The following is a 71,359-nucleotide window of genomic DNA, read 5'->3' as shown; positions in this document are numbered from 1 at the left end:
AAGACTGACATCATCATCCTCATCATCATCATCATCATCCTCAATCACGACCGGGTGGTCCTTGGAGGAATGAGCCACTGGGGAAATAACTTGAGGAGCTGGTCGAATAATGACTTCAGCTGCAAACAAAAGAAAAATTAAGAAGTAAAACAGGAGAACCAAGGCCAAGTCGAAGTATTACCTTGACCAATACGCATGTTCAGCGATATGTGGTTGAAGATTTCGACGGGCACATGATACGGAAAGTTCCACAGGTGGTACTTAGTCCAAGTCACTCGCTTTCGAGGAGGTAGAGCTTGATTGGCCAATACATTTATGTTTATATGGTCAACCCATTTAGGCAAGACCGGTGGAAAAGCCAATGCAAACCTACTCGTAGGCAAAGACGGGAACTTAAAGCCAGTTTTTCGAATAACAAAAGATAGACCTTCCTCACCAGGAGGAACCACTAACTTGGATTTCTTGGCTTTAAGTTCCCATTTTTGCTTTAATACTTGAGCTGCTTGCGCAACTGTATCTCGAAGGCGAAGAGTTGGGTAATATACCACACCGAAGAACTCTTGAAAAGATCGAATTTCTGCCAGGTGCATACCTTTGGTCTTCTTCGGATCCTGCTTCTGCAAAAGAAAAGCATCTGTCATGCATTGCAGACAATCGACGAGGGGCTTCGAAATTTGAGCCCAATACTCAGACCACCAGGCTTTGAAAGCGTTAGTGGCATAATATGAAGGAGCGTAAGTGAAGGGGCTCAGGTTGAGGAGTTTCTTGTTATAAAATTGAACAGTCTTGTCGAAAGCAGAAACCCTCTTAATAGTTCCGGGGTACAGGACTAGACTCTTGTCAAATAAAGTGTTGGGTAGAACTTGGCTAAGCCCAAACTGTCGAGAAACCAATTGAGGGTTGTAGCCACATAGAGTGTAGTCACTGCTAGCAAAACCCACAGTTAAAACCCTAGGAGATAAGAGGGTCCTCCAAAGTGTGATGTGGTGCTCCTTGGGCAACGCAGAATCAGAGGCATTAGGATAAGAATTCCTCAGCCAGAAAGGGCCACGAATAGCCTTGCTGTAAGGAGAGAAACTGGAGCGGTAGTGTTTCAGCTCGAGAAACATGGTAAAGTACTTCCTGAAGTCCGCTTCGAAACTCGACGCATCATAAGCAGGGGTCAGGGTCTCGAGCCTATGGGCATCAATCCTGGTGTTAGAAGCAGTTAGAGGATTATCATGTACCGGCAGAAGAGATTCGAAGACTGCATTCAACCAAAGTTGAAACAGCCAAAGTGGTCCAGCCGCATTCAGAGAGACGGTCTTGGTGTTCCGGATATCCTCGACAACCTCATTCAGCATTTGATACAGGTTGCCAAGGACGAGCCTAGCCATAGCAAGTTGTCGACCCTCGTGAAGCAGATTGGCTAAAGGCAAAAGCTTGGCGGGTATGCGCAAAGATTTGGTGCAAAAGACATAAGCAGACAGCCAATACAGCAAGAAAGCGACATGCTCAGCATCAGACACCTCACCACTCTCGACATAATGGTCCTTAATGAATCGACTAAACGAAATGTTGTCAGTAGGAATCGAGATGGGTTTAACAGGAGCAGGTGCAGAATGATAATCATCACCAATGGGCCACAATCCGGTGATAGCAGCAACATCCAAAAGAGTGGGGGTGAACATACCAAAGGGAACATGAAGGCAATTAGTGGACCTCTCCCAGAAATAAAGTGCACTCAACAGCATAGCAGGGTTATACGAGATTGGAGATCTCGACAACTGAATCAAGTCGAAAATCCCCACATCCTTCCAGTGTTGTTTCTTATCTCCCTCAACCCTATCTAACCATTTCAGGTAGGCCTTGTCGTTAGCAGAAGGGTTAGGAGGGGCCGAACGAAAGGCTCGTTTCGGGTCAGAAAGAAATGGCATACGGTAAGAGGGTTGAAATGCCAAAATGAGCTCCTCTCCCCTAACGCTAGGGTGAAATGATTCATGTTCTTCAGGGAGACTATTGGGCCTATCATGCTTCACTACTTTCAAAGGGCCCAAAATGGCGCGTAAAGTACCATTAACAGAGAAAGGAATGAGTACCTGGGATTTCCAGATAGCTCTCTTCTCTGCTTCGTTGGGAGGTTCTGGGATTGGCACGCGTTTGGACTCATCCAGCTTAAGCTCGGTGGCCAACGGAAGGGTTTGCTCAGGATTGGAAGCCATTGAAGGACGCGGCAAGTGTTTCAGAGAAGACGGAAGAAGATGAAGTGATGAAGTCTGGAAGAAGAAGTTGCAGGTTGGATGAAAGAGTAAAGCTTGAACAAGGAATACCAAGAGGGTATTTATAAATGGAAGGGGAAACGGAACCCAAGCCGCATTGAGCAGCAATTTATAAAAACTTTGGGTTCCAAGCGATTATTTTATTAATTAATTCATGTCACCTCTCAGCTTTTTGGCATAGGCGAAATCATGGCCCTAAAAAGGCTATAACTGTCAGCTAGTGGAGAAGTCACCAGACGTTATGGCTGCCGATTGGACTTGAAGATCGAATGGTCGAGAGCACAAAGCATTTGAATCGTTGGAATTGAACGGCTGCGATATAAAAAAAAAATGCTTGGTGTCTTTGAGCTAAAGCAGTCGACAACCAACATTTTTGGGGGGCAACTGTTAAGCCAAAATTAGAAGCATTACAATTATCGACACCATGGTACAAAAAAATGGTTTCTCGACAGAAGGGGTTGGGCGAAGCCGGCAACTCAGCACACGATGTCCCCCAAAGACAAGTTAGTAAAAAGCCATAATTCAACACACTCAGAAGATGAAGAAATCTCGATCATCTCAGTGGAAGAAGCAGTTACCGAACAATAAGCAACTGCAAGCACGTGCGTACACCCACGACGCCACGAATAGCAACGGTTGCCCACGACTCAGAACCATCCACGTGGCAATAGAGTCACGTGAGCGAAGACCATCGGCTAAACGTGGGGATGGCGCCAAAATTCAAAACCCACGAAGCCATCGTGCATCCAAAGAAAACTGCCAAGAACATGGGCAGAAAGAACAATATAAATAGAGGAAGCAGCAGCAGAAGAGGGGGTTCCCAACTGAAAAACTCTGAAAATTCACTAAAAGCTCTAAACGTCCGCATCAATGAGACTTCGAGAGCAGAACGTGATGATGGAGGAGTATGTTGCAGAACCAACGCTTTAATTTCCTTGCATTTCAGTTCGTTAATTTCCAGTTTTTATGTGTAGCTTGTTTTGTCGAAATTTGCTTTCATGTTATTTTGGTTTGCTTGACTGTTTTGTAATCGACTCATATTCAATAAAATCCAGTTTCGTTTGAAGTTGTTTATTGTTGTCGAAAACACATCCGTCCACACACTACACTTTGGCAAAACGTTTTCTCAAAAGGACCCTGAAATCTAAACTTCCTTTAGTCGAACTAAGAGGATATTTGTTTACCAAAAATCCGTGTAAACAACATCATAGATGGAGGGGCTTAAGGTGCTGAAATGCAAAAGATGAGAGCGATTTGTATTGTCTCTTCTGGAAATTTGGACAGTGGGAAGGAACTTTGATGAGAGGGAATGAAAAATTAAGAGTAAGTTTTGTTTGTCAAGTTATATTCTTCGTTGCTCATTCCTTTCCTTCATTGTTATATCTTTGTAAACATAAGCCCATTTTCCAGAGCTCATAGCTCTATGTTTTTTTGGTAATTTTAAATTTATAGGTAAATCAAATTAAAGCAAGCAATGGTAATTTTGTTATTGATAATCTTGGTCTCCCTTAATGAGTTTATAAGCACGAGTAGTAAGTACTCATGGGTTAGTTTAAATCTGATATCTTGCATTGTCTAAGGATGACTAAAAGAGGTTTCTAAGAGCATCTCCAATGGAAGGTTCTTAGTTCTTATTTTCGAGCTAAGAACTAAGAATTGAGTTCTTAACCATTGGAGGAGATGACGTGGAGTTCTTAGTTCTTAAAAATAAGAACTAGGTTCTTATATAAGGAGTTTTACTTTTTGAGTTCTTAGCATAAAAACTTATTTTTTCTCTCTCATCCAAATTACTTTATTAATTTATGAATTTTATTTTATTACTTTATGAAAATAAAAAGTATAAATAATGTGCTTGGTGGGACCAAATGAAGTGCTAAGAACTAAGAACTAAGAACTCATGGTTGAAGCAAAATTGCTTGAGAGTTGCTTAAGCAAAATTACAGGCCCACATGAATATTGCTAAGAACTAAGAATTAAGAACTTGCATTGGAGATGATCTAATATGATTGAAAATATAGATAAGAAGTATTTCACTTATTGTAATTAAAATTTGTTTTTATGGAATTGAAGACTCTGAGGCTTGAGACTCCACTAAAGTGATGCGAAACTGTTGAAGAATAAATCAGGGCAGCAGTTGAGGCCAAGCTGGGTGTAAGCTGTCAAAAATCATTGTGATGGCTAAATTTTCTTTTGCATATAGTGTATTGCAATGCTTAAGATAGAACAAAATACTTCGAATCCCTCTTATGTGAGTGTAAGAAAGAGGAAGCTGCACATGTATATTTAAAGAATTTTAGTCCTTTTACTTATTGATTGGAGCTAATTTAAATTTCAGGTGGCCTTTTGTTGTTTATTATTTTTTTATTTAATCATCAAGGTATTGACTGATTTATTAAATATAATAGACAAATTCCCCGTGCAAAGCACGGGTAAAAACACACTAGTTTTTTATTTTAATTTGTAATACATTTTAATTTATCATATTTATTTGAAATTTAACGCACATAATTAATATGTCCACTATATAGGTAAAATGTGTAAACTTGCTATCTTTCTAAAGATTGATATCAACTATGTGGTAATAGTATTAATTGTATTGATTATAACCATTATTACAGAGGTATATTTTCTAATTTCAAAAAAATAAAATTTTATGATCACATATTTGATAGTTGTATTGTAATAGGTGATTGTTTTTTTAATTAAATATCACAAAATGAAATTACTAAGAATAGTAAGGAAAAATAAGAAATGTCAGAAAATGAGTTAGATGTGGGGTGACACGTGTTGGAGTTGCCACTTTTTGACTTTGAAATAAGTATATAGTATATGATACATGGACATTTACACTTTGTTTGGTAGATAAAAGAGAGATAAAGAAGAAAGCAATTGAGTAAAGAGAAATATAAGAGAATATAAAGTAGATTTAGAGATTGTTTTATATTATAAAGAGAGAAGAGAACGAGAAAAGGAAAAAAAATTACATTTTATATTAAAAAACTACTTTTTTCATATTTGCAAGCTTTCTGGCGGTTTTTGTGCAAATTCTGGAAAAACCGCCAAAATATTATTAAATCTGGAAAAAATAAAAATAAAAACACACGCTGCCCCAACTCTCCTCAATTAGGGGAGACTTCAAAAATGTGTTTTTCTCCACCTTGTAACTCCCTCTCTCATCACAAACATATTGTTAGTAGACATATGGTTTAGTGGTTTGTTTAATCGCCGCATAAATTAGTAGGAGTTAAAAGCGTCAATAAAACATAAATTATTTGAATGTTTATGAAAAAGCGTCAATAAAACATAAATTTTTATGGATGTAAAGAGATCTCAATCAATTATATCTATATATACAAGTTAAAATAAGCAACTAAGAACTTGAAAAATCGTCGACAGATGAAGTAGCGTTCAATATTATCAGTGCGAAAACATTGAACCCAAAATAATAGGCGTGATTAACCAAAATAGAAAGAAGCAATTCATTTACAAAATATATGAGTCTTTGAACATGACGTCTATACCTCGAAGATGTAAAGCTAATAAGGCATATATGAGCCTTTGTATTTAAAGGAAATGAGAAACATCTACATACATGAGACAAGTCTATAATATGATTGATATTTGTGCAGACAACACTATATCTATTACTCAAGCATATGAAGTTGAAGAATTGCATTTCGTGATTATTATTGATACTTGACAACGTATTTATACAGTTGAGAGGTGACTAAACAATAAAATATAAACCTGATTACATGCGTAATTACATAGGTAAATAAATAAAGAATATTCCAACATAACCGGAAAAAGCTACTCTGAATCATTCTCACCGACGACAACGCCACAGACTCTGACCCTTCCGGCGACAATGAACCGCCATAAAACCCATCCAAGCTTCCAAGTGTGAAGAGAAATCATCGAAATCACCATGCATCTTCCTCCCTTGTTAGATTCCCTAACCCCTTCACTTTCTTCGTCGCCCACACCTTACCCGACCCGTTTCAAGAGACCCAAAAAACCCTCCGCCTCTCACCGCCGAAGCAACATCAAGGGAGTTCGCCAGAGACCATGGGGGCGGTGGACCGCTCAGATCCGTGACCCGACCAACCGGAGGAGGATCTTGGCGCAGGAAAAGTTCAAAATTTTCTTATGAATTTATTCTTATAGTGGAGGTAAAAGGGTGAGGGAGGGAGATTGAATATTTTGGTGGCTTGTTGATGATGAATTTGTTCTTATTTTTTCTGGAAAATAATTGAAGAAGATGAAGAACATGTTTTTTTTTTGACAGCCGAAGATGGGGGGAGAACATGTTGAATATGAAGAACATCATTAATTTTCCGGATTTTCATTGTTTGTATTTCTAATTATTATTTTTTCAGAAGACCGTTAAATATTTGACAGAAACCGTTAAAATATGAATGAAATAGGGACGAGGGACCAAAAGTATTGTCGTTCGATAACGTGAAGGACGTGTTCTGCTAATATCTAACTTTAGGGACCATTTACACACATACACTAAACATGGAGGACCAAAAGTGCAATTAAGCCTATATAATAAAACTTAGAAAGACCCCCATAACATTCAATAATTATGCGCTTATCAATTTTATTGCAATTATATATTTATTTCCTCTCTCTTATGTTATTTAGTTTTGCCAAGGGTTTTAATTTTGACTCTTATAAGTTTCCAAAGGTTAAAGTTGAATTAGCTATTATTAGGCGGCATGCAACGATCCAAATCATTTAAAAATGTACATTAACCTTTGATACCACTAGCTAGCCAGCCACTTAATTCCCTCACAATTATAAATTGAGAACCCAAATTGTATCACATAGTTAAACCAAACCTTTTACTTTAATTATAAGCGTTATCTTATCTTATATATATCCATCCAAAAGTTGAACAAATTCCTTCCATCCAACACAAGAGCATTACATTAACTAGTTAACCATGTATAAAACAGTAGCAGGCTCTACCGACTGCCAACCAACACCTCCTCCGCCACCGCAACCTCCCGTCGAATGGTCCACCGGGCTATGTGATTGCTTCTCTGACTACGACAATTGTAAGTGTGTGTTTGTTTCTTTGATGCACTAACTAACTCAAACATGATTTCATATATCCTAACATATAAACAGAGTAATTAAGAAACAAGAATTTGTATCACTTAGCTTCTGGTTATACATCACATTCATTATATATGAATTAACTCTATTTATGAGTTATTGTGTGTGAATTTCTTTCAGGTTGCCTAACGTACTGGTGTCCTTGTGTAACATTTGGTCGAATTGCAGAGATTGTTGACAAGGGATCCGCTTGTAAGGAGTTAACTCATTCATTTATATATGATTAATTAATATATAACAGCTTTTGGATAATTTATGTTGAATTAATTTGTTGCATGCAGCTTGTGGTGCTAGTGGTTTCTACTTTGTTCAACTTGGGGGCTTATACTCAGCCAACTACCGGACAAAGATAAGATCTCAGTACAATTTGAAAGGAAATAATTGCTTGGATTGCTTGACTCATTGCTTCTGCAGTAGATGCGCATTGTGCCAAGAGTACCGTGAGCTTGAAAAACAAGGATTTAACATGAAGATCAATGTGTATCTCATATTAATATCATCTTTTTTCTTGAGGATAATTAACTAATGTTTGGAAGATAGATAGATACTAATAATTAATATCATCTTTTTTTTGTTGAACTTAATTGATTAATAAATAGGGTGGCATGGAAATGTTGAGCAACAGACAAGGGGAGTAGCCATGACTTCAACCGCTCCAACAGTGGAACAGGGCATGACCCGTTGAAAGACTTTTTTACATGGCTAGTGCAATTTTCAAAACAAATTACCAAACTAGTGCAACTTTTGTTTTAATTACAAAAATAGTGTAAATCGCCTCTTTATTTTTTATTTTTTTTATGAAATCGCCACTAGCAATGGCGACACTATAATTTTTTTTTGACTTTGTTTAATAGTGACGGAAAAGTGTCCGTCACAAATTATGTCGCTAAAATTTTGCCGCAGTAGTATTCACGCTTCAATTTCCGTCGCTAAATTCTTTTTCAATATTCACTAGGATTTCAAGATGAAATTTACTTCGTCGCAAACAGAATTCCGTCGCTAGACATTTTGCGACGGATGCTATCTCTCTTCACATTCGGTCACTGATACCTTTTATATTATATATTAGGATTTTGTGACAGATACAATTCGTTCACTAACAAAGAAAGTCAAGAAAAAAAAATTATAGGGTGTATTTCATAAAAAACAAAAGAAAAAAAGGTGATATCGCCAATGAGATTGGCGATTTACACTAAACATGTAAATAAAAAAAAAGTTGCTCCATTTTGGTAATAAACCTTTCAAATTACACCATCTAGGTAAAAAAGTCTCGTTGAAATGAGGATCTGTGTGCATGCATGTGATGAAGTTCTTAATTCATACAAGTTTGTGGTGTTAGATCTAAAGCATGACAATATATACAAATAAATAAAGTAGTTTCTGTCTTTTCTTTTTCTTTTCATTTCATTTCGTATATTCATGTCATGTGTTCTTATGGTGAATATGACATTACGATCATATGTACCTAGAATTCTCAAAATGTGATGCTAGTTCTAACTTCAACAACTCTATATATATATGAGAATTCTGTAACGAGTAAAAGCAGACTCCTTATCATGAATTACAGTATAATAATTTAAGGAATAAGGATATAAGTTGTTTGAAAAAAAGATATAAGTTTATTTAGAAATATATGTATGATCTATTTAAGTATTTCAAGTATTCATTTCCCGATGTACCAAAAAAAATTATCTCAAGTACATTAGGTTGCTTTTTTCTTCATAATTTTGTGTCCAACTTATCTAAATTTACACTACTTTAATTTCTAGTTCTTTGAACTTATTATCTTTATATAGGTTTCTAAGCACTCAAGATTATGATTCTGATACCCTTGAAAATTCAACATATAATTTATCTTATTTCTATCTCTACCAGCAAAAACACACACTTCATCAAAATTTCAGAAAGGCATTAGGTGCAAGGTTAAGGAAGCTTGATCATCAGTGGAAGCTTGAAAAGGTACAAAATTGCTACAAGATTAAAAAGGGCACCCCATCGGGACAGAGATTACCCTCTCCAAAATCACCTGTGCCATAACAAAAGGATTTACGGCCACAACAATCCCCAACCTCTATTTTTGTGACATGTGATGAGATAATAAAGGATGTCGCTGATACTGCAGCCTACAGAGTTGCTGACGCCGAGAACAAATCATATTTGGCCGCTGAGGCAATCAGGGAGGTGGAGAGAATCTCAAGGCTGGCTGAAGATACTGATTCAACGTTAAAGCTTGTGAAAGAGATTTATGAAAAATGTTCACATGGTGAAATTGTCCTTTTGGCTTAAGTCGGTGATCAATGTGAGCAGATATTAGATCCTGCATATAAATTCATCAATCCGGTGAATATTATTTGAGTAGCTCTCTATTTTTACACCTCTCCAACTGTATTGTACTGGTTAGTCTTTCTTGTGAAGTCATGTTTCTTTGAGGCTGGTACACCTTCCTTGGTCTCTAGATATTATCCATGGAAGCTGTCTTTCATTTGAGATTGCCAGTTTGCCACAAAGAAAAATGTGTTCTTTGATGTATACTTCCATATGGCTGCTGATATTAGAATTTTTATTGGTATAGGTAAGTAGGAGCAAGATTCCCTCTGTTGCTGTAATAAGATGGATGCCACTACCCCGAAGTATTCCAAGGCTAGGTATGATGAAATTTTGAAGGAAGTCTCTTCCTACCTGAAGAAGGTTGGTTACAACCCAGACAAGATTCCCTTTGTTACCATCTCTGGTTTCGAGGGCGATAACATGATTAAGAGGTCCACCAACCTTGACTGGTACAAGGGTCCAACTCTTCTTGAGGCTCTTGACCAGATCAACAAGCCAAAGAGACCCACAGACAAGCCTCTAAGGCTTCCATTGCAGGATGTCTACAAGATTGGTGGTATTGGTACTGTGCCTGTTGGACGTGTTGAGACCGGTGTCTTGAAACCTGGTGTGTTGGTGTCTTTTGGCCCCAATGGACTGACAACTGAAGTTAAGTCCATGGAGATGCACCATGAGGCTTTGCAAGAGGCCCTTCCAGGTGACAATGTGGGATTCCATGTGAAGAATGTTGCGGTCAAGGACCTCAAGCGTGGTTTCGTCGCCTCCAACTCTAAGGATGACCCTGCCAAAGAAGCTGCTAACTTCACATCCCAAGTCATCATCATGAACCATCCCGGCCAGATTGGAAACGGATATGCACCAGTGCTCGACCTCGACTGCCACACATCTCACATTGCTGTGAAGTTTTCTGAGATCCTGACCAAGATTGACAGACGATCTGGTAAGGAGTGTTGAAATGTGATGGAAATTTCTAGTACTATTTAGACAATTAAAATCTCTATCTATCACAAACTTTCTAGAATGTTAAAGAACTATGTATAGCTATAGTATACTAGAATGATCTAGTAATCTCATACATGTGCAACCGACAATGATAAGTGGGTCAAAAAATGACTATAAATAGCCAGTGCCTATGTGAGTTTGAGATCAAGGAAATCAATGAACTAGTCCTACTAAATTCAGCTCCTCCCTCAACTATCTGTCCAGAATACTAAATCAAGCTACTCGGCTACTTCCTTCCTAAGTATACCACTCTGCCATTAATTGCTCCAAGACTATATATTTACACCAAATACCACTATTCAAATACTAACAGTGGTACCTGAGGTAAGTTCAATCATACATTGGGCATAGTTATATTACCTCCCTACTATTTCAAAACTATCCCACCTACGACTAAAAATTTCTCTTGCACTTATAACCCACTTCCATAATTTTTCTAAGCTATAGCTAACGCCTCCCAACCTTCATCTATCACTGTCCCTATTTTCAATGGGTAAAACTATAATTATTGGAGTGCAAAAATGAAGACTTATTTTTGCTTCCAAGACTATTGGAATGTCGTAGAAGAAGGATATACTACTCCTGCAGATACTTCAGCTCTCATTGCAGCACAAAAGAAAGAGCTGAAGGAGAGTAAGCTCAAAGATTCAAAGGCGCTATTCACTTTGCAACAGGCAGTGACCGACACAATTTTTCCAAGAATATTGGGTGCTAAAAGTGAAAAAAAGCTTGGATACGTTAAAGGAGGAGTTCCAAGGTACATGCCATCAAACTACAGACTCTAAGACGAGATTTTGAATTGTTAAAGATGAAAGAGTCTGAAAATGTTAAAGACTACTACTCTAGAATTAAAGAAATAGTTAATCAAATGAGAGCCTTTGGGGAAGATGTTCTTCACAAGAAAATTGTCGAGAAAATTCTAATTATTGTTCCTCGAAAATATGACTCAATTGTGACAACGATTGAACAAACCAAAGATCTGTCCACTCTATCAGTGACAGAATTAATGGGCTCTCTTGAAGCATATGAGCAAAGGCTGTGTAGGCATGATGAAGATACACTTGAAAATGTCTTTCAATCAAAGCTCAAATTTCGACAACAGAATAAAGGATATGGAGGAAAGAGGAATTATGGAGAAGCTTTTAGAAGAAGAGAAAGTTCTAGAAATTTCTCCAAGAACAGTCAAGATAAAAATCCTCCATGCAGCATATGCTAAAGGCTAGGTCACGCCGAGGCAGATTGTCGGTACCGTGATAAGCCACAATGCAACTACTGCAAGAAGTTTGGGCACATGGAGAAATATTGTTACAGTAAAAATAGACATCAAGCTAACCTTGCAGAAGAGCAAGAGCAAGATCAGTACCTTCTATATGCCACTCAAGACTCAGCCAGAGAAACTGGAGGAAGCTGGTACTTGGATAGTGGTTGCAGCAATCATATGGCCAAGGACGAGAGTATCTTCAAAAACATTGATGACTCTGTCAAAGTGAAAGTTCGTCTGGGAAATGGCGCTGTGGTGGAGTCAAAAGGTAAAGGCACCGTCATGGTAGAGACATAGAAAGGTACAAGACTCATCAGTGATGTCTTACTAGTTCCCAACCTAAAAGAGAATCTCTTAAGCATTGGCCAAATGATAGAAAGAGGCTACACTCTTCACTTTGAAGGGGATGTATGCCGAATCTATGACAAGCATGACAAAAGGGTTGAGATAGCCCAGGTTAAGATGCAGAAGAGCAACATAAGCTTCCCTCTAAATTTCAAATATGTAGCTAACATTGCCATGAAAGCGCAAGTTGATGATTCATGGCTTTGGCATCGAAGATTTGGCCACTTCAATACACAAGTCTTGAAGCTACTATATCAAAAGAATATGATGAGAGACCTTCCATCCTTAAAGGAGAGTAATGAAGCCTGCGAAAGGTGTCTCCTTGGAATGCAACGCCGAGTGTCGTTCTCAACATGCAAGGAATGGAGAGCAAAAGACGTGTTGGAGTTGATCCATACAGACGTGTGTGGACCGATGAGGACATCATCACATGATAACAACAGGTATTTCATTCTCTTCACCGATGACTTCTCTAGAATGACATGGGTCTATTTCCTAAAAGCAAAATCAGAAGTTTTTAGAGTATTCAAAAAGTTCAAGGCCCTTGTCGAGAAACAAAGTGGAAAACATATAAAAGTACTTAGAAGTGATCGTGGAAAAGAGTACACATCCCGCGAGTTTGACAAATTTTGCGAGGATGAAGGCATAGAGCGACAACTTACAGTCGCATACATTCCACAACAAAATGGAGTGTCCGAAAGAAAGAAACGGACGATTATGGAGATGGCCAGATCAATGCTCAAGGAGAAGGGAATGCATAACACTTTCTGGTGGGCAGAAGCAGTCTACACTGCTGTCTATATACTCAATAGATGTCCAACAAATGCAGTACAAAATAAGACTCCAATTGAAGCTTGGTGCGGCAAGAAGCCATCGACAAAGCACCTAAGGGTCTTCGGATCTATATGCTACACTCATGTGCCAGATGTAAAAAGGCACAAACTAGAAGACAAGAATGTACGAGGTATCTTCCTCGGATATAGCACAAAGTCTAAAGGTTATCGGGTCTACAACCTACAAACAAAGAAACTTACCATCAGTCGAGATGTTGAAGTTGACGGTAATGCATCTTGGAATTGGGATGAAGAAAAAGTGGAGAAGAACATTCTCATACCAACGCAACGGCCTCAAGAAGAAGTTGAAGAAGAAGCAGAAAACCCAGGTGAGCCTACTTCACCTCCGCAACAACAAGAACAACAACAAGATTTATCACCAGAGTCTACTCCTAGAAGAGTAAGGTTTTTGGTGGATGTATACGAAACCTGCAACTTGGCCATACTTGAGCCTGAAAGCTTTGAAGCAGCTTCAAAGCAAGAAGTATGGGTCAAGGCAATGGAAGAAGAAATAAAGATGATAGAGAAAAACAACACATGGGAGTTAGTAGATTGCCCACATGGAAAAGACATCATTGGGGTTAAGTGGGTCTACAAGACAAAGCTCAAACCCTGATGGCACTATACAAAAGCACAAGGCGAGGCTAGTAGCGAAGGGTTACTCACAACAACCTGACATCGACTACAATGAGACATTTCCACCAGTGGCTCGTCTTGATACAATAAGAGCTCTAATAGCTCTTGCAGCACAAAAAGGTTGGAGCATCCATCAACTAGATGTCAAATCAGCTTTCCTCAACGGTGTACTCGAAGAAGAGATCTATGTGGAGCAACCACAAGGTTTCGTGTGCAAAGGCAATGAAAGCAAAGTGCTAAGACTAAGAAAAGCTCTATATGGCTTGAAGCAAGCTCCTCGAGCATGGTACAGTCGGATTGATCAGTACTTCATCGATCGAGGTTTCAGGAGGAGCAAGAGTGAACTTACACAATACATCAAGACTCAAGGTCAGCATACTCTCTTACTCTCCTTATACGTAGATGATCTTATCTACACAGGAAATAATACAAAGATGATGATGGAGTTCAAAGAAGACATGATGAAGACCTTCGAGATGACCGACCTTGGCTTGATGAGTTACTTCCTCGGTATAGAGGTAAGTCAGAGAAATGATGGGATATTTATCTCACAAAAGAAATATACAGAAGGCTTACTCAAGAAATTCATGATGTACAGCTGCAAGCCTGTAAGTACTCCACTCGTGACAAATGAGAAACGACAGAAGGATGATGGAGCACCAGAAGCTGAGGCATCGCGCTACAGGAGTCTAATTGGTAGTCTTCTATATCTGACGGCTACACGACCAGACCTTATGTATGCTACAAGTCTACTATCAAGATTCATGCAGAGCCCAAGTCAGATACACTTTGGAGCATGCAAAAGAATCCTAAGATACCTGCAAGGAACAAAAGAGTTTGGCATATGGTACAAAACCACAACCAACTCAAGGTTGCTTGGCTACACAGACGGTGATTGGGCAGATTCTGTAGATGACATGAAAAGCACTTCCGGCTATGCTTTCTCCCTTGGATCGGGAATATTTTCTTGGACGTCTAAGAAGCAAGCTACAGTTGCACAATCAACATCTGAAGCTGAGTATGTGGCAGCTGCTGAAGCAACAAGTCAAGCTATATGGCTTCGAAGAATACTCGAAGATATGGGAGAAAAACAAGATGAGTCTACTATACTCAACTGCGACAACAAATCAGCTATTGCTATGGCGAAGAATCCGATGCATCACAACAGAACAAAGCACATAGCAATCAAATACCACTTCATCAGAGAAGCTGAGACATCAAAAGAGATTCAGCTCAAGTACTGCAGAACTGAAGATCAAATCGCAGATATATTCACAGATAGATAGACTATTAAAATCTCTATCTATCACAAACTTTCAAGAATGTTAAAGAACTATGTATAGCTATAGTATACTAGAATGATCAAGTAATCTCATACATGTGCAACCGACAATGATAAGTCGGTCAAATAATCGCTATAAATAGCCAGTGCCTATGTGAGTTTGAGATCAAGGAAATCAATGAACTAGTACTTCTAAATTCAGCTCCTCCCTCAACTATCTGTCCAGAATACTAAATCAAGCTACTCGACTACTTCCTTCCTAAGTTTACCACTCTGCCATTAATTGCTTCAAAACTATATATTTACACCAAATACCACTATTCAAATACTAACAAGGAGATTGAGAAAGAGCCTAAATTTTTGAAGAATGGTGATGCAGGTTTTGTTAAGATGATTCCTACCAAGCCCATGGTGGTTGAAACTTTCTCTGAGTATCCTCTCCTTGGTCGTTTTGCTGTGAGGGACATGCGACAAACGGTGGTTACGGGAGTCATCAAGAGTGTGGAGAAGAAGGAACCCTCTGGAGCCAAGGTAACCAAGGCTGCACTGAAGAAAAAGTGATTGCATTGTAGCATCATTTTTGTTTGTTTATGTGAATCATAATCATCATGTTTCCAGAAAACTGTTGTATCTCTACTGTAGTTTTTCTGTTGAGAGTCCTAGGTTTTTGTTTTTCATTCCAGTTTGTTTATTACTGTTTTTTAACTTTTAAGAAGAGACTGAACTGAGAATTTCAATTTTCAGAAGCAGCTATATAGGCTTTTAGTCCGTTCCTTTGCTGCTGAGGGATGATTTAATTGCATTTAATTTATAAGAAAGTTTTGTCTACTAACTATTGTTTTTCAAAAATCTTATATAATCGTTGCTATTTAAAAAAGTTTATTTTATTATAATTTAACATGTTAGCCTATAAGTCTGCTAGTTTCTTTATAAATATGTTTTTTTTTGTCAAAGTGTTGTCTTACGGCACTTATAAAATGTAAGATTAAATATTATATTGTTGTCAAAATTATTAAATAAAAATATAATTACTTTTAATATTAAGAATTTATCATATCTATTATCTCTACGCTGCCAAACAACACGAGAGAGGTTCACATTATTTACTCTCTTCTTTTTCTATCATAGTAAAGAATATATGAAATTTAATTTTTTTCTCACACCTTTTTTTTTTTCTACTGATTTTTTTCTCTTACATTTTTCTCTCTTGAACAAGACAAAGCAAAGCATAAATGACAACAAACATCAAACTTTATTGTTTTTGCTGTCTCTTTGTAGTTTGAAGCTCTTTCTCATATAATTAACTCAAAAGTATCAGACCAAATAATGACATGCATTCTTATCCACTTATTCAAAGTCGAATCCTGAGATAATAATTTGAAGACTCACGATGTAACTAGAAAAAGTACTAGTTGTTATTTATTTATCTCGATCTGCAAGTGTCAAGCATCTTCCCCTTCTACTGCGAACTCTCCAATCTAGCTTTACTTGTTATCCTTTTGGGAAGGGGAAATTCTCTTAGCATAACTTTCTTCGATGAAGAGCAAGCCAAGCTAGTTCAAGGACCCCTTATTTCAAGAACAACAACATGAAGGCTTTGTAATTTAACAACCCTACTAGTTTGACTATGATAATCTATCTCATGGAGAGAAAAATCTGATTCACAAATTAAAAGTGTTTGTCCGTAAAATTTACCAAAAAGAGCAAGCCGAGCTAGTTCAAGGATCTCTTATTTCAAGCACAAGAACTTGAAGCAGAGAAAAATCTGATTCACATATAGAAGAAAGCCAATGGTATTTTTAATTACTACGATCACATATAACATAAAAAAAATCAAACAGAAATAACAATTTAAGAGTGTTAATAGTGTATCATAATTAAATAAAATATCTGAAATTCTGGTTCACACACTGGACAGATGTTGTGCCAAGGTCTCTCAGAACTGCCACAGTTCAAACCCTTTCTACCTAACTCTACCCGTGTAAGAATACTTAGTCCTCCCCCTAAGTATGAGAACCCCTCTCACTTTCTCTAAATCACTTTCACAGTGATTCAACAACTTGTAACAAATACAAACACAGATCTCATGATCAAACAATGAACACTCAACTCACAGACAAGAATAACAACACAAGAATATGCTGAGAGAACAACAAGTATGAACTCACACAAGAGTAAACCCTAATTTACTCAACAGAAGCTCTGCTAAACAACTAGGTCTAGGTCTTCATATATAGCAGTCATCCAGGCCTTGTCTTCAATGGGCTTGGGCGAGCAAAGAGTCCACACACAGCCAGGGAGTTACCAGGAAACAAATCTGTAACAAAAGTCTTCAATTAAAAAGTTTCTTTTTCCAGAAATAAGCCTCCCACAATTTCTCAGATCAAATCATTAAACCGGATTTGATCACATTCAGTATTACCCTTGACGGCGCACAGAAGCTTCCAATTAACCCTAGCTTGATTACAAAGTAACCAAAACAAAGCTTCACAGTAACCCTAGCCAACTCAATGCAGATCTCGCAGGGACAGATGTCATAGACAAGATGTTATGACATCGGGTCCGACATGTTGGCTTTAAACATACATTAGCTAAAATGAAGACAATCATAACAAAGGAACAACAATCTCCCCCTTTGTCAAATTTTAGCTAATACAATCCACTACCATAAAACTCTTCAGAACAATTCTTGCAGCTTGAAAAATCAGTGAAGAGTAACCACATCAGACAAGGTAGCTTACATAAAGAACACACTTCAACATAGCCAATAGCAGCAGCAGCTATGCACACAGAAACACAGATCCACACTCAGTGCAGTGACATACATCCCTATCAGAGTTCAGCACAGTCAGCACACACACAACTAGCACAATATTACTACTGCAACACATCATACTACTGCAGCACATCTTTAGAGTTTAGCACAACCAGCAAATGCCACAACCACACTACAAATACACCACTACCACTACAATACTACTCCCCCTTATTAGCAGAATTTGGCAAAGGGTCACAAGAAGAAGAACTAACAGCTTTCATCCTCAGAGTCTTCCTCAACCACTATGTGTCAGTTAGTACACAAATTCCTAACGTCCCTCTTAATTTTTCAAACTTTGCCACATCCAAAGCTTTGGTGAATATATCTGCTAACTGTAACTCAGTTTCCACATGTTCAAGAACAATGATTTTCTCCTCAACTAAATCCCGAATGAAATGATGACGAATATCAATGTGTTTTGTTCTGCTGTGTTGGATTGGATTCTTTGAAATATTGATGGCACTTAAGTTGTCACAGTATAATGTCTTGACATCTTGCAAGACATTGTATTCCTTCAACATTTGTTTCATCCACAACAACTGAGTGCAACCACTTCCTGCAGCTATGTATTCAGCCTCAGCAGTGGATAAAGAGACACAATTTTGTTTCTTACTGAACCAAAAAATAAGATTATTCCCCAAAAAGAAACTTCCTCCTGAAGTACTCTTCCTATCATTAGCATTTCCATCCCAATCTGCATCACAGTATCCTATAAGCTTAGAATTTTCATGATGAGCATAGAGTATGCCATAGTCACTGGTTCCACTGACATATTTGATAATCCTTTTTACTTGAATCAGATGACTTTCCTTGGGAGCTGCTTGATACCTTGCACACACTCCTACTGCAAAAGCAACGTCTGGTCTGCTGGCAGTAAGATACAGAAGACTCCCTATCATGCTCCTATACAGACTTGGATCAACAAGAATTCCACTATCATCTTTAGTTAACTTGATATGAGTAGCTGCTGGAGTTCTTTTGTGAGTAGATCCTTCAAGACCAAATTTTTTAACTAACTCCTTGGCATACTTGCTTTGAGAGATGAACATGGACTCTTCCATCTGCTTCACTTGTAATCCCAGAAAGTAGTTCAATTCCCCCACCAAACTCATTTCAAATTCTGACTTCATTTGTTGAACAAACTGTTGCACCATATGGTCTGACATTCCTCCAAATACTATATCATCCACATATATCTGAGCTATCATCAGGTTTCCATTATCATTTCTCACAAATAGAGTCTTGTCTATCCCTCCTTTCCTGTATCCTTTATTTGTCAGGAAATCAGTTAATCTTTCATACCATGCCCTAGGTGCTTGCTTCAATCCATACAGAGCCTTTCTCAATTTGTAAACATGATCTGGAAAAGTTGGATCCACAAAGCCTTTTGGTTGTTCAACATAAACCTCCTCATTCAGATAGCCATTCAAGAATGCACTCTTAACATCCATTTGATACAATTTGAACTTCAGAAGACATGCCACTCCTAACAGCAATCTGATTGATTCTAAGCGAGCCACTGGAGCAAATGTTTCATCAAAATCAATTCCTTCAATCTGAGTGTATCCTTGAGCAACTAACCTGGCCTTGTTCCTTGTTACAGTACCATTTTCATCTGTCTTGTTTCTGAAAATCCACTTAGTACCAATCACATTCACATCATCTGGTCTTGGAACAAGATCCCATACTCTATTTCTCTTGAATTGACCCAGTTCCTCTTGCATAGCATTAATCCAGTATTCATCAGCTAGAGCCTCTTTGATGTTCTTTGGTTCAATTCTGGAAATGAAACAGCTGTTAGCAATAATATCTCTGGATCTAGTAATCACTCCTTCATTCAGATTTCCTATAATATTCTCTTTGGGATGAATTTTCTGAATTCTGATTGATGGAACAACTTCCCTTGGTGACACTTGCTCACTTTCTTCATTAGTTTCAATGTCAGACCTGTTGTCAGTAGCAGTTGGTCGATCATCAGTTGTGTGAGTCATACCATCATCTGCATCTGCATCATCTTCTTCCAGATTGATTCCACTGTCATCAACAACCACATTAATAGATTCCGTCATTGTCTTAGTGCGGAGGTTAAATACTCTGTAGGCTTTGCTATTTACAGAGTATCCCAAAAATATTCCTTCATCACTCTTGGGATCCAGTTTTCTTCTTTGCTCTCTATCAGTCAAGATGTAGCATTTACTTCCAAAGACATGAAAGTATTTGACAGTAGGTTTCTTCCCTTTCCACAGCTCATACAATGTAGAGTTAGTTCCTGAGCGAATGGTTACCCTATTATGAATATAGCAAGCAATGTTTATGGCCTCAGCCCAAAAATGGTAGGGAACTTTCTTTGCATGAAGCATTACCCTTGCAGATTCTTGCAAAGTCCTGTTTTTTTTTCAACTACACCATTCTGTTGAGTAGTGATAGGAGCTGAGAATTCATGCTTGATTCCTTCTTTGATACAGTATTCAGAGAATTTACTGTTCTCAAATTCCTTTCCATGATCACTTCTAATCTTGACAATTCCATAGCCTTTCTCCCTCTGAAGTTGTTGACTCAATTCTCTGAAGACTTCAAATGTATCTGACTTTTCTGCAATAAAACTCACCCAGGTGAACCTTGAAAAGTCATCAACACAGACAAAGACATACCTTTTTCCTCCAAAACTTTCTTTCTGCATTGGTCCCATTAAATCCATGTGAAGTAGTTCTAGTGATTTTGATGTAGCTATATGAGTTAGTTTCTTATAAGGAGCCTGAGTCTGCTTCCCAATTTGACACTCTCCACATACTTTGCCTTCCTCGATCTTCAGTTTGGGAAGACCTCTGATAGCCTCCTTTGTAATGATCTTCTTCATGCTTTTAGGATTGAGATGTCCTAATTTTTTATGCCACAACTTTGTTTCTTCTTCCTTGGACACCAGACACTTGGTTATCAACCCTTTGCTTAGTGGAGACCACATGTAGCAATTGTCTACAGATCTTATTCCAATCATGACTACCTCTTCATTCTCATCTGTAACTCTGCAACCTACTTTGATAAATGACACATTTAAATCTAAATCACACAACTGACTTATGCTGATCAAATTTGCAGTCAGTCCTTCTACCAGTAGAACATCAGTTAGCCTTGGAGAATCACTATTGACAATCTTGCCTGAACCTTTAATCTTTCCCTTTGCTCCATCACCAAAAGTGACAAAACTAGGTGAATGAGGTTTGACATGTTCTAGATACATCTTCACTCCTGTCATGTGCCTGGAACAACCGCTGTCAAAGTACCGGTCTTCTTTGGAGGATGCACGCAGAGAAGTATAGGCAACAAGGGCAGTGACATTGTTCTTAGGTTGCCATTTTCTCCCTTTCATAGACACATTTTTCTGTGTAGGTTTCCAATGTTGTGGCGTCCTATACAATCTGTAGCAATATGGTCTTATATGTCCATGTTTTCCACAATGATGACACCTCCATCTTGAGTTTATCTCTTTCTGACTGAGAGGATAGGAATAAGGCATCTGGCGATATATCTGGGGGGTATTATGTTGTATCACCTGATTTGTCTTTGTGAACTCAGTCTTTTTTGCAGTAGGAATGAATGTGTTAGTGATTTTTTTGCTTTCCTCAGTTCCAGAATTATCAGTATATCCTAAGCCTGTCCTACCTTTTGCTTCTTTTCCTGCTTCTAGAATTAAATCAAACACATCAGTTCCTTTGTTTAGCATGCGAACAGATTTGATCATACCTTCAATTTTTGATTTTAACATGATGATTTCTTCTTGAAGATTGTCATTTGTGATTAGCAAGTTCTGCTTCTCAGCCTTCAGATTCTTGACAGTTTCATCCAACTTCTTCCCCATTTCACATGCATCTTCCCATTTGTTGAGTAGAAGTTTATAGGATTCAGCAAGTTCTTCTTCTGATATCTCACCATCACTTGAGTCAGCTTCTGAGTTGCACTTACCAGTGAGCCCCATGATTTGAGGTTCCTCTTCTTCTTCTGAATCATCATCTGACCAAGTAGCCACCATACCTTTTCCTTGCTTCTTCAGAAAAGTGGCACATTCACTTCTAATGTGACCATACCCTTCACACTCATGACATTGAACTCATTTTGCTTTGATAGACTTGTCTTCCTCCTTGTCCTTCAGTGCATTCCCAGAGTTTTTGATAATATCTGACTGTTTATTAGTGACATTTGGTCTGTATTTTCTATCAAATCTTCTCATGACCTTGTTGAATTTTCTCCCAAGCAGTGTTATAGCCTCAGACAGGTTTTCATCTTACTCTTTCTCACTCAGATCATCATCTACAGTATTTGACACAAATGCAATGCTTTTATTCTTTTTCTCTGATCTTTCATTGAGAGACATTTCAAAAGTCTGTAATGAACCAATGAGCTCATCAACTATGATATTTCCAATATCCTGGGCCTCCTCAATAGCAGTAACCTTCATGTCAAATCTCTTAGATAGAGACCTGAGGATCTTTCTGACAAGCTTCTCTTCAGACATTGGTTCCCCCAGAGCAAATGATGCATTTGCCATGTCTCGCACCTTCATGTGAAATTCAAAGACAGTTTCCTCCTCCTTCATTTTCAGGTTCTCAAATTGAGTAGTAAGAAGTTGCAGTCTTGACACTCTCACCCTTGTGGTACCTTCATGAGCTACCCTGAGAATTTCCCAAGCATCCTTTGCCACAGTACAAGTGTTGATCAATCTAAACATGTTCTTGTCCACTCCATTGAATATTGCATTCAGTGCTTTTGAGTTACCTAGAGCTTCCTCATCTTCTTCCTTGGTCCATTCTTCCTCAGGCTTCAGTTCAGTGGTTGAGGTTCCTTCTTTGTCACTCTTCACAGGATGCTTCCAGCGTTTGACAATAGATTTCCAGGTCTTGCTGTCAATTGATTTCAGAAAGGCAATCATTCGTGCTTTCCAGTAGTCATAATTGGTACCATCCAAGATTGGTGGCCTATGAACAGATCCTCCTTCCTTGCTGTTGTCCATGATACCAGAAATATCTCCCTGAATCTCACCCAAAAACAGAACAGGGGTGCCTGCTCTGATGCCAATTGAAATTCTGGTTCACACACTGGACAGATGTTGTGCCAAATGTCTAAGACATCGAGTACAACATATGGAATGCAGAACACACAGTACAATAAATATATCAGTAAAACAATAAAGATGGACACAAAGGATTGTTAACCTAGTTCGGTGCAATATCACCTACGTCTGGAGGGTTTTCACCCAGAGAAAGTTCTTCCACTATTATAGAGAAATTGTACACAAAAGGTCTCTCAGAACTGCCACAGTTCAAACCCTTTCTACCTAACTCTACCCGTGTAAGAATACTTAGTCCTCCCCCTAAGTATGAGAACCCCTCTCACTTTCTCTAAATCACTGCCACAGTGATTCAACAACTTGTAACAAATACAAACACAGATCTCATGATCAAACAATGAACACTCAACTCTCAGACAAGAATAACAACACAAGAATATGCTGAGAGAACAACAAGTATGAACTCACACCAGAGTAAACCCTAATTTACTCAACAGAAGCTCTGCTAAACAACTAGGTCTAGGTCTTCATATATAGCAATCATCCAGGCCTTGTCTTCAATGGGCTTGGGCGAGCAAAGAGTCCACACACAGCCAGGGAGTTACCAGGAAACAAATCTGTAACAAAAGTCTTCAATTAAAAAGTTTCCTTTTCCAGAAATAAGCCTCCCACAATTTCTCAGATCAAATCATTAAACCGGATTTGATCACATTCAGTATTACCCTTGACGGCGCACAGAAGCTTCCAATCAACCCTAGCTTGATTACAAAGTAACCAAAACAAAGCTTCACAGTAACCCTAGCCAACTCAATGCAGATATCGCAGGGACAGATGTCATAGACAAGATGTTATGACATCGGGTCCGACATGTTGGCTTTAAACATACATTAGCTAAAATGAAGACAATCATAACAAATGAACAACAATATCTTCATTAGAAAATTCAGTGAGAATTATTAATGATATAAAACCAAGAAATGATAAGGGTGTCATAAATTTACAAACTACTTTTGCATGTAAATATAAATATAAATATCAATATCAATATATATTAGAAAAGAAGAACTTCTATCAGACTCATTTAGTGATGTGACAGCACCAGATTAATTCTCATAAAAATAATTTCACGTGTCAATTTGCTAGATAGCAAATTCAACGTGTCAATTTGTTAGATAGCAAATTCCAAGTGTCTATTTGTTAGATAGCTTTCAATTTTTTAGATAGCTTTTGATGTTTAAATCTGAGAAACTTTTTCATAAAATTTTAAAATATTTATATATTAGAAAAGAAGAACTTCTATCAGGCTCATTTAGTGATGTGGCAGAACCAGATTAATTTTCATAAAAATATTTCCACGTGTCAATTTGTTAGATAGTGAATTTCATGTGTCAATTTGTTAGATAGTTTTCAATAAAAATACCAAAAATTTAATTAATACTCTAAAAATAAACTTTTTTTCACCTAAAATTTATTTCCATAACAAATCTTGAAACCGATTTTTTAAAGGTAATTTTAAATCTGGGAAACTTTTTCAAAAAATATTAAAATTTTAAAAGATTTGCCCTAATTATCTAAGATTTACCTAGATTAAATAAAAAACTAAAAATTCTATAAAAATACCAAAAAAATTAATTAATAAAAACTACCAAATTACAATAAAAACTCATAAAATCCTTAATTAAATAAAAATATGAAAATTCAATAAAAATAGCATAAAATTTAAATAATACTCTAAAAATAATCTTTTTCTTCATCTAAAATTTATTTCCATAGCAAATCTTGAAAACGATTTTTTAAAGGTAATTTTAAATCTGAGAAACTTTTTCATAAAATATTAAAATTTTAAAAGATTTGTCTTAATTATCTAAGATTTACCTAGATTACTCCTTCTTAGTACTGCATCAACCATCTCCTCCCTATATGCCTCTACTGTGAAACGGTTGGCATGGAGGAAAAATGAGGAAGATCACTCGAGTATGCAACTTGCTTCATGTGGTGCTGATAATTGTGTAAGTTGATAATTGTGTAAGTGTTTGACATAAATTTTGTTGAGTAATTAGATTATTTTCCTCATCCTCTTTTTATATATTTTTTAGAATGATTTTCTATTCTTATAGCTATGGCTAAGGAAAATATATTCCTACTTGCGTTGTTCTTCAAAAAAAATATATACCCATCAAACCCTCATCCTAAATCATCTTTTTCTCCTGTTGTCAATTTGCTCTTTTAGTTTCTTTCGTTGTTCCTTTACCTGAAAGTTGCGATGGTCAATTCCCTTGCACGAAGTTTCAAAACTGATGATGTCTCTACAGTGGGTTCACTAATTCAAATTACACAGAATTGAGCCCGTTGTATGAGAAATACAAATAAAAAGGTTTGTTTTATGTTTTGTGTCCTTATGTTGTTGTCATTGTTTTCCTTCTCATATGTTGCTTTGTTGGTGTGCTTTTCATTCTGGGTTATCTTCTTCTTCTGTTTTCTAACAACTCAAGTTCTGAATTGCATATCACTAATAAGACACAATGCTTGCTACTAATTTTAACATTTGTTTGAGTTTTGACATTCTTAGTAAAGGACCATTATTAATTATGGATTGATTCGAGATTTTGGCTATATATACCACATAGCAATAAGCTTCTCATGTTTTCAAGGTTCAAACAACTCACAAACTGTGGGGTCTCTTTGTCTATCTAAAAAACTTGGTCTTCTTTATTAAGGTCTTGAAATTCTAGCATTCTCATGTAATCAGTTTCGGGCACAGGAACCTGGAGATAGTGAACAGATACAAGAGTTTGTTTGAACTCGCTTCAAAATCGAGTTTCCTGTTTTTGACAAGGTAAAACCATTGCTCATACTTGCTTATTATTCCATTCTATCTATAATTATCAAACTTTATGATGTGTATATAATCATATCCCCTGGGTCCCAAAACGTTTTTCCCTTTCTCAATTTGTTATTTCTTTTCTTTGGTAATTGAAATTGATTCCAGCACTAGCTCGGTTGAATTCGAAGCAATTGAAATTGATTCCATCAATTTTTTGATTGTTCGGGTTACTTTTGGTTGTGAAGAATTTATATATCAATAGAAGATTTATTGGGTTCATTAGTTGAAATTTCAAAAACAATTAGAGCTAACTGAACCATGTTACTGATGCTGCTATGCTTTCATTTTTAATATTGCAGATGAGTTTTGCTTCAAAATTTATTAGGTTCTATTAGGCAGACATTAAATTTTTTTATCATATATGGAGTTGATGGAAGTTGCTTTCAGCGTCAATATGTAAATACATATGTTAAGGATAGCTTTGTAAAAACTTTTCTATCAATATTGTTGTCAGTTCATAATTAGTATAAAGCAAGATCAAGAAGCAATTTAAAAGCACCCTGATTCTGGAACTGGTTAAACTTGGTCAAGTTAGTCAAGTATTTACTAATTCATGAGAAGGACATCCTCAATCTCTATTCTTTGATTCTTCCATAACTTTTAAGTGTTAAGAGTTGCAAATAAACAGAATAAAAAAATCTACAAAGAGTGCTCTAACTCCTTTTTTTCTATCTATGGAACTTACCTTTAGAATTTTAGTAGGTGTTCTATGTTTTTCCTCATACACCAATTCTGTAAAAACGGCTTTGGGTTTTTTGTTCATTAATCTCCATTTATGTACTCAATGGTCAATTCTTTTACTTACATCAACCATGTAACTATAGGATGGTCCGGTAGTTGCACACTCCTTTACCAAAACGCTCCAATTCTTTAAGTGAAACACATAAATTTAAGCCCAACTTCATTGTCCATTTATCTATTATTGTCAGATAAGAGTAAACATCAAAGGTCTCATATCACTTTCCCAATATAGATGTATCAAACAAAGTAGTCCAAGTATAAAATATATACAATGGACATGATCAATTGATCATAGTAGTTCAGACTACTCTTCGGTTCCTTCTATAAGCAAAATTAGTGAGTTTACTCTTCCATTTCTTTTCTTATATTTGATGTTCTCTATATTTAAATTTTACTTTTGGTTGATTCAATTTAAAAAGAAGAAACCCTAACTTTCGTATTTCTCAACATGCTTGAAGCGCGACGATGTTGCCTGAAGTTCACCCCCACCAAACTCGCATTTCATTCTCCACCATCTTCAAAGCTTGGTTTAAATGCGTGTTGTTTTTCCAGAGGTGATCCTGGTTGGAACATTGAGAGGTTGGGTAGTACCTAGAGTGTGGGGTTATTGCACTAGAGAGAGAATGCTAGAGAGAGAGAGTAACTGAATTTCATGTGTTATTGAGAAATATGAGCAAAAAGTCTTTTACAATTGATAGTTGCCCCCTATTTATAGGTATAGGGGTGTGGGCCCCACGTGCTAGCCTATTCCTAATGGGATAGTTGGGCCGCGTGTGTAGGCCCCGTTTATAGGCCAAGTGACCTGCCAATGGGCGGGGAACCCCAGGCGTCCCCCCTATAGGGGCTCGCCCGGTCCAGAAGTCCACAAGACACCAGGCTTGAGGTACGAAAGTCGAGCGTGTCTTAAAGAATTTTACAGCCCCCTTAGCCTAATTTAGCTCTAAAGTGTGCATTTAACATAGGTCGCCAGCATGGCGTTTCAACCGAAGGTTGCGAACAGAAGTCCATCAGTCCACAAGTCCACTAGCGGTGAGGGGCGAGCAACGACTTCAAATGGACGCAGTCTCTTCAAATCCATCACACGTCACTTCAGAACTGAAGCTGAATGGTCTCTGCACCAATCATTCGCATTCATTTTCATTAATGCGCCGCCTGCTCTTCCCAATGTAATCATTCGCTCCTGCCATCATGAATCACGCTTTCCCACTAACTCCACGCGAACACCACGTGCTCCATGCAAAACGTCACCCTATGCCTATAAAAACCCTGCTCCTTCATCACTTCTCACTTTCCAAACTCCACCTTATTCCCCGGATTTCTTTGAGCAAACCTCCGGCGTATTTTTGTTCCGGCACCGCTGTCAGCCTGCCACCTATCCTTTCTTCAACCCTTTTCTCACTCCATCCTCTGGTGAGTCCTCTCCTCCCTTGCCTTCATCTTCTTCTTCATTGTCACATTACATTTTTGAGTGGTTTCAAGCTTTTCCCTTCCCAAACAATGTCTCATAAGCTCCAAACCACATCTTCCTCACAAAACCCCCCTCGCCGTGAACCCGTGCCTGACTCCTCCGCTGCCGGCGGAGTTCCCTTTGAGCCTTCAGAGGTTTCTGCCTTCCGTCTAAGAACCTTTGCCACACTCTCGATTCCTGTTCAATTGACCCCCCCTCAATCGATGATTCATCAGCCCTCAGAATACACCTCTCGGGACATGGTGATCGACCTAATTGAGGCGGTCGACGGTCTATGTTATGAGGACGATCTTAAAGAAAAGCTTCGCGCGGTGGCCTGCAAAGAAGAGGACCTCCCCTAACTTCATAAAGCCGACGGCGACATAGCTCGCTATCATATTTTTTATGTTTATGAGTATCAATTCACGGAGCTGGGAATTAAGTTCCCTTTTTCGTCTTTCTTCTGCGAAGTTCTGGCCGACATCAATGTGGCTCCCTGTCAACTGCACCCTAACGCTTGGGCGTTCATGCGGTGCTTCGAAATTTTATGCGTTGCCATCCAGGTCACACCATCGCCTGTCCACTTCTTCTATCTATATGATGTGGACGCTAAATCTTTGAAGGCCAAAGGTTGGGTCTCTTTAAAGGCGCGCATGGGTCGTAAATGCCTGAACCCCTTTAAGAGTAACGCCAAAACTAGCTTCTCCCAGAAGTACTTCATGGTGGCGGTTCACCAGGCCTACCCTGAGGTTTTTACCTTAAGGGACGGAACCGCTAGTTTCCCCTTCTACTGGACCGACAAACCCAACGGGATCGTCGACCCTCCAGTAGATTCGCTGACCGTCGAGGACAAAACCATCATCGGCTTCTTCGCCCAACTCCCAATCCTTGATTGTTCCAAGGTTATTGAAGGCGCTCACCATTCCAAAACTCCAAAATACCTAGGTCGCCACCTTATGCCAGAACACCGCTACTTGCTTCCTTTTCCACCATTTACTTTCCCTGCTTTATTATTTAAAAATTATGCTTGATCTGAACTTCACTTATTTAACTCGCTCTTTCCTCTTTCGCAGCTGACATGAGTTTTACTAATGAGGAACTCCAGCTCGCCGCCGCGAGGAGGCTTGCGAAGTTTCCACCAAACTTCAACACCGAGAACCCCAAGAAGAAACGCCATCAGCGTGACAACGAGGGTGAGAAGAATCAGTCGCCTCACAAGAGGAAGACAACAAGGTCTTCCCAGCCTATCCTCGACACCGCCACTCGCCAAGGGGAAGAGACCTCAACTCCGAAGTCCCCTCTTCGCTAATCATCGCCACCACCGACTCATCACACACCGACGACTCCACCACCTCGTCAAGTTTGTGAGAATTCCAACCCCGTTCGCCAAGGGACTGGTGAGAAAGAAAGCCGCACCGCCTTAAGGGAAAAAGAAGGCCATTTTGACTTGGCCGAGAAAGAAGCTCGTCCTAACTTGGGCGAGAAAGAAAAAGAAGTTCCATCTGACCCATCCACCATGTTGCGCGACGCCACTGACCACGTGGAGTTTTTGCTTTCCAGGATCAATCATGATTACCTGGAAAAAGAAGTTTTCGGCAAAGGGATCGATGACGCAGGGCAAGAATGCGTGGCGTCGCTCTTTCACACCGGGTGTATCTTCGCCCATGCTTTCCAGAAGTTTGGGGCCTCCACTGCTGAAGGAGAGAAGCTTCAAGCCGACTACACTGCGCTCCGTACGGAGCATGCTAAGTGTGATGACCGCCTGGACAAGGTCTTGACTGAGGCGGCGAGAGATAAAATCACCATTGATAAAAAACTTGTGTCGATTGCCAATGAGCTGGTCGAGGCGCGGTTTGAGCTTGTCTGCCGGTCCGAGAGGATCACCGATCTTGAGGAGGAAATAAAGGAGACAAAGCAAGAAGCCCAGTTGGCACTGGCGGCCAAGGATGATGCCCTTGCTTTGAAGGATCAAGAGTTGACCTCGCTGAGAGCGGAGCTCGAGGAGAAAAAAAGGGACTTGCTGAAGAAAAAGTGAAGGTCGCTAAGGCGAGGGAAACAGTTGTGGATGACGCCTACGAGCAACGTGAAGAAGGCTTCTATCACGCCAAATACTAGGCTGAATGGCTCTTCCCAAACATAGATTTAAGCCCAATGGGAATGCTTAAGGAGATAACAGACGTTGGGCTGATCGGGCCAGATGATCCACCAAGGTTGGGACCAAACCTTTGGGCTGCAAGAAATGAGGAGGAAGAGAATGAAAATATTTAGCTTTTGCATTTTACCTTTATCATGTTGCATTTTTCTTTCTCTTTTTTTTTTGTACTTTCTTTCAGTAGTTCGTCGTTCCGGCCGTATGTAAGCTACTCGCCCACTAGGCCCTAATGCATTTTGTTTTATTTTTCTTTAGTCTTCGTGCGTTCGCCCTCCGTATTAAAGTACTTGTTTTCCTTGAGAAACAACGAGCTCGTCTTCCACCTTATTCATTCGCCGACCTTATTACTTACGCTATTATTACACACGTCGTTTTTTAACTGAATTACGTTTAACGATTTAGGTGTGTACAAATTTGACTAGGACTTCGTGCTTGGTTTATCCCTGCCAAGGCTTTTAAACACTTCTCCTAAAAAGAAAAAATGGTCTCTATTCATCGTCTCATCATCAGTTAAAGAATCCTCTAACTGACTCAACTTGCTGGGATAATAACAATTAAAACGGAATATTACTTGAATCCAAAATAATATTCAAAGCAAGAATTAAAGAACATAAATCAACTTGAATAAATATGAAATTTTTTAAGAACTGAACCTATAATAATAGATAAAAAATTTCATCAAGTGACAATTCTTGTTATCTAAATCTTTTCTACATCTTCAGAATATCGGGCCCACAAAAAGGTGTAAGCTGCTGAACACTCAGGCATTCGCGGATCTCACAAGAAGGCCGAAAATTTAAATAAATAAACATAAAATTTTTATCTCTTTAAGTCTGCTTCGCGGGCCTTCAATCGGATCCTAATTCGGAGTTCTGTAGCCCAAGATATGATCGTTGTAGTGCGGACTGTTCCAAACTCCCAAGATTAGCGATAACAACTTTGCAAGGAAATTATGACCATGTTAGAGGTATTTTCTGCAATTTTTCTGAACATAAAAGTTGTAGGGCTTTGAGATAGCTTTCCAATAATATATTACAAGCTGTATTCGAATCACGATATCTCAAGATTCAACATGTTCTAGCAAAAGAGTCATAGAAGCTAAAAGTGTAGAATTAAGCAGTTTTCCATGAATAATTCAAATGAGTTCTAATGGTCAGAACATGGTTAAGTCATAATAATTAAGCACAAAAATGTATATAATAGAACTTAGAAAGACACACATAATGTTCATTAATGATGTGCTTATCCATTTTATTGTAATTATATATGTATTTTCTCTCTTATGTTATTTCCTTTTGCCAAGGGTTTTAATTTTGACCCTTATAAGTTTCCAAAGGTTTAAAGTTGAATAACTATTTTAAAAAAAAAAAGTTGAATAACTTAGTTTATATTAGGCGGCATGCAACGATCCAAATCATTTAACAATGTACATTAACCTTTGATACCACTAGCTAGCCAGCCTCTTAATTCCCTCACAATTAAAATTGAGAACCCAAATTGTATCACATAGTTAAACCAAACCTTTTACTTTAATTATAAGCGTTATCTTATCTTATATATATCCATCCAAAAGTTGAACAAATTCCTTCCATCCAACACAAGAGCATTACATTAACTAGTTAATCATGTATAAAACAGTAGCAGGCTCTACCGACTACCAACCAACACCTCCTCCGCCACCGCAACCTCCCGTCGAATGGTCCACCGGGCTATATGATTGCTTCTCTGACTACAACAATTGTAAGTGTGTGTTTGTTTCTTTGATGCACTAACTAACTCAAACATGATTTCATATATCCTAATATATAAACGGAGAAATTAAGAAACAAGAATTTGTATCACTTAGCTTCTGGTTATACATCACATTCATTATATATGAATTAACTCTATTTATGAGTTATTGTTTGTGAATTTATTTCAGGTTGCCTAACGTACTGGTGTCCATGTGTAACATTTGGTCGAATTGCAGAGATTGTTGACAAGGGATCCACTTGTAAGGAGTTAACTCATTCATTTATATATGATTAATTAATATATAACAGCTTTTGGATAATTTATGTTGAATTAATTTGTTGCATGCAGCTTGTGGTGCTAGTGGTTTCTACTTTGTTCAACATGGGGTCTTTTACTCAGCCAACTACCGGACAAAGATAAGATCTCAGTACAATTTGAAAGGAAATAATTGCTTGGATTGCTTGACTCATTGCTTCTGCAGTAGATGCGCATTGTGCCAAGAGTACCGTGAGCTTGAAAAACAAGGATTTAACATGAAGATCGGTATAATGTGTATCTCATATTAATATCCATCTTCTTTTTTCTTGAGGATAATTAACTAATGTTTGGAAGATAGATAGATAGATACTAATAATTAATATTATCTTTTTTTGGTTGAACTTAATTGATTAATATATAGGGTGGCATGGAAATGTTGAGCAACAGACAAGAGGAGTAGCCATGACTTCAACCGCTCCAACAGTGGAACAGAGCATGACCCGTTGAAATGAGGATGTGTGCATGCATGCATGTGATGAAGTTCTTAATTCATACAAGTTTGTTGTGTTAGATCTGAAGCATGACAATATATATATATATATATTTCTGGGCCTTTTGATTTGGGCCTTTTGATGAAGTGGGCCTTTTGATTTAGCAAGAGGCTGGTTTGCGGACTTGCATGCTTGAGATATTTCTGGTTGTTTTTGAACCATTGAATTACTTTATCCTTGTGAGCTTTGGAAGCATCAAAAGCCTTCCACCACTTGATAAGGGCATGTTTGTTGAGAATTGGTTGGGGTTTGGCTTTAAGACCGTACCTCCAAGAGAATACCCAAGAAAGGGAAAAGATTGTATAAAAGTTTAAACAATCAGGATAATTGTTAAACTCTTTGTCCCAATGTTTCAGGAAATGAGTAGTTTAGGGATATATATATCTGAAGAATAAAGTAGTTTTTGTGTTAATTTTCTTTTTCTTTTCATTTCGCATTTGTACCTAGAATTCTCAAAATGTGATGCTAGTTCCAACTTCATCAATTCTGGATATGAAAATTCTGTACCGAGTAAAAGCAGACTCCTTATCATGAATTACAGTATAATAAATTTAAGGAATAAGGATATAAGTTGTTTTAAAAAAAAGATATAAGTTTATTTAAAAATAAATGTATGACCTATTTAAGTATTGCAAGTATTCATTTTCTAATGCACCAAAAAAAATTATCTCAAGTATATTAGGTTGCTTTTTTCTTCATAAATTTGTGTCCAACTTATCTAAATTTGCACTACTTTTTAGTTCTTTGAACTTATTATCTGTATATAGGTTTCTAAGCTCTCCTTGTGCTTAATTTAATTTAGTTTGCTTATAAAAAAATATCTCACTATAAACTAAAGTATGATACTGAATAAGTTTTGATAACCTTTAAAATCCAACATATAATTTATCTTATTTCTATCTCTATCTTTTATCTTATATAATCGTTGCTATTTTAAAAAAAATATTTTATTATAATTTCACATGTTTGCTTACAAATCTGCTAGTTTCTTTATAAATATGTTCGTATTTTTATTTTATGTCAAAGTGTTGTCTAATAACACTTACAAAATGTAAGATTAAATACTAAAATGTTGTCGAAATTATTAAAAGAAAAATATATTTACTTTTAATATTTATAATTTATCATATCTATTATCTCTACGCAGCTTAACAACACGAGAGATTCACATTATAAATTCTCTTCTTTTTCTATCATAGTAAAGAATATACAAACTTTAATTTTTTTCTCACACCTTTTTTTCTACTGATTTTTTTTCTCTTCAATTTTTCTCTCTTGAACAAGACAAATCAAAGCATAAATGACAACAAACATCAAATTTTATTGTTTTTGTCTTCTCTTTGTAATTTGAAGCTCTTTCTCATAATTAACTCAAAAGTATCAAACCAAATAATGGCACGCATTCAGGATTCGGCTATGAATATGTGGATAAGAATGCGGTATTCTTATCCACTTAATCAAAGCCGAATTCTGAGATAATAATTTTAAGACTCAAGATGGAACTAGAAGAAACAGTAGATGTTATTTATTTGTCTCGATCTGCGAGGGTCAGGTATTTTCCCCTTCTACTGCGAATTCTCCAATCTAGCTCTGATATCATCCTGAGCTAGATTTTTTTTTCATGTTATACTTGTTATCCTTTTGGGAAGGGGAAATTCTCTCAGCATAACTTTCTTCAATGAAGAGCAGGCCGAGCTAGTTCAAGGACCCCTTATTTCAAGAACAACAACATGAAGGCTATGTAATTTAACAACCCTAATAGTTTGATAATCTCTCTATCATGAAGAGAAAAATCTGATTGACAAATTAAAAGTGTTTGTCCGCAAAATTTTCCAAAAAGAGCAAGTCGAGCTAGTTCAAGCAAGGACCTCTTATTTCAAGAACAACAACTGTAAGATCAAGGTTTGATCAGTGGTTGCATCTCTATGTTTTGATGATTACAATTAAGGTCTGTGATGATGAACAATTGTGGTACCCTAACGTTTGTCTTTTTAAGATGTGACAAACAGGTTCTGAATCTGACCCAAGCCTATTCGTTCAGAAGAAGAAGAACCAAGGGTTACTAAAAAGAGAGCTCTTTAACCTACCATGTTCGTTCTGAACAGTGGCAAATACTTCAGAAGCTCTGAAGATGGAAGCTCTCAAGAAGTTCTGAAGAACTCAAGTCAGAAGTTCTGAAGACCAGATGTTTCAGTGGACGGTCCAGAAGCAGAAGACTCAAGTTCTGAAGACTTGCAAGAAGTTGGTTCTGAAGACCCAAGCTATTCTAGCTCTGACGATCAGAAGTTCTGAGGAACTTGTTCAGAAGCAGAAGTTGCAAGGTCAGAAGAATCCAAGCTTCAATCTGACGATGATCAGAAGCTTCACCAACGTTCATCTGAAGCTCCTTGATCACAAGTCAACTGGTGAAAGGACAGGTCGCTATCACAGTACAACGTCGTACAAGTCTCAGTCTGTCCGCCACCTACCTTGTACAGCCTAGCAGTCTGATATCACAGAATTGCCACTCCAACGGATAAAACCCTAGCAACGGCTACATCACAAGTCTTGGAGTATATAAAGGCTGAAGAAAGAAGAAAGAAGTTAAGAAACTTTGCTGAAAACATTCAACATATACGAACCAATCTCTTAGCATTATTTCTTCACTGTTCTTAAACATCTGAGTTTACTATCAGCTTATTATAAGCAATTATTGTAAACCCGAAACCTTTTACATCACATTGTAAAGTTCCTTAAGAGACCAAGGTTGGTCGGATCTTGAGAGGACTGAATCAAGGTTGATTCAGTGTTTAGCTAGTCTTAAGAGGATCGGTAGATCAACTTCTTAAGAGGATACTAGTGAGAAAATCAGTGTATTGTTAGTCACTTAGCAGGTTGCAAAGTGCAGTTGTAACACTCATTGATTTTAGTGGATTGCCTTCATCAGAAGAAGGAAGAAATCACCTTCACAGGTGGACTGGATTAGCTTGAGCTTTTATCTCAAGTGAACCAGGATAAAATACTTGCGTGCTTTACTTCTTATCATTCAGCACTTAGTTTTTATCTTTGAGTTTTGAAAAAGCTTAAAAAGTTTACCCGTAATTCAAAAACTCTATTCAAACCCCCCCTTTCTAGTGTTTTTCGCAACAACTTGAAGGAGAGAAAAATCTGATTCACATATAGGAGAAAGCCAATGGTTTTCTTAATTTCTACGATCACATATAACATAAAAAAAAATTAAACCGAATTAACAATTTAAAAGTGTTAATAGTGTATCATAATTAAATAAAATATCTTCATAAAAAAATTCAGTGAGAATTACTTAATGAGATAAAACCAAGACATGATAAGGGTGCTCTTTTTTTTTCAAAATATTCTACTTTTGTATGTAATGCAGAATCTATATACTATTAAAAAGAAATCGTTATCCAAAACAATTTTACACATGACATTCCAAGAATCCATTTCAACCCACCCCCCTCTCTAGCTGACAAGTGGCACAGCTAGAGCAACTCACACAAATTAATTATTTGCACATAATTCCCTACAATTTTTTTTGTTTGTCCCCCATTAAATAAAGAAATTATAAATAGAGTTAAATACGTAATGTTTGAATTGTTAATAACGTAGTATTTTAAATTAATATAAACAACCTCAATATAATATACAGGGTTTATTATATAACGGTTCAAGGTTTATTTTAATAGTATTCAAGGTTTTTTATATTCAAGGTTTATTAATAAATTACGGTTTTTTATAATATACATTTTTTTTTAAAAACCCAAGTAAAATAATTAATAAGATTTTAATGCATTGGTTATTTATTTTAGGAAATTGGTATTCAAAATTAATTCATTAATTCCTACAATTTCCTTATATAAACTAATTAATGACGTAAATCAGTGCAAATATGTCTTGAAATAATTTCCTTTTTTAAAATAAAGAAAATAAACGTTTTAAATAATACATTACTTATTAAATTCATTAGTTATCTATTTAAGAAAAAACTCACTTAATGGTATATTCGTTTTAATGTTTAAAAAACCTGCAAAAACATGAAAAATAGGCTATGCAAGGTCATTGTGTAGATAGGAGCCGGCCTATTTTAAACTCATTTGAAATAATTTACCACATTCTAATGCAATGACAATTTGTTTAAGGAAATAATTTTTCAAATCTCATAGATTAATTAACAAACGGTTAAAATATAACCGTTGATTCCCATCACTTAATTTAATTTTCTATCACTGAAAAATTTCAACATTTAATTCGAAAACATTTTTAAAAAAGTCATAATACAATATTTAATACTAATTAATATTTACAAAAGAGAAAACACTTATTTCCTTATTTAACATAAATTAAATTGAATTGAATTAAAAGTATTTTACTACACATCAATCCTAGGCCAAATTTCAAATAGTCATGCAATTAATTCTGAGCAAAAATTATGTTATTAACTTTATTTATAATTAATGGTTTCCAATTTTAAAGCAATAATTAAGGTGATTAATGATTGTAAAAAAATTAATCCAACTAAGTTTTGTTTCCCTAATTACAAAGTCATTAAGTTTCGAAAAAGTCAAAATATTTAAATATAATATGCGTGCATTGTTACTTTATAAAGCTGATTATATGTTTGTATAATCATTAAATAGAAATACGTTTGCTGTATGAACGGTATACTTTGATTTTTTGGGTGTCAAATAAAATTGTTTTTGAATTAAAAATACATATTATATTTGGGAATGGAATATTCTTGACAACTTTAGTCATCATTATCCCTAATTTCAACTATATAAACCCCCTTATGTTACATTTCTCCTCCAACATTTCCATCCATCTTCCAGCACTTGATATATTTGAAATTATCATTTCGTCATAAAAAAATTGAGATTTGAAATTTAAAATGAGTACTAAATATTAATTATTCCACCCAAATTTTGAGGAAAATTTTAAAACCTTATTCGTATATATGGAAAAAAAAAATTCAATTTGAGTTTGAAATTTAAATTGAGTACTAAATAATTGTAATTTGATCCAAATTTTCACTCGGATTTTAAATTATTTTGCTTAGATACAAAATACATTCTTTTTCACACTAAATCATTTGTCAATCCATTCATAATAAATAATTGAGTTTTGTTTTAAGGCCACAACGGAGCTAGAGATCAGCTCCTTGGTGGCCTGCGTTTTCGTTTGGGGAAGGGAGATTCATCAGTGTGGTTCTCGGATTGGACTGGAGACGACCCTCTCGCGTTGAAAGTCCCTTTTGTCCATATTTCAGACTCTGCCTTGCGACTTCAGGACCTTATTAGGGACGGGCAGTGGATGTTACAAAGGTGTAGCACGATGATGACAGAGGATGTTCTTGCGCTGTTTGACAAAGTTCTACCGCAGGTGCTGCCAAACGAGGAGGATATTTGGTGTTGGGATCATGGAGGTTCTGGGTCTTACACGGTGAGAGATGGATATGTGTAAGGCCCGAGTTTTTAAGCTTATGCTAAGTGAATAAACTTCTTATTCACGATTAGGGTTGATGTAATGTGAAGGGAAACCTGAACGAAAGTTTATTAAATGAAATATATTTATGAAGGAGAAAGTTCAGGAAAAGTTCAAGGATTGCATTATGATCGATAAAAGTTATAGCACGAACGTTTTACGCTTAAACCTAGGTTAGAAACCCTAGTATATAGCTAATTTTCACTTTTAGGCACGATGGCAGTTAATTCCAAAAATCTTCAGAGAAATGTTAGAACTTCTCTTTTTCCATATATCACAATCGTTTCGAGGCGAAACTCTAGGATCTACGAACGTCCGATTCCAATCATCGGAAGTTTGCCGAAACCGAATCCCTGGTATTTCAAAACCCTAGAATCACCCGACTATGGGGACTTTATCTATTCAGAGCTTCAAATGAATATTCTACACGCGTACACCCATTTCTCTTGATGATTTCAATCTTTCTTCAGAAGGAAGTTTTCCATTCCGACATCCGATGCAAAAAGCAACTTATCGGGTAAAATAGTTTTACACCGACTATGCTTTAGTTGCCAAAAATATAAGGAGACCTCATTTTAGTTTTGGAATTCTTTTGCCAAAACCTATCTATTAATTCACGGAGAATGACGCCGGAAAAAATCAGATTCGCGAAACTTTCATTTTTCCGCGAATTTCCAACCTTTATATATAGCAAAGAAAGGAAGAAAAATCAAAACAAACTACCCAAAACCCACCCAAAGGCCGCGAGTTTGCTAAGGAGAGGAGGAGAAGAGATTTTGTTCAATCCTTGCTTGATCGTTGATTTATCAGTTGCTGCTTCAAGGTTTCGAGGTATAGTCGCTAATCCTTACCTCCGATCGCTTTTTCCATAGCTTTTCTGTAGAGTTTTCTGAGTGGATAGTTTATGGGTTTTTGCAAAACTATCCTGAATCTTTCATTTCTGATTCTAAACCTCTTCTATATGTGCCCAAGATCACTTCTGCCGGGTTAGATTTTCCGTTATGTCGCCGGAATTCCGCCGGAATCAATTTGAACCTAAAATACCCATTTTTGGAACTTTTGGTGTAAAGCTTCAACCTTTAGGCTGAAAACTATCGCCTTAGCTTAGTGCTAGTAGGATTAGTTGTCATAAACGTCGTTGGTGACGTCCCTGCAAAATTTTATTTTTGGGATTTCAGTTTTGAAAATCCTAAGTTAAAAATCATGACCAAAATATCCCTGCGACAGTTTTTGATCCGATAATTTTTCCGAGTTCAGAATACCCTTAGTTATGGCTTATGAAAGCATAGGAACCAAGTTTGATCGAAGAAAAATCGAGCCCCATAATTAACCAAAGTGGCCGAACCTATTTAGGGGGGGAGGAGGAAATTTCCTTTTCCGAAAACTTGTCCTTTCGCGCTAGTTTATCGTACCTTAGAGTATAGATTACTTCGAGTAACCTTAGTAAGTATCGATAGCTTAGTTTTCGATAGATTCTTATAGTATTCTGTGATTTTGTTGTAAAGGTGCTTTTGAGGATTTCTCTGAGGAACAACACTTTGAGTGCGAGGAAGCGCTTGACGATCATACTGGAGAACCTTCAGGTGAGGGCTTCTCACTGAATCTCTAGTTAATGCTTAGGGTCGATGTTTCGACATTGTTTACTGTTTATGCACTGGAATTGTGTGTGATTGGAAAATGTTTTCTGAGGCTTCGGCTGACAATGTAGATGATTCATCTACTGAATGTTTTTGAGATTGTCTTACATGCTATGTGCTATGTGGGTAATCTAGGATGTGTGGTGCATGCTTTATATGCTAAGTGCTAAGTGTTTATGATGCGATTTATTGATATATGACATGTTGTTGATTGTGATGATTTAAATATGCTCTGTACTGGAATCTGAGATTCTGAATGGTGAGAATAGCGGGCAGGTCATGCCGATTTTATTTTGAGAGTTTTGAGAAAGTTTGATAGGACGAACGAGGTTCGGGCCTTAATCTTGTTTAGTGGATCGAGACATCCTCTGGAAGCGACTTGGGATTGGGAGATCCTGCAAATGTCTAAGACTTGCGATAAGACAAAAGGGAATCTATTTTATAAAGAAAATTCATAAGACCTTAAACAACCTCAAAATCTTTAAGTAATGATAACAACCTCGAAGGAAGGCATTGGAAGTCAAATCATGGTTTTGGAAAAGCGAGGAGTGTCGTCGGATCCAAGTGTTGAGGAGTTTGGTAAGTTTTGAGTATGTTGGTACTTCTTCGCTCGTTGAGCAATTTGTTAGCCATCCAAGGGATGAGCCGAGAAGCTTCACTGAGGCGTGAGACCTTGTGAATGCGGGATACTCCACTGAGGCGTGAGACCTTGTGGAAAGCATGGAACTCCACTGAGGCGTGAGACCTTGTGAGAGCATGAAACTTCACTGAAGCGTGAGACTTCGTGAGAGTATTGATGACCCGAAGAGTCATCGTGAGTGGTTGCACTCATTTTATGATTATTGTATTTTGTCGCAGAATCGACTTTACCTTAGGGTAAGCTTTTAGAGACATTAATTTAGCTAGAACACGTGGCGACGTGTCGAGTGAGGTCGGAGACGTTGTTTGGCTAATCACTGCATTGCATGCACTCATTAAGTGGTTTAAACACGGCGAGATATCGGACCACGGCGGATTCCAAAATTGGTTATAAGACCAGGATTTCCGCGTAAGAGCGCTGCTAGGTGACTCTTAGTAGCAGACCGAAATGGCAGGCCTTCGGGTTTTATGCTGATCTGGCTACATGATGATGTTGGAGTAAGAGGCATCACGGGCCGAAATGGCACCACCGTGGCTGGTGAAGGGCTGATCCGATGATGTCCATCCGTTCCGGAATGCATATTGGTTGACTGGGTTAACCTGCATATCATTTCATGCAACATACATACTGACTTAGTTGATGGGTGTGGTTGCTATTTGATAAACTTACTTGGAACATGCTAATTGTTATTATTGTCGTTATGATTTTGTGGAACATGCAACCCTAGGAATGATATCTCTAGTTATAAGCCTAAGTGGCTATCTATTAATTGTACCTATTGGGTTTATTATCTACATAGTTCTTTAGAGTTGACCCTCGCGTCTTCTGTGTGTGTTTTGGCGGACAACGCCTTTTGTCAGATGAATATTGCGGATTGGTTCACCATGGTCCACCCTTCGGGGGGGATTAGGTATGAGATGATCGATCAGGACGACCCCGGGTCGTGGGTGGTTGACCCCGCGAGCCATCGAGCGACGTATTCGGGGCGCATCATGGAGGACCACGTGGACAGTGGAGGACTCTTGAGGTCAGGAGTGTTGAGGCGATGCTCTATCAGCTTCAACTTGCCACCGGGCGTTCACTGCGGACCAGGATTCGGAGGAGCACCGCCGCCACCGTCATCTTCAGAGGAGGAGGATCCCTCAGAGGAGATTCCAGTGGGAGTGCCTTCGGCAGGGTCTAGTGCACCCTCTGTTGCGATCATTGATGATCAGGGTTCGGGCCCTAAGCCCGTGAGTCCAGCATCGGAGCGCACTGCGGTTGCGAGGGGAGGACGGATAGGGTTGGTAGACTTGGTCGTTCTGGATTCTGATTCAGACGACGATCATGCTAGCACATAGTTTTGAGTGTTGGTATGAGCTCCTCGAGTTAGGATTAGTGTAGGAGTAGAGTCTTAGCTCTAACAGTCTTACTTCATTTGTTACTTAGGGGACAGGGTAGATCCGCCTATAGCTTTTTGTGTGGTTTCCTTACGGGAATCACAGAGAGTTGGTTGGACTTAGGAGGTCTTATTTTCAGGCCATTGGGTCAGCTGATTTTCAGTTTTGAGGGATGGTGTTGCGGGCACTTCACCCTTTTTATTTGGATTGTATATATTGCCTACGGGCGTCGCACTTTTCTTTCCGTCACTGGAGGTTACTCGTGACGAGGTTGCTACTACAGCGGGGGCTGTTTATATATTGTATATTAGTTCTGGTTTTTGTTATTGCTGGGTTTTATTTAATTCCGTCTCGTCTTAGTTATTATTATATCGAAAAAAAAAATATTCACGTTTTTCCGCATTAAGTTTATTTTGGTTACTAAAGTGACGCCACCGAAATCGGGGTGTTACAATATGCATGGCTGCGAGATAGAAATCAACCTCCAATGCTCAACAAAGAGTGGAATTGGCTGTGGAAAATTCCAGTTCCAGAGAAAATTCGCATTTTCTTATGGTTGGTGTTGCACCAAGCTCTACCGGTTAATGCTAAATGCCACCTAACATCGACGAAGAGTTGTTCCTGTTGTTCAAACGCGAGGGAAGATTGCCTCCACTGCCTCAGAGATTGCCCTTATTCAAGGGAGCTGTGGGCGAAATTAGGAGCTTGGTCTTGGCACAACTTTGCCGCAACGGACCTGTCAGAGTGGATCATATCCAAGGCTAGGGGTAGGAACTCAGTGAGATTCATAGCTGGCCTTTGGGGAGTTTGGAAGTGGCGCAATAATATGGTTCTGGATCCTCACCCTTGGCCTCTTCACGTCGCTTGGCAAAATTTATGTCGTGAACATGAAGAGATTTTATTTGTGTTGCAACCTGATCAGTAAAGTATTGGAGCTGGTTTACAAAACAATGTTTGGAGGCCGCCGATGGGTGATTGCATTAAACTAAACACTGATGGGAGCTACAGAGAGGTGGAGAATTGCTCGAGCGGAGGAGGGTTATTGCGGAATAAAGCTGTGGATGGCTGGCTGGTTTTTCTTCCCACACGATCGGAGGTGGACCGTTTGCTGCTGAAGCTGAGGCACACCGTGATGGTATCCGATTGGCATGATCACAAGGCTTGCTGCAGTTATCCTGTGATGTGGACAGTGAGGAGTTAGTTAATATCCTGGATCACTCACATCAGGACCAGGTTAGGCATCATCCCCAAGTGTTACTTCTCAGGGAAATCATGGAACTTATGGCTAGGAATTGGCAAGTAAGTGTAGTTTGGATTCATCGTGTTGGAAATGCAGCAGCGGATTGGCTTGCAAAACATGTTCAGAGTCTTCTGACTCCGGGTGTTTGCTATATCTCTCAACCGGCAAGTGAGCTCCAGACGATCCTTCTGAAGGACTCACTTGTTGTGCCTTAGTTTTTCCCTTCTGTCTTGTCGTTAATTTTCCGATGTAACAAAAAAAAATTATAGAATCATCCCATAGAATAAGGAGTCAATATTTAATTTAAGTTAATGTGTTTCCTTTTTTGAAAATTGTAAAAGAAAATTGTAATTTGAGTTTGAAATTTAAAATTAGTACTAAATAATAGTAATTGAGGTCAAATATTCAGTCATACTTTAAAACATTTTTCTTAAATGATTACTATATACTTATATTTAGTGTACTAAAAAAATATAATTATATTTAGATCACATGGTAAAAAGCTTCAACGGGGAAAATATTTTACATAAAAAATAATTCAATGTAAAAACTAATAATTTTTGCTAACTCTTCATTCCCCTCCAACCCTTGTGTCTCATAGCTATTGCCACTTTTACAACTCTCGGTAACAATTTTTCATCTAATTTAAGTATGTTTTTCACAATTTTAAAAATGTTTTTCACAAAATATTTAACATTAAAGTTATAAGAATTTTTTGTCAAATTTTGCAAGTTGTGTGATACTCATTGTGATTTTGCTTGGTTGAATACACATTTTTGCGAGATCGTCGATTCATTATTACGTGCCTAAATAATGAGATCAATATTCGCCGTGCAACGGACGGGGTAAAAACGCTAGTATTGTTTTAAATAAAAATTATAAAAGCTTGTAGGAGCCATGGCAGGGTGGGAACACCAACTGGCTCCGCTCATGATAGTGAAATAAGATATAATCCAACCACACCCACTTATCATATATACACTTGTACAGATGTACCGAAGGTTCGTAACATATATGTAGTGATTTATACTACGCCATCCAAGTTTCATCTTGACCAATGACCATTGTCTTCCGGTCTATCACCCATAAATCACTGAGAAGCTTCTCCTCAATATCAAATTATCAATTCTAACTTTAGAATTCTAGTAGGATTTAGTAGTGTATGTCTTTATAGTTTATACCAACTTTATAATCACTAATATCTGCATGTTTTTGCATCCCTTTCAACCCTTCTAGAAGAACGAGATGCGGCTTAAGCCTTTTGATCTTGTAAGATACGTTCATAGCATGGAAATCCATCTTCCATGGAGATTGTTCTTATTAAAGGTAGATCCTGCCTTTTCAGCAGCATCAACTTGTCCTTGATTTAGGATGTTCCATAGAAATAGGCAGGGGCGTATCTAGGTAGAGGCAGGCAGGGGCCATCGCCCCCGGTTGTTAGCACTTGGGACTGGGAGAAGAATATGAATTTGAAGGCTTAAATGCCCCGCTCCGTACCCCTCGGAAGATTGAGGATACATTGTAGGTTTCATTGCTTTTGATCCCTTTCTTTCTCTGCGGAGAATTAAAGCAAGCCATGCTTTTGAGGATCCAAATGATGGTTAGTTCGAGTTAGCTAGCTGCTCATTCCCTTCCCCAAGAATTTTGAAATGTTCACCGACTATATGTATTTTTATATAGAAGATGTTATAACATTTTGTGATGCTCATCAAGTTGAAGTTCCTGACATGAAAACCCATTATTTTATAGGTAATGGTCGTCAGAAGAAACAAGATGGAGATATGGAACATCATTATATGATATATGTATTTTATTCTGCAATTGATTTGTAACTATATGAATTAAATAGAAGATTAAATGTAGAGGCAGTGAAACTTCTCATACTTAGTTCACCTTTAGATCCTAAGGAAAACTTTAAATCATTTGGTAATGAGAAAATCTGTAAGCTTGTTGAGAAATTTTATGCAGATGGTTTTTCCGAACTAGAAAAGAGAAATTTGTCGTTCCAACTAAGACATTATCATTTAGATGTTTCCCGATGTCATAATTTAGGAAAAATTTCCAGTTTATCCGAGTTTTACCAGAAGTTAGTTGAAACTGGAAAAACAACATTTTCACTTGTTGATAGATTGCTACATCTTGTTTTAACATTCCCTGTTTCAACAGCATCTACAGAGTGATCTTTTTATGTAATGAAAGTTGTTAAGACTCGGCTTTGCAACAAAATTGAAGATAATCTTCTCAGAAATTTATTAGTTGTATATATCGAGAGAGAAATTGCTGAAAAAACCTATATTGATACAATAATAGATAAATTTAGTATTAGAAGAAACGGACAATCTATATACTTTATAAAACAATAACACTATGAGAGAGACTCTGTTGATGTGTCACTACCACATTCAATCTGCTAACATGTCACTCAAAGATCCAGGCTCAAGAAATGCTTACGTGTCGCGTTCTCCTTTCTCTTCACTAGCTGGCCCACACTTGAGCATTTTATTGTTTAATAAATCCTTCCGTTTTCCAATATCTCTTTTCTCCTTGCTATTTTTGTCTCCCATTCCACCAATCACGACTCTTTCCCTCCGCTATCCCTTAATTTTTTAATTTTCACATGCTTTTCTCACTATCCATTATTTCTTCCTTCTCTCTCGCACTCAGCCGTTCCCAATCAAATTTATTCATTCCCACTTGATGCATTCATTACCTGTTTCAAATTCAAACTAGCTGGACTCCACTTCCCTTCTTCTCCCTTAATCTTTCTCCTTCTTCTCTCTCTGCAAATAAATCTTCGAGTTCCCCACTTACGCATGCCCCATTACACCGTCTCCAACCCATTTTCTGGCCAATGAAATCTTTTATCCACCCCTTCATTAATCATTATTTTTTCCAGTCCATTTATTTTCATAATTGTTCGCCGCTTCCAATCTTCTTCATTTCCCAATCCCACGTTTTTCCTCTCCACTCACCTCTCTGTATGGCCAATTGGATATCTCCGCCTCCCACTTCTCCCAATTATGTGGTTTCTTCATTTTTAATTTCTCATCTCTTAAAGAAATAAATTCTCTCACACTCTTCTTCTAAATATTGCCATTGCTGCTTTCGAGCTCCACTTTAGTTTTTTTAACTTCCACTTAAAGGCTAGCTCTCTCGATCCCCTCATCTCCATGATCAAAAACCCTCCTCCCCAAAATTTGTTCCACTGCTGACTGTCCCCGACTCTTCCTTCAATACCTAGGTTGCCCCTTATTTATAGGTATAGGGGTGTGTGCCCCATGTGCTAGCCTATTCCTAATGGGATAGTTGGGCCGCGTGTGTAGGCCCTGTTTATAGGCCAAGGTTCCCGCCAATGGGCGGGGAACCCCAGGCGTCGCCCCTATAAGGGCTCGCCCGGTCCAGGAGTCCACAAGACACCAGGCTTGAGGTACGAAATTCGAGCGTGTCTTAAAGAATTTTACAGCCCCCTTAGCCTAATTTAGCTCTAAAGTATGCATTTAACATAGATCGCCAGCATGGCGTTTCAACCGAAGGTTGCGAACACAAGTCCATCAGTCCACAAGTCCACAAATCCACTAGCGGTGAGGGGCGAGCAACGACTTTAAATGGACGCTGTCTCTTCAAATCCATCACACGTCACTTCAGAACTGAAGCTGAAAGGTCTCTGCACCAATCATTCGCGTTCATTTTCATTAATGCGCCGCCTGCTCTTCCCAATGTAATCATTCGCTCTTGCCATCATGAATCACGCTTTCCCACTAACTCTACGCGAACACCACGTGCTACATGCAAAACGTCACCATATGCCTATAAAAACCTTGCTCCTTCATCACTTCTCACTTTCCAAACTCCACCTTCTTCCCTGGATTTCTTTGAGCAAACCTCCGGCGTACTTCTATTCCGGCACCACTATCAGCCTGCCACCTATCCTTTCTTCAACCCTTTGCTCACTCCATCCTCTGGTCAGTCCTCTCCTCCCTTACCTTCTTCTTCTTCTTCATCGTCACATTACTTTTTTGAGTGGTTTCAAGCTTTTCCCTTCCCAAACAATGTCTCATAAGCTCCAAACCACATCTTCCTCACAAAACCCCCATCGTCGTGAACCCGCGCCTGACTCCTCCGCTGCCGGCGGAGTTCCCCCTGAGCCTTCGAAGGTTTCTGCCTTCCGTCTAAGAACCTTTGCCACGCTCTCGATTCCTGTTCAATTGGCCCCCCCCCCCTCAATCGGTGATTCATCAGCCCTCAGAATACACCTCTCGGGACATGGTGATCGACCTCATTGAGGCGGTCGACGGTCTATGTTATGAGGACGATCTTAATGAAAAGCTTCGCGCGGCGGCCTGCAAAGAAGAGGACCTCCCCTAACTTCATAAAGCCGACGGCGACATAGCTCGCTATCATATTTTTTATGTTTATGAGTATCAATTCACGAAGCTGGGAATTAAGTTCCCTTTTTCGCCTTTCTTCTGCGACGTTCTGGCCGACATCAATGTGGCTCCCTGTCAACTGCACCCTAACGCTTGGGCGTTCATGCGGTGCTTCGAAATTTTATGCGTTGCCATCCAGGTCACACCATCGCCTGTCCACTTCTTCTATCTATATGATGTGGACGCTAAATCTTTGAAGGTCAAAGGTTGGGTCTCTTTAAAGGCGTGCACGGGTCGTAAATGCCTGAACCCCTTTAAGGGTAACGCCAAAACTAGCTTCGCCCAGAAGTACTTTATGGTGGCGGTTCACCAGGCCTACCCTGAGGTTTTTACCTTAAGGGACGGAACCGCCAGTTTCCCCTTCTACTGGACCGACAAACCCAACGGGATCGTCGACCCTCCAGTAGATTCGCTGACCGTCGAGGACAAAACCATCATCGGCTTCTTCGCTTAACTCCCAATCCTTGATTGTTCCAAGGTTATTGAAGGCGCTCACCATTCCAAAACCCCAAAATACCTAGGTCGCCACCTTATGCCAGAACACCTCCACTTGCTTCCTTTTCCACCATTTACTTTCCCTGCTTTATTATTTAAAAATTATGCTTGATCTGAACTTCACTTATTTAACTTGCTCTTTCCTCTTTCGCAGCTGACATGGGTTTTACTAACGAGGAACTCCAGCTCGCCGCCGCGAGGAGGCTTGCGAAGTTTCCACCTGTAACGCCCGTAGTTGATTAAATAATAATCGGGGAAATTGTTAATTTTTAGCCGGGAGAAATCAATATTAGAATAGTATTATTTTTTAGTCGATTGAGCATACATCCGGGAGCTACTAAGATGTATCAGGACTTGAAAGGTTTGTTTTGCTGGCCTGGTATGAAACGTGATGTGGCACAGTTTGTCTATGCTTGCTTGACCTTCCAGAAGTCGAAGATTAAACATCAGAAACCTGCAGGGTTGATGCAACTGTTAGAAGTCCCAGAATGGAAATGGGATAGCATTTCGATGGACTTTGTGACGGGATTACCGAATACCTCGGGAGGGCATGATTCGATTTGGGTGATTGTTGATAGGCTTACAAAGTCGGCACACTTTATCCCTATTAACATCACATATCCAGTTCCCAAGTTGGCGTAAATCTATACTAAGGTAATTGTGAAATTACATGGTGTTCCTTTGTGTATTGTGTCAGATAGAGATCCGAGGTTTACTTCTGATTTTTGGAAGAGTTTGCAAGAAGCGTTGGGATCTAAGTTGAGGTTGAGCTCGGCGTATCATCCGCAGACAGATGGACAGACCGAGAGGACGATTTAGTCTTTGGAGGATTTGTTAAGAGCATGTGTTCTTGAGCAGGGAGGTTCGTGGGATACTTATCTTCCGTTGGTTGAGTTTACTTATAACAACAGTTACCATTCTAGTATCGGGATGGCCCCTTTTGAGGCGTGTTATGGTCGGAGGTGTAGGACTCCGTTGTGTTGGCATGAATCAGGTGAAAGTGTAGTACTTGGACCTGTGATTTTTCGAGAGACTACTGAGAAGGTAAGGTTAGTTCGAGAAAAGATGAAAGCTGCTCAAAGTCGACAGAAAAGTTACCATGACAAGAGGAGGAAAGATTTGGAATTCCAAGCCGGTGACCATGTGTTTCTGAGAGTCACACCTGTGACAGGTGTTGGCCGAGCTCTGAAGTCTAAGAAGCTCACTCCTCGTTTTATTGGTCCGTATCAGATATCAGATAGAGTTGGAAAAGTTGCTTACCAAGTGGCGTTACCGCCAAATCTTGCTAACTTGCACGATGTGTTTCATGTATCACAACTCCGGAAATATATACCCGATCCATCACATGTGATTCAGATGGATGATGTGCAAGTGCGGGACAATCTCACAGTGGAGACGATGCCTGTACGTATTGCAGATCGTGAGTTGAAGAATCTGTGAGGAAGGGAAATTGCATTGGTGAAAGTCGTCTGGTTAGGAGCTGCTGGAGAAAGCATGACCTGGGAGTTAGAGAGCAAGATGCGAGACTCCTATCCCGAGTTGTTTGCACCAGGTAAACTTTTATTTTCGAGGACGAAAATACTCTGAGTGGGGGAGGGTTGTAACGCCCGTAGTCGATTAAATAATAATCGGGGAAATTGTTAATTTTTAGCGGGAGAAATTAATATTAGAATAGTATTATTTTTAGTAGCATGTTAATTAAGTAAGAGGGCTTAGTTTTGTGATGGTAATAGTAATACTGGAATTATAATATATTATAATTAGAGTAGTCAGGGGGGGTTAAAAAAAGAAAGAAAAAGAAGGGTTTGGAGAGGAAAAAAGGAAGAAGGTTGTGCGTGAAGTAGTAGGAAGAGAGGGAGAGCGGATCGGCTTCGGAGAATTCGATCGGGAACGGGGAGCTGCACTCAATCCAAAGGTAAGGGTGGGATTTTGAGTTTCTAATGGAATTATGGTGAATGATATTAGGGATTTGGGAGATGTGGAATTGTTGCTGTTAATGATGTTCTGGAAATCTGATTTGAAATCCATTGATTTTAGGATTTTCTTTTGTGTGATTGAACGGGGTGAGGGCAGAACCACAGTATGCTAGGAGTTTTGGGTTGAGGTTTCCTTTTGATTTTCTTTATGATCACGCACATAAGGACTGTTAGGTAGCATGCTTGTTAGGTTTTGTGTCTTGTTTGATGAGAAACAACTTTAACCACTTATTTTGGAACATAAAACGGACTGGTCATTTTCCTGGTATGAACCGTGACTTTCGAAGCCTTTTAGAGCCTGTTTAGAGTGCTCGAATAATGTTGCGTTGAACTGAAAAAGTGTAGGCCTTTGAAAGAGCTTTCTGGAATGATATGGTACATAATTTTTGGTTGAGAGACGAGGTCTGTAAGTTCAGTTTAGTAAACCATGTTTTTCTGCGGTCTGTATCTGCTATCTCTGCCAGTGAACTTCAACGTGATTTTTCACCTTGTTAATGTGCCCATAAAATTCTTTGATGAACTATAAAGTGGTAGAGTTTTCTGTTAGCTTTTCAAATTGAGGTCATTTGTAATTTTTGAACAAGTAACGAATCCTGTAGGTTATCTCTACTGAAACATGTTTCTGCTGTGAGCGTAATTCCTGAACTGCTATATGAACTTTAAAGCTGTCTTATAATTGGTTTTCTTCCCTACTGCAAGCTAGAATGAATCAAATTGAGTACGTAGTATAACGTTAGTGTTTTATAGTAAGATTGATGATTTCTTGAATATGAGCCAAAAGAATAAGGTGCTGAGTTATGTGGTTTTAAGCGATGATAGTGATGTGGTGATATAGGTGCAATGCCTCATGTTGAAGTGATGATTATGAGATGTATACGCCCTTTCGAGTCGCATAGCATTTGCATACTCTGTGATGGCATGTATTGGCGTTTTGTGATGAAGGTTTATGCCTTGTGCCTCTAATAATTGGCAATTAGTGATGAGGGCTGAAGCCCTGTTGGTACCTCATGCACATGCATAGTCCTTGTTGTGTTCAAGTTGCATCCGAGTCGATGACGTTATTTGTGACTGTTTTAGTAACTGATCTAAATGAATGTAAAAAGAAGTGGTGTGGCATTAATCTAGCATATTCATTGCCATTCTTATATTTATGATACTCGATATCTCACCCCTTCTGTTTGAATGTTACCCTTGTTGGTAACGTGCAGGTAATCAGGAGGAGTAGTCTATAGCCTTTATTTCGAGTTGGAGTCCTTGCTCTGATACGTAGCACTCGGGGGGGGGGGATGGACGCTTGTTTCGTTTCTGTTATATTTGTTGTTGAATTAAGTTATCACTAGTGTTTTTACCCGTGCGCTGCACAGCGAAAGATTTTTCTAATTTTTTTATGACAATTATTTTTACATGAAATTGACATGATTAACTACCACAAAACCATAGATAACAATAGAAATTAGATTTGATTCGTTTACACAACAATGAAAAACTGAATAAATCTAACAAAGGTTGATGATTACAAAAATATATATATCAGCAACAAAAAGATGTCATATGAACGTTATGCATTCCACTTGTTGCTTGCTGCCCCATTATCATTGAAAGTCTGTTGAATCTGCAACAATTTAGAAAATGTTTTAAATAAGTAGATAAAAAAATACAGCATGCTAAATACAATGTGCATTATACAAAGAAGTACGAATTCAAAGATAGATAATCTAACCATTCATATTGACTGGAATACTTCTTCACACACAACATTCCGAGTGCAATTAGATACTACTCCTTTGTCATCGACTATAAGTATCTTCAACCCTTTTCTAGATTTTACTCTTGATAGAGCTACATATAGCTGGCCATGCGTGAACACCGGCCTAGGAAGGTATAATCCAACATGCGATAACGACTGGCCTTGGCTCTTATTTATAGTCATAGCAAAACAAACAGTAATAGGGAACTGTCTCCTTGAGAATTTGAAAGGAAGGCCAGTATCAGAAGGAGTTAAGCTAAGCCTAGGAATATAAACAGGTTTACCTGTTTTAGAACCGGAAAGAGCTCTTGCAACAATGATATAAGGTGTCAAAGTGCTCACTATCAATCTTGTTCCATTACACAATCCAGCAGACTGATCAATGTTCTGAATTAACATGATAAGGACACCAACTTTGAGAACAATTCTGTGGTTGGGAATACCATAGCACTTAACATCATTTAGAAATTCTGAAGTGAACCATTCTACATCTATTTCAGAGTCTTCATCTGACCTGCATGGTGTGTCATAACTCAAATATTCTGTTTCCTCCCCAGGGATCATTGACATCATGAAGTTATTAACCTCTTCAACACTTTCAAGAGTGGGAGCAAGGAGTGCTCTTTGTTCAAAATATGCATAGTTCTCCAAATTAGCAACAACATTGGGATATGCAAAATTGACTAACTCAAGTAAGGGATTATCGGACTCCCTCACCAATAAATCAGAGGGAATTTCTATAATAGAATCATCCTCATCGATTGGCTTAACCGTGCCATCGCCCACTTGAAGAAGCCAATCCGCAAATTCTTTGATCTCCAAGGATGAAGAAGAGGACCCTGCTTGTTGTAATCTCATGTTGGTAGTTAACTTCGTTACTTTACAATGCTTCCATAGGTATGATGAATTCACAGAAGAAGAAATGATTTCTGATCTACTTCCTTTCAAAATTACTGGCAGAATCTGTCGAAAGTCCCCACCCAAAACAACTACCTTTCCTCCAAAGGGTTTATCGTGGCCAAAAGTTGCTTGGGTCTTCATGATGTCATTCAAAGTTTTGTCTAGAGCTTCAAAACAGTGCTTGTTAAGCATTGGAGCTTCATCCCAAATGATAAGACTTGCATTCTGAAGCATTTCAGCTTTATGAGAACCTTGACGGACATTACATGTTGATGATTCATGGATAGTGATAGGAATGGAAAATCTAGAGTGAGCAGTTCTACCTCCAGGTAATAGTAATGAAGCAATGCCACTTGACGCAACATATAGAACAATCTTTCCTTCAGAACGCAGCGCAGCTGAGAGGGTACTCCACACAAAAGTTTTACCAGATCCGCCAAATCCATATAGGAAAAAAAATCCTCCGTTATTGGACGAAACAACATCCAATATCTGTAAATTGACATAATTTGTCAAAAAGAAAATACGAAACACATAATAATCGAATTTATTCATTTTTTCTTCTATTATGCTTTAATCATAATTTATTACCTGGGTATACGCTCCTTTCTGTTCAAAAGTTAGGGAACAGACCAATTGTTGATGTTGTACGTTCATTTCATCCTTATTGTAATTAAGCTCATCTGCAACAAATTGATTTTCAAAATGAAAGGTCTCACAAAATGATGGATAAGGTAAGCTAGGCCATTCTTTAAGTGACCTTCCATTGGTTCTCAACACCTTCTCTATCTCAATCAAACATAAGTTCATCAAATCCTCATCATTGATTTGAAGATCTGCAACAAATATTAAATGGATTTAAAACAATATAGAAAAACATTCTCTAAATCACGTAATCTATATAATAAAATCCAATTGTACAGAGGTTGTTTCTTTGATATAGCAAAGGAAATGATTCCTTCTAAGATGCCCATTTCAAATAACACACAAAAATAAAAAACGTCATTAAATATATTTAATAAGAGCATAGTGCAAAAATACCTGGCATTTTAAGCAACCTTCTTCTGTGGTAAAAAATGTCGTCAGCTAAAAATCTCCATGTCTTATCCCACAATTCTCTTGGCTTTCCTATAGCGTTTGTTGAGAGCAACGTTACAAACAAATGCCTCAAATAAGACCCTGAACCAATCTCACTCATGTGAATAATCCCATCAACATACTCCCTCTCATCTTCCATTAATCTCATAGCATCGCACGCATCTTGGAATGTTGGATAAACAACCCCTTTGACAGTTCTTAAACTTGCAAAACTGTCACAGCCTCTCTGTTTGGTTAATAGAATCCTCATGTAATATACCTCGCCCATGCCTAAAGTGATATATTGAAGACGACCAAGGGAGAAACCTCTCTTTCTTGGCTCCCATACTTGCTTATCTTTCTTATAAACAATCATAGACGGATATTCAGCATACGTTAAAATTCTTCCCTCCGAGTATAGCTTATTCGAATTCATCCATGCTAAGAATTGAGTATCTTTAGTTGAACATTTTTCAACAACGCCTTCCAAGTCTTCATCGTCGTTGAAAGTTACACACTGTTCACCGGGAAGATGAAATGATAAGCGCTTCACGGGCGGCCATCCTCTCGTGGATATCAAATTTAAATGTCCTCCATGCTGCCTCACATGGAGTTAGATACCTGCCATTTCATTTCAGTTTAATAACTGGGTAAAAATCAACCATGCATGTACACTTTGGATCAATAACCCCACACGGATCGTGGATCATGAAGGAGGAAACGGCCTTGTAAAGCTTTGGATACAACTGCGGGTCAGGAAGCTCAGCTGAAATGAATTTATCAATGTCCTCTCCGGTTATCAATTTGTACTGGGGTTTCAACCATTGAAGAATGTGCGCGTGTGGCAATCCACGTTTTTGAAACTCTACTGTATACATACCTTCACAAAAAGTTAAACGAAATTAAATGGAAATCTAAAATTGCAGTATTAATGATATTGCAACAGAAACATAGATTTCCGGAAAAAAAAATAATAATAAATGACATACCTGCATCAACAGGACCAAATATAGTGATTTTCCTTAAATCAGACATCAGATTATCGAGCTTCATCTTGAAAACTCTAACACAAATATCAGGTCTATCTTCAGCTCTCAAATTCCTAGCACGGACATACCTTTGAATTTCCCCCCATTGTGAATTACATGTTGCTGTAATAAAAAGATCAGGGTACCCAAACTTTTTGCAAATTGACATGGCATCCTGACAATTATTAAACATGTAACGACGACCTCCTGTAAAGGAAGGAGGCAATATAATCCGCTTTCCTACAGATGACGGGTCTGTCTCTCCCTTCTCAATTGCCTCTGCAACCCCATTTAAATAATCTGCTCTTATGGTTTTCTGATTAAATCGAATATATGAAAGACGGTTTGCTTCAATCATGGTATATGCGTCAACGACGAACTGTTGGAACAACCTCTTAGCAAAAATAATGTTCCCATACTCACTGTTTCTGTCTTGAAGGCGGAATGAAATGAATTGCCTCATAGAGACTTTCCATCTTTTGTAGCTTCCCATGTTTCTAAAAATCTCACTAATGGGAATATCTTCACGGAAGCCATCTTCACCGTAAGGAAATATAAGTGGATAGTGCAAGGGAATGAAAGCAGTATGTGTTTCAGGTATGTTTGAAAGATATCCATCATTCATTTTCACTACAACATCTCTGCCAACGTCTGACTCCCCAATGTCCCCAACAATCAAGGCTGCAACCTCATCCATTGACGACATATTATAAGTTCTAGGATCTTTCCCCTGGGCTCTGAACAGACAGATAGATAATTGGGTTGATTCATCAGAGTTCAATCGTTCTCGGACCTGCCTAAATATTTTGGCTAGGACATTGTGTCTGTCAATCATCTGCTTAAGATCTTCCACTAAAGAAAGGTCAAGACCCTGTCCTCTCCCATTAGAGCTACAAAAGAAATAGAATTTAAGATCATAAGGCTGTTAACAATTATATAATAAATAATCAAAATGATCAAAAGAATTAATTTCAGGATTTCGTACCTTAGATTCCTCACTCTATTAGAATTCTCATTCTGTGTATCATAAATATACAACTGAGCAAACTTAGGAGGTTGCCCCTGACGTGGAATTAAAGAACCCATACGGTGATAGTTCTGTCCACTCAATACAAATTGAGGGGGGCCTCCACCGTCATTAAGAGCAGTTAAAACCTTCCCACCCATAGACGTAAAGGAAAACATGCTATTATATGCTCTTATATTCTCCTTGAAATTTTGCGCCCTTGGTTCTTTATCTGTTATCAAGTCAAGAAGTAGAGGAGGAGGCGTAGGGATTAAGGGTAAATCAACCTTCCCCTTCATACAACACAATGAAAAAGCTGCAGCCCCATCAGAATCTATCTTCCCCGATTTCTCAGAAGCCCACATGAAAGCTCCGCAGTAAAAGCAAGCGCTGGTTGGAGCTCCAAAATCAAGAACGTCTTTAAAAAAAATAGATGTCATCAATAGAGCCTCATGATTCAATAAAAAATAACATATATAAAATTTTGGTTTATGAAAAAAGATTAGGATGATACCTGTATTTTCAGCTATCTGAAGCAAAGCAACAATGTTTGCTGGAATTTCAGGAATCACTTCATGCGTATGTTCCACATAATCCTCATCTGAATCCCCATGAGGTATCATATGAATTAAGAAGGTAGGTTAGATGTAAATAACAAAAATAATATCAAAAGAACTAATATTAAACAATTTTCTCTTAAAATAATTTTGATGTATGAAATATAACCTGATTCAGCATCTTCAGAATCACTGCTTAATGCTCCAGGTTCACATAAAGCCACATTAGATGGCCCTGCTTCATCTGCAGTTCCATTAGAGGGAGAAAACCTTCCTCTCTTGGTATCCAAAGCTTTCTTTCTTAAATAACGCGACCACTTTGATTCCGAACGGATAGGGGTAGGCAACTTTTTAATTATTTTAACCTTTTTCATTCTAGATGGAGCCCTCATTTGTTTTTGTTTTTCACCTTTGTTTGGCTTCAATATTGATGGAGAAGGATGTTTTGATGACGTAGCAATGACAGTAGATAGGAGGATTGGAAGAATTACTATCAAAATTAGAAAATTGTTTTTTCTCTGGCACATGAAGAAACACCCCATACAATTTTAACCCATTCATTGAAACACACCAACAATTACAATACTATCTAAATATCAATCTGGTCTCCATAGTTCATGTATGCAATTCCTTCTTCCGGGCTTGTAAATTGAAATAGTAAATAGTCATATGGGGAGAACTGGTTAGCTTCACAGAAGAACCTCCATCCACTTCCAATTTTGGCATAACGATGACAGGAACTGATTAGGATACGACACTCAAACGGGATTCTTTTAGGACCTACGAACATCCAATTGTGTAGGCCAGCTTCTATAAGATACGCAGCATCATCCTTTGGGACATACTGAATATAAATCAAAGAAAAATATAATGGAAACATGCATGTCAAAAGAATAAAAGACATGAACAAAAAAAATGAACAAAAAGGAAAAACATACGGTAAAAACAACTCACCAAATGACTCTTTTTTGCATAGTATGTAGTAAGAGTGCATGTGAAAATACACTAAAAAACGATGCCAGGAACTGGGATAGGCGCCACAGGAATTATAACATCTCCATCCACTAAGCCATCATCAATTTCAATGATTTCTGGTTCTATTTCTGCACCATCAACGACATTATCAGCAGCAACAACATCAGGCACTTCTTGACCACCTTCTACATCGAGTTGTTGACCATTTGTTAGACCAGTTGTTGCAACAACTCCACTACTTTGGGCAGAAATATACCCATCGCCCTCTATATGATCAAGCAAAGAACTTTTTGAAGAAAGGCTTTGTCGAAGATTACTATAAAATTCATCATCATCATCATCATCTGATTTGTAAATATCTCTAAGAGGAGCGCCAGGTACATCAAGTTCCTTGCCTTCACTATTGAAAATATACATGTTAAAAACACAATCCTCAATCAAATGCATCCATATAGTGCAGGTTCCTCGCAGATAATAATCTTTTCTCAACTGCTTTCATCCATGGGTTAATCTAGGTCTAACAACACTCATGTTAAACTTAACGACGTTGGTACACCCCCCATCATCAATCAATAACCAATTCTCTTTTAATTCATCCTTAAACTGCCTGACAAACTCCAGCATCACTTCGCCTTCATTCTGGGAATGAAAAAAAAAAGGATTACAAAGGGATGAAAATAAAAAAATCAGATTAAAAAAATTCAAAAGATGTAACTCGTGCCTCATCCTCACGACTAACAATAGGCAGAAAGAATTTATAAAACGGGGGAGGAGAATGTTTGGACTTGGGCATTGAGATTGAGATAAAGGAATAACTGAAGGTGAAGCAGAACTATGGAGTACTTAAAAGAGAGAAAAGGGATTAACACAAATGGGGCAGATAGAAAAATTGATTCAACCATGATATTGAATTTATAGTCACACGTTAGAATGTGGGAGGTCAAAAAAATACTCAAAACGTAAAAATGTGTGAAATAAATTACATTTGGAAATCTGCACACAGAATTATAATCACACATAAGGAGATTAACAGTCTCTTTCATTTAAATATATTTACTATAACAACCTAGTATAAAATCATGGAAAGAGATAGATATTTTGGGGAAGAAAAAACATTTATACAATAGGAATAGATGTCATCATTTATAATCATAACCATAAATTATCACACTTTCCCAAAGAATTCAGTAAATTACCAAAAGAAATAACTCCAACTCGAAAAATAGATATATAATGAAGAGTATAAGATGGGTATTCAGCATAGAGTATAGGAAATGAAGAAAATATAAAAACTGAGTAATTATTTAAAATAACAATGTAAAAAAAAAACCAAAAACAGAAATCAATTATTTGATATGTAGTGATAAATTTTTTTGAAATCCAAAATAAATAACCTCTCAATGAAATACGGATAACAATGAGTTGAACATATATCAATGATTATTGAAGGAATGAAATATTGCAAAATTTAATGTGCATTTAAATTCCACTTAACCTTTAAAACAAAAATACACTTAAAAATAAAATATACTAAAAGAGTTTAAAACATGGCTCTACGTGGACCCCATATATTCATCATCTATTAAAAATTGAAAAATCATTGCAAGATATCAAACAAAAAAAATAAATTAGAAAATATACAATTTGAAAAAACTGAGTTATCAATTTAAAGATATTTTTGGGAAAATGTTCATACGCTCAATTGTTATATCCATTAGTTTGTTATACGAATAACAATAAATATAAAATCCTCTATCAAATACAACACTTATCATCTGGCAACCCATAATAAACACAATGGGGGATCCTTATAGTCAGTTCTGTTAAAAATCATAATGAAGGAGGATTTCTTAAATATCCCACTCTCTGGAGGGCTGTTTGTATTCTTGACAATTTCTCTAATATGAATTATTACTTAAAAAAAAAGGATAATCTAGGATAATATATAAAGGGGATAGTTCGTTTTCCCTTCCACAACATCTATATATATTTTAAACAATAGTCAGAAGCATGGCTATAGGTGATAGGCATGGATTTAAAATTTTTGAAAAAATCATAAATCACTTAAATAGTTCAGAATTATAAATCACTTAAATAGTTAAAACAAAAAACAATAATTTTAAAGGTTTAACAGATCCACAAGGAGTAGTATATATTGGAAGTTGTTGTTGAGAAAATTATAATAAAATTTATTGTTATATCCATTAGATTGTTATAGGAATTACATTAACCTTAGAAGTTTCTATTAAATATCCCCCTACTCATATGCCATACAATGGAAAACATAGCCACCCAATTTAATACACATTTTTTTTAATCCTATCACTTTTTTCTTAATAAATATCCAACCTTATAATTTAATCCATTTGTTAAATTAATCCTTATTGAAAAAGATACTTTTAGAAACACGTTATACAACTTCTAAAAATGCATTGCACGCTTCAATTATCTATATATATAATTTAAACAATAATAAGAACCACATATTTGAATTTAGGAGTGCAAGGTGATTGAAGCTTGGAATAAAATTGTAAAAAATATGAAAAGATTAAAACTTCTTCTTCATTCCATGAAAAGCAACATTACACATAATGCAAGCATTCCTTGCAATTCTTCAACGTTAGAAGCACATAGATATGATACTTGACCAACCCATCGATACAAACAACCCCAATTCCTTACTAATGTTTGGTATAAAAAATATAGCCATCAAATGAAAATGAACCCAAACTTCCAAACTATCAGATCAGATATTCTCTAACAGAAGGATGAATTTGTCATCCTTGATATAAAAAGAAAATAGCCAGATTTTAGCAAGGAATTGTTTTTATTACTGATGGATAGATAGATAGTCAAAGAGGATTAAAAACATGTTGTAACCAAGTTCATTACATTTAGATTCTGAACACAGGAAAAAAATCATCTAATTTGTAGTAGATGCTTAAGTAATGTAAGAGAAGATGCACCATAAAAGTTCACATAGTTCATAAACTTTTAACAAAAATGATAAAATAAAATACCAGTATGAGAATCTGAGGATATCCGGAGCTTGCTTCATTCAATGATGTATCCCCTATCTGCATCTTAGCTGCAAAAAAGCAATCAATTAAAGGGTTAATTTGCAGTTAGCTTCAGATAGACAAAAAAACGTTTGAGAGAAAGAGAAAGCAAGAAGAAATAAATTCAGGGTAGGCCACTCACTTGAAGCAAGAATCGATCAAGAAACAGAGCAAATAATGTTTACACATAAAGTTCACTTTATTTGTTGTTGTCTAATCTAATCATTTACATGAGTGCGATATTTTTTATTCTTTCGTTCATCATCTCATATCATGCTAAACTCCTAGTATATAAAAAATAATTATGATTCATACGGGACTTACACAGTGAGTAAATTCCATTCGTTTGTAGTCTTCCCAAGTCAATTCAACTTCCCCTGCTTGCTTCTTGAGTCTGGCAATTTCATTGTGCTCTTCCTATCATTATTCATTACACAACAATGGAAAAATAATTAATAATCAAGAGAAAAACTCAATAGTTTTTATGATAAAAGCTGAACTAAGAAAATATATATGTACTCTGACCCTCAGTTGTTGCATACCTTGAGGACAAAAATGGGGAAAGGTCCTCTTGTTAAAGAGCAGAGGGCATCTTGGAATCAATCTGAAGGAAGCGGTGGCGGTGGGGATCGCATGTTCTGATTCGGGTTGGGAGCAGAGGAGACGCGAGTTCCTCAACGTGGAAAGCTGGGCGAGGAATGACGGTGCAGAGGAGTTGAGAACTATGAAGCAGACTCGGAAATTTGAGTTAGTAGTGAGAAAGAGAACAATATATAGAAAGCAAATTTGAAATTTCAAAACTTTGTGCAGATGCAGATGAACGTAACCACCGAAAAAGTTTAAAAGCTTTGGTTCCCAATGTGTCACACGTGAATAAAGCTTGTTGAAGAAAGGGTACATATGAATAAGGCTTCTTGGGGAAGGAGGATGGTTGGGTTTCCCATTGGTCACAACTAAATGGAAAGGGGGGATTTATTTTTTTGGGTAAGCAAGAGAAAGAGGGAATTAATGAGCAGTATTGGAAAGGGGGAGAGACAGAGAGTGGAAATTCAAATATTAATGGGAGCTGTGCAGTGTTTTCCTTGGAAAGTGGTGGGGGCGGTTGAAGAATTTTGATTAGGCATGAATGGAAGAGATTAATTGGAATGGGGAAAATATAACTATTAGAGCAGATAATGGGAGAGAGAAGAGTGAGTGGGCGGTTTAAATAATACATAGGGAATGTTGAAATACAAATAAAGGAGGCTGAATAATTAAATCATTTTCGAATATAAATGAAAAAGGGACCGGATTCATAATCTATTTTTCAACATGAGAAAAGGGAGGATAAAGAGATAAAATCAATGAAGATTAATGTTAATTGTACATTGAAATTTGACCAACAATAAACACTCAATGATTTTATGCTTATGCCGAGATAATGGGGGAGACCAAATTAATGGAGATAGTGGAAGAAGAAGGAAAATGAAGGTTGGAGGAATAAAAATGAATATAATATTCATGGAGGGACACGTGTCACGTTGTGATGCAAAGGGGAGGGAATAAAATATTGCAAAATATTCAGGAGCTGAGGTTTTTGATAATGGCATGCTTAGAGTGTTACTGCTTTAATATATATACTAGTATGTATACCCGTGCCGATGCACGGGGGACATATTTCCAAGTATACAATAATTTTCTTTTAATATATAGAATTATTTATTTTGTATGAATTAACAAAAAATATAAATATAATTTATTGTGTTTTTAATTTGTTTATGATATAATAATACAATAATTGTATGATTTTTGTTTTTATCCTTTTATTTTTATTTTTCATATCTCAAAATAAGATGATAGAAAATATTGATTACATATTAAATTTACCTGTGCCGTTGCACGGTGGCATATTTCCGAACATATTAAAAACTGTTTTTAATATAAGGATTAATTTTTTTATATATAAATGAGGATTAATGTGTTTATGATGTAAGAATATAATAAATTATATGATTTTTGTTTTTTTATTGTTTTTTTCCTATCTCTAAATAATTATACACAATTTATAACATATGGAAAATGTGATAGAAAAAATGAATCACATTAAATTACATTTTTTTACACTATATATTTTTGATTTCATAATCCCTAAATAATTAAAAAAAATATATAAAGAATGCAATAAATAGCTCATTCAGAGCATTTGAAACAGATGCTTTCAAATGAGGATAGGCGGAAAAAGATGGAGAAGCTTTTATGTAATTTGGGAATTTCTCTCTCTCTCTCTCACACCTCTCTCTCCCTCTCCCTCTCTCTCCCTCTCCCTAGATCTCTCTCTCTCCCCCTCTCCCTAACTCTCTCTCCCTCTTCACCTCCCTCTCCCCCTCTCCCACTCAATCCATAAAATTACAATAAAATTTATTTTTTTGTTATTTTTAATTAGAAATATTTATAGTAAACGTTCTTCCCCGTCGGATTCTATTTTCAAAATCAAATTGTAATGCTTCTGTATATCTACTCCTAACAATATAAAAAAAGTCTAGGAAAATTATAAAAATTATATTAAAATATTTTCTATTAGTTTCAACTTGAAGGTATTTTCATGCAAAATGTTCCTCATCGTATCAACTTTTTAACCTAAACACCAATAAATATAGAATATATATTTTCAATCCCCGTGTGACTATATATTTATATGTATTTACTTCTTAAAATTTAATATTGATTATTTTTAACTTGGAAACATTTTAATGTAAATGTTCTTCCCTGTGAGATCCTCATTTTCACAATCAAATTGCAAAGCCTTGTATATCTACTCTTAAAATTACTTTAAAAGTCTGAAAAAAGAACTAAAAGTATAACAAAAAAATATTTCTATTAGTTTCAACTTGAAAGTATTTTCATGAAAAATGTTCCTCCTCGTATGAGCTTTTTAATATGTAACTAAAACATAAAAAAAATTAAACTATATATCTTCATTTATTCTGGACTGGGCGATCCCCTAGAGGGGCAACGCCCAGCATGTATCCCGCCCTGAGGCGGGGCCCTGGCCTTCAGATGGGCCTTGATCTCGGAGGCCCAATTGGCCCAATAGGTAGTACCCAAGCTCTATAAATAGGAGGTAGTTATCAATTGTAAGGGACTTTTGGCTCATTTGATGAGATAACACTTGAAATTCAGCACTCTCTCTCATTCTCACTCTCTCTTGGCACAATCCCTCTACCTCTAGGTACTATGCCTCTCTTCAATGTTCATTCCTAGAACATTTGGCGCCGTCTGTGGGGACCGAACACCACCACCTCCTCCATCGCCTTCACAGGTGGGATCTCTGGAGCGCTCACCAGGGAATTCACCTGCTCCGGAACAACAACCGGCGGTGACGCAGGAGCAATGGCGCCATTTGATGCGCAGCATTGGCAACATCCAGCAGCGGAATGAGCATCTACAGGCTCAGTTAGATTTCTACCGCCGCGAGCAGCGAGGTGATGGAAGCAGAGAAGCAGATTCCGTGGCTGAGTTCCGTCCGTTCTCGGAAGATGTCGAGAGTGTGGCGATTCTGGATAACATGAAAGCGTTAGTTCTGGATTCTTACAGCGGAGATTCCGATCCGAAGGATCATCTTCTGTATTTTAATACGAAGATGGTGATAATTGCGGCGTCAGATGCGGTGAAGTGCAGGATGTTTCCATCGACGTTCAAATCGACGGCGATGGCGTGGTTCACAACTTTGCCGCGCGGATCGATTTCAAATTTCAGAGACTTCTCATCCAAGTTTCTAGTGCAATTCTCGGCGAATAAGAATCAGCCGGTGACGATCAACGACCTATATAGTATTCGCCAGCAAGAAGGAGAATCACTGAAAGAGTACGTGGCAAGGTACAGCGCAGCGTCGGTCAAGGTTGAGGACGAGGAGCCTCGAGCTTGTGCTTTAGCATTTAAAAACGGTTTGCTACCGGGAGGGTTGAACAGCAAATTGACACGTAAGCCGGCGCGTTCGATGGAGGAGATGCGTGCTCGCGCCAGCACTTATATTCTTGATGAGGAGGACGACGCTTTCAAAAGAAAGCGCGCGAAGTTGGAAAAGGGCGACACGTCGCCCGAGCAGCGATAAAAGGAGGAGTTTCAGATCGGTGGCAAGGCGGAGGGGAAAGAACAAGGTGCGTTCACGAGAGAATGACAGATCGAGATTCTTCAAGGCGCATCCAGCGATGGCAGATCGGAGCAACACGGTTCAGTCCGACAATGAAGAGCGTCAACAGAGGTGAGGCTTCAGATCGAGGAAGCATGTAGGCGAGGGAGAGCAGATTGGTAATGACGAAGGAAAGAACGAAGGCGAGGAATCTGTCCAGAGCACAATACATGAAGAGCAGAGCCAATCCCGAGGCGTTGTATGAGGCGTTGGAATTCTGGCGGGCACGTTTTGTTTTGGCGAGCACATTTGCTTTGGCGAGCACGCGTTGGCTTTGGCGAGCACGTTTTGAGGATTAGGCGGCGAGCAAGTGTTGTTAGCGTAGCGTGCTGGCGTTGGAATCTGGCAAGCACGTTTTACTCCGGCGACGGCCCTTTTCCACCGGCGGCGGAATTCTGGCGGGCACGTTTTGTTTTGGCCGTGGAAGTTTGGCGAGTAAAGCGTTGCTATGGTTAAGATCGCTGGCAACAAATTTTCCAATTCCTTCAAACTTTTCCTCCATCTTTCATTTGATTCCCTTCTCAGTTGTTGTATTTCCTAATTTTCTTATTTTGAAGTTGATATTAGAAGTTATATTGTCTTCGCTGGTTTTGATTCAGGCAGAGAGGAGCAAATCGGATCAAAGAGAAGGAGTGGGTGAATTGAGGCACACCATTAAAGTTTTATGAAACTTGGAAGACTCTTCCATAAGCGGTTTGTTATTGGGTGGGACAAGCTCCTGATGGCGCGATTTAGTTACAAAGTGAAACAAGTTTCACGATGAACTAAATTAGCCCCGGAAAAGCCCACGTAACCACCGGATTCATTGGCGATGTGTGGGGTACAAATTGCCCATTCTACTGAGCACCGCTTTGGTAATCCAACTGGCCATTGGAACCCAAAGCACTTTGAGTCCCGAAATGGGACGATCACACCAAGGGTGGCGACCTACCGCTAGGGTGGTGACCTCATGCCAAAGGGTGGCGACCAAACGCTATGGGTGGCGACCTGTAAGACTCAGTTTAGACACACAAAAGTCGCCAAAAGGGTGGCGACCTCACGCTAAGGGTGGCGACCTACCGCAAGAGGGTCGCGACCTACCGCAAGAGGATGGCGACCTACCGCTAAAGGGTCGCGACCTACCGCCAAAAATGAGGGTAGCGACCTACCGCAAAATGGTGGCGACCTACCGCAAGAGGGTCGCGACCTACCGCAAGAGGGTTGCGACCTACCGCCAAAAATGAGGGTAGCGACCTACCGCAAAATGGTGGCGGCCTTACGCTGAGAGTGGCGAGCAAGTCAAACTAATTTCTTATAAGGCTAAAGCAAGATGGTGATGACGATGCGGCGGCGACTAAAAAATGTACGGCGGAAGCATTCCAACATGATTTACAAAATATCCAACGGCGATATAAAAAGCTATGGCGAAGGGTTGCTTAAACATAGACGAATGGCGGAAAAGTACACTACAAGGTGACAGTAAAAGCTAAAGTAATGTTAAAATTACATTATTCATTGTTTTCTTTCTCCTGTTCTTCTTCTTCCTCTTCTTCTTCAGTCGCTGTCCAGAGGTTTTGGTCAATCAGGGGAGGATCGTCGGGACCAACCAGTCCTGCGGCGGTTATCTCTTTCATTACTCCCATGGCGCTAAAGTCAAAGTTCGGGTACAAATGTTGGGCCTGATCTTTGGCGAGGTAGAAACCGCGCTCGCGGTTGTCAAGGGCGATGTCAGCGGCTTGTTCCCTCGCCTCAATGGCTTTGGCCTTCTCCGTCGCCAGCTCGTCCTCTAGACTTTTGATCTTTGCTAGTTGGGAAGCAATCTCAGCATCTTTCGTGGCGAGGGCCTCGGCATGAGTTTCGGTCGCTTTCTTGATCTCCTCGGACGTAGCCTGCATCACCGCCTCCATGTCAGATTTCGCCAAGGCCAAGGACTCCGCAGACTTTTTCTCTTGCTCCGCCAACGCTTTTTTCACTAACTCCAGCTCAGCGCACAGTACGGCAAGCTCTGACTCCTTAGCAATCAGCGCCTCGCCTCGGGCGATCAAGTCCTTCTCAGCTTGCTCTTTTTCCTTCTTGCAAGCTTGAAGGCTTGCATCAAGCTCATCTGCTTCTTCCTTCATCAGCGCCAGCTGATCCTCCAGCTCGCCGATTTTAATCCCCGCCGTGCCAATCATCTTGTCGGCATAGACTTTGTCTTTTCCTGCCTGCGTCGCCAGTTTGTCGAAACGCTTTTCCCAAGCAGCGGCGGCTTCTTGATGCTTAGCACTTTCGACCTTCAACCGCTCAGCTTCAACGTTGGCGGCATTGAACTTCTCAAACGTGTGAGCAAAGATGCACCCAGCGCGTAGGAGGCAAGCAAGAGTCTCCTCCTTGGTGTCATTCAGGCCCCGACTCAAAACTTCTTTTTCTATAACGTCACGGTTGAGACCAGCAAGAAAGAATTCTGAGGGTTCAATGGCGTTGGGGAGCATATTATAATAGCTTGAAGAACCGACCTCGGGAGCAGGGGCTTGTTCAATTTGAGCTGCTTCAGAGGTAGTGGCAGCGCCAGGACAGGATTTTTCCCCTTGAAGAGGCGGGGAAGGCATGGAGCCTGCATCATGTGTTGAGGGCGGGCTAGGAGGCGCATCTTGGCGAGGGGGAGACTTTGGGGTTTCATTTTCTTTTTCCTTATCTCCAATAGGAGTGTCGGAAGACGCAGCAGCTTTTGTGGCGTTAACGCCGGCGGAGGCGGCTGTTGCGCCAATAGAGGACTCAGCGGCAACAGCAGCGGTCGCACCAACGGAGGCAGGAGAAGAAGCTGGTACGGCGGTTGGCTCGGTAGCTGCGGCGACAGAGGCTTCAGCGACATTTTTGCCTTTAGGCGCAGCAGCAGTGGTGGGCTGAGCGCCAGGGTTGGATGTGCCGGCGTCGGAGGAGGCTTTGGTCAATCTTCTCCTCTTGGGAGCTTTGGTGCTCTCGGCTTGGTTCTCAGCACCGCCCCGTTTTTTCGCGTCGCCCTCAGTGTTGAATTTTGGGGAAAAGCGAGCCATTCTCCTCTCGCGGGCCTTCAGGAGCTCGGCGTTCGTAAAATTCATATCTTCTGTAACAATAAAAAAAAAAACGATCAGTGATAACATAGGAGTCGAGAAAGGAAATGTCAATAATAAAAGTGAGCTATGGGCAACCTAAGTATTTGGGAGTTCTTGAGAGGTCAGCGCCCTCAAGGACTGTTGTGCAGTCAAGAATAGGAAGTGGGGCAAGGAGATTAAGAAAGGCTTTATCGTTGGCGGACAAGGAATCCTCTGAAGGATCGGTGATCCCGTTGGGCTTCTCTGTCCAGTAAAGAGGAAAGAGGGCGGTCCCGTCTCTGAGGGTGAATGCCTCTGGGTAGGCGGGATGAACCGCCACACGGAAGTACTTTCGTGCGAAGGAGGACTTCGCGTTACTTTTGTGGGGATGCAAACACTTCCGGCCGGCTCGGGCCTTCAAGGAAATCCATCCTTTGTTTTTGATGGACTTGGGGTCGACGTCGTAAAGGTAGAAGAAACTGGTGGGGGATGGGGCGATGCCGACAGCGGCGCTTAGGATTTCAAAACATCGAATGAAGGCCCAGGCGTTAGGGTGGAGTTGACAGGGAGCCGCGTTGATGTCGCGGAGGACGGTTTGGACAAAGGGCGAGAAAGGAAGCCTGATCCCAAGCTCGCTAAACATGTATTCGTACGCAAAGAAAAAATGGGATCTCTTTACGTCGCCGTCTGGCTTGTGAAGCCAGGGGCGATCCCCGGGACTGCAAACCCAGATCCTGAGTTTGGCGTTAAACTCATCGTCATTGGACAAGCCACCCAGGGAGTTCACGAATTGCACAATGGGATCGCTATCTTGGAAGATGGAAGGTTGATCTATAGCCTCGTGTTTGGGGGCTACTTGGACTGGAAGGGGCAGAGTGGCGTAGGTTTTTAGTCGGTGAGCTGGGATCTCCGGAACCTCTAAACGGAGGCCGCCGGCAGCGGTGGAGTCAGGGTCGCTTTCGGAGGAGGAAGAAGAGTGATTAGGGGAGGTAGGGTTTGAAGCCATTTTTAGAAGACAGTGAAGTGAAAGAAAGGAAAAGATCAGTATGTGTGCGATGTAAAGATAAGGACAGTGGGACTCACCGGAGTAGGATGTGAAGAGTGGGTAGCGGAAAGGGTGACAAGCGACGACTCCGGAGCGGAAGTGGGCAGAAGGAGTTTGGTAAGCGATTAGGGAAGTGAAGAGGGGTCTCGGAAAGGGATGACAGTGGGGAAGAAGGGTTTTTATAGGAGAAGGGAAGAAGCTGGAAGGGTGACGCATGTTGGACGCGTGTGGAAGGTTGGAAGTCATGATGGTTTTGGGGAGGTGGGTCGCGTGCAAAGGGGAGTTACTGCGCATGATGGGACGGTTATGAAAGGTGAAGTGACGGTTCCGGAGAAAGAGGGAAATTGATGTAACCAACACAGCACGTGGGGCAGCCACGTGAGGCAGATAGAAATTTGAAAGGGTTTTAAAATAAGGGAAAGCGCGAAAAGCCTCGCCACTATAAGGATCAAACGCCATCGCCTGACGATTGACACCAACAATGAAGTTCAGCCGCTCGCCAGGGTCACCGCCAGTCAATGATTGAATGATCGGCACATGACCCATGCCTGCCACCTTTCCCGCCGGCGAGCGATCATACACCTGCTCCAACTTATCACCAATACAAAGTAGTCGTTCTCGCCGCTTGCGGACTTGTGGACTTGCCAGCTTGGTTTGCTCGTCAAGTCGGTGGACTGGGTAACTGAAAATTCTAGTTTCCTTTTGCTCACGCCATGTTGGCGATATAGTTAACTTCTCTTTCCTCAAGCCATGTTGGCAGTGTAGATTCCGGTGTACAATAAGACATGTAACAGCATTTAAAAGACACCCTTAGCTCTCGTACCTCGAGCTCGGTGTCTTGTGGACTAGTGGACTGGGCGAGCCCCTAGAGGGGCAACGCCCAGCATGTATCCCGCCCTGAGGCGGGGCCCTGGCCTTCAGATGGGCCTTGATCTCGGAGGCCCAATTGGCCCAATAGGTAGTACCCAAGCTCTATAAATAGGAGGTAGTTATCAATTGTAAGGGACTTTTGGCTCATTTGATGAGATAACACTTGAAATTCAGCACTCTCTCTCATTCTCACTCTCTCTTGGCACAATCCCTCTACCTCTAGGTACTATGCCTCTCTTCAATGTTCATTCCTAGAACATATTCCAATTCTCGTCAAAATTTTCTTATATATATATATATATATATATATATTATATACCTTTAAATTATGAAAAAAATTATAAAATTACACTTTTTTTATTTTCAACTTGAAAATAATTTAATATAATGTTCTTCCCCGTGAGATCTATATTTTCACAATCAAATTAAAATGGTTTTGTATATCTACTCTTAAAATTATTTAAAAATATGGATTAAGTACTAAAATTTTACTATAACATTTTCTATTAGTTTCAATTTAAAGTATTTTCATGCAAAATGTTCCTCATATAGGAATTTTCTACTATATATTTAATAAGTATAGACTAAATATGTTTATTTTTCTCTAATTCCCCGTGGGAGCCCTATATTCAGAATCAAATTATAGTGTTTATGTACATCTACTCATAAATTAATTTAAAAGTTTGGAAAAAGTACAAAATTAAATTAAACCATATTTTCTATTAATTCCAACTTCAAAGTATTTTCATGTAAATTTTTCCTACCTGTATGAGCTATTTAATATGTAACTTAAACACAAATAAATAAAAGGTATATATGTTCATTTATTTTAATTCCCGTCAAAATTTCATATTTTTATATACATTTAACTTTAAACTTATGAAAAAAATCTAAAATTATATTAAAGTCTATTGCTTGTTATTTTCAAAATTGAAAATATTTAATATAAATGTTCTTCCGCGTAGAATCCATATTTTTACAATCAAATTACAATGGTTTTGTATATCTACTCTTAAAATTAATTAAAAGTCTGGAAGTATTACTAAAATTATATTGAAACATTTTCTATTAGTTTCAACTTGAAAGTATTATCATGCAAAATGTTCTCATGTAGGAGACTTTTATTATATAATTAATAAATATATAGTAAATATGTTTATTTTTCTCTAATTCCTCGTGGGAGCCCTATAATCACAATCAAATTATAATGCTTATGTATATCTGCTCTTAAATTATTTAAAAACGTATGAGAAATTACTAAAATTATATAAAACATTTTATATTAATTCTAACTTGATAGTATTTTTAGATTGAAAAAAAAAACTTCATAGTATTTTCATGCAAAATGTTCTTCATGTAGGAGCTTTTTACGATATAATTAATAAATATAGACTAAATATGTTTATTCTACTCTAATTCCCCGTGGGAGCCCTATATTCACAATCAAATTATAATGTTTTAAATTATTTTAAAGGGAATGAAAAATGACTAAAATTATATTAAAACATTCTCTATTAGTTTCAACTTGAAAGTATTTTCATGCAAATTGTTCCTCATGTAGGAATTTTTTACTATATAATTAATAAATATAGACTAAATATGTTTATTCTACTCTAATTCCCCGTGGGAGCCCTATATTCACAATCAAATTATAATGTTTTAAATTATTTTAAAGGGAATGAAAAATTATTAAAATTATATTAAAACATTCTCTATTAGTTTCAACATGAAAGTATTTTCATGCAAATTGTTCTTCAATTGTTCCTCATGTAGGAGTTTTTTACTATATAATTAATAAATTTATACTAAATATGTTTATTGTTCTCTAATTCCCCGTGGGAGCCTTATATTCACAATCAAATTATAATGATTTTGTAAATCTACTGTTAAATTATTTAAAAAGT

At 38.3% G+C, this 71,359-nt stretch overlaps 5 protein-coding genes across 5 annotated transcripts; 3 read left to right on the top strand and 2 right to left on the bottom strand.

Annotated features, from left to right (window-relative positions):
• The first annotated feature begins 7,092 nt into the window (after positions 1–7,092).
• LOC130733406 (protein PLANT CADMIUM RESISTANCE 3-like) lies at positions 7,093–7,960 on the top strand. Its single transcript, XM_057585566.1, has 3 exons — positions 7,093–7,324; positions 7,506–7,577; positions 7,667–7,960. Exons 1-3 carry the CDS (start codon positions 7,210–7,212, stop codon positions 7,909–7,911), a joined length of 432 nt encoding a protein of 143 aa, XP_057441549.1. The 5' UTR covers positions 7,093–7,209; the 3' UTR covers positions 7,912–7,960.
• Positions 7,961–9,018: 1,058 nt separating this feature from the next.
• LOC130740139 (elongation factor 1-alpha-like) lies at positions 9,019–15,803 on the top strand. Its single transcript, XM_057592650.1, has 4 exons — positions 9,019–9,044; positions 9,182–9,344; positions 9,966–10,653; positions 15,452–15,803. The coding sequence occupies exons 1-4, from the start codon at positions 9,019–9,021 to the stop codon at positions 15,631–15,633; spliced, it is 1,059 nt and encodes a 352-aa protein (XP_057448633.1). The 3' UTR covers positions 15,634–15,803.
• A 15,828-nt stretch (positions 15,804–31,631) lies between these two features.
• On the top strand, positions 31,632–33,131 carry LOC130731940 (protein PLANT CADMIUM RESISTANCE 2-like). The gene is made up of 4 exons (XM_057584100.1): positions 31,632–31,916; positions 32,098–32,169; positions 32,259–32,453; positions 32,590–33,131. The coding sequence occupies exons 1-4, from the start codon at positions 31,802–31,804 to the stop codon at positions 32,673–32,675; spliced, it is 468 nt and encodes a 155-aa protein (XP_057440083.1). The 5' UTR covers positions 31,632–31,801; the 3' UTR covers positions 32,676–33,131.
• Positions 33,132–51,404: 18,273 nt separating this feature from the next.
• On the bottom strand, positions 51,405–54,154 carry LOC130733302 (uncharacterized). Its single transcript, XM_057585439.1, has 4 exons — positions 53,683–54,154; positions 53,233–53,477; positions 51,715–53,133; positions 51,405–51,606 (listed from the first exon to the last, which is right to left on the bottom strand). The coding sequence occupies exons 1-3, from the start codon at positions 54,152–54,154 to the stop codon at positions 51,718–51,720; spliced, it is 2,133 nt and encodes a 710-aa protein (XP_057441422.1). The 3' UTR covers positions 51,405–51,606; positions 51,715–51,717.
• Positions 54,155–54,347: 193 nt separating this feature from the next.
• On the bottom strand, positions 54,348–61,497 carry LOC130733312 (uncharacterized). Its single transcript, XM_057585449.1, has 9 exons — positions 60,886–61,497; positions 60,668–60,760; positions 60,305–60,372; positions 57,264–57,923; positions 56,479–57,153; positions 56,267–56,353; positions 55,732–56,170; positions 54,708–55,636; positions 54,348–54,598 (listed from the first exon to the last, which is right to left on the bottom strand). Exons 5-9 carry the CDS (start codon positions 56,849–56,851, stop codon positions 54,348–54,350), a joined length of 2,079 nt encoding a protein of 692 aa, XP_057441432.1. The 5' UTR covers positions 56,852–57,153; positions 57,264–57,923; positions 60,305–60,372; positions 60,668–60,760; positions 60,886–61,497.
• Positions 61,498–71,359: the final 9,862 nt, after the last annotated feature.

The sequence above is a fragment of the Lotus japonicus genome, chromosome 1, assembly GCF_012489685.1.
Source record: "Lotus japonicus ecotype B-129 chromosome 1, LjGifu_v1.2".
NCBI lineage: Eukaryota > Viridiplantae > Streptophyta > Magnoliopsida > Fabales > Fabaceae > Lotus > Lotus japonicus.
The sequence above is the reverse complement of the archived record's forward strand: the minus strand, read 5'-3'. Positions and strand labels throughout refer to the sequence as shown.

What these genes read in the sequence shown, in the direction of transcription:
- LOC130733406 (XM_057585566.1), top strand. Translation starts at nt 7,210, where the DNA reads ATGTATAAAACAGTAGCAGGCTCTACCGACTGCCAACCAACACCTCCT. An exon ending in CTTCTCTGACTACGACAATT is followed by an intron (nt 7,325 to 7,505) that starts GTAAGTGTGTGT and finishes AATTTCTTTCAG; the next exon opens with GTTGCCTAACGTACTGGTGT. An exon ending in TGTTGACAAGGGATCCGCTT is followed by an intron (nt 7,578 to 7,666) that starts GTAAGGAGTTAA and finishes TGTTGCATGCAG; the next exon opens with CTTGTGGTGCTAGTGGTTTC.
- LOC130740139 (XM_057592650.1), top strand. Translation starts at nt 9,019, where the DNA reads ATGTATGATCTATTTAAGTATTTCAA. An exon ending in ATCAGTGGAAGCTTGAAAAG is followed by an intron (nt 9,345 to 9,965) that starts GTACAAAATTGC and finishes ATAGGTAAGTAG; the next exon opens with GAGCAAGATTCCCTCTGTTG. An exon ending in CAAGATTGACAGACGATCTG is followed by an intron (nt 10,654 to 15,451) that starts GTAAGGAGTGTT and finishes ATGGTGATGCAG; the next exon opens with GTTTTGTTAAGATGATTCCT.
- LOC130731940 (XM_057584100.1), top strand. Translation starts at nt 31,802, where the DNA reads ATGTATAAAACAGTAGCAGGCTCTACCGACTACCAACCAACACCTCCT. An exon ending in CTTCTCTGACTACAACAATT is followed by an intron (nt 31,917 to 32,097) that starts GTAAGTGTGTGT and finishes AATTTATTTCAG; the next exon opens with GTTGCCTAACGTACTGGTGT. An exon ending in TGTTGACAAGGGATCCACTT is followed by an intron (nt 32,170 to 32,258) that starts GTAAGGAGTTAA and finishes TGTTGCATGCAG; the next exon opens with CTTGTGGTGCTAGTGGTTTC.
- LOC130733302 (XM_057585439.1), bottom strand. Translation starts at nt 54,154, where the DNA reads ATGAATTCGAATAAGCTATACTCGGAGGGAAGAATTTTAACGTATGCT. An exon ending in AAGGTTGCTTAAAATGCCAG is followed by an intron (nt 53,478 to 53,682) that starts GTATTTTTGCAC and finishes TATTTGTTGCAG; the next exon opens with ATCTTCAAATCAATGATGAG. An exon ending in AGAAAGGAGCGTATACCCAG is followed by an intron (nt 53,134 to 53,232) that starts GTAATAAATTAT and finishes GTCAATTTACAG; the next exon opens with ATATTGGATGTTGTTTCGTC.
- LOC130733312 (XM_057585449.1), bottom strand. Translation starts at nt 56,851, where the DNA reads ATGGGGTGTTTCTTCATGTGCCAGAGAAAAAACAATTTTCTAATTTTG. An exon ending in TTCTGAAGATGCTGAATCAG is followed by an intron (nt 56,354 to 56,478) that starts GTTATATTTCAT and finishes ATGGGGATTCAG; the next exon opens with ATGAGGATTATGTGGAACAT. An exon ending in AATAGAGTGAGGAATCTAAG is followed by an intron (nt 55,637 to 55,731) that starts GTACGAAATCCT and finishes TTTCTTTTGTAG; the next exon opens with CTCTAATGGGAGAGGACAGG.